Below are 72089 nucleotides of genomic sequence, written 5' to 3'. Positions count from 1 at the left end.
ACTCTCAGGCGGTATTGCGTCCACAAATTTAAGATCTAGGCAGTCAAGTAATATTTTGATTTAGTGTAAATCTTCTCCTAAGGTTGTGAATCTTGTCCACACATGTTTGATGAACTGGATTTCTGAAAATTTGCTACCACTCGTTAGCTTCTCCACTGTCTGAACTGCCGTTTGAATTATTCAGTAATTAGGGAGGAATTGTGTAGCTTCTTAGAGGAAATGGAATGCCGGAGCCAGGAGGCAATGGCCAACTTAAAAGACAGTTTAAAACAAGAGCTTAAGGATACTCAGAATAGTTTGAAATGTGAACTAAGTGAAAATCAAACTCAATTAAAACAGGAATTAAGTGAAAATCAAACTCAATTAAAACAGGAATTAAGTGAAAATCAAACGAAATTAGAAGTCAAATTTGGCAAAAGTCATACTCAATTAAAACAGGAATTAAGTGAAAATCAAACTAAATTAGAAGTCAAATTTAGTGAAAGTAATACTCAATTGAAACAGGAGTTAAGTGCGAGTCAGGCTAAGTTGAAATTGGACCTCAAAACTGCTTTAGAGGAAATTCAGACTAGGACTGATGAAAATATAGGGAAATTACACATGGATGTAAAATTATTTAATGGAAAACTCACATCGATTCAAAGTGAATTAGTCTCTGTTCAACAAAAATTTTCCAATCTTAAAGGGGAAATCCAAGCCGGTATCACTAGGTCAATGTCAACTATGTCCAATGAATTTAGCGAAAGGTTAGCAAACGTACAAACAAGTATTTTGCAAAAATGAGGTGGAAAAAATTTTCCAAAATATTGAAGAAAAAATTGATGACAATGCAGCAGACCTAGTGGCAACTAAATCAGCCTGGGGCAAGAAGTTCACTGGCGTTTATGAGACTATTAAACAGGTAGAAAAAGGGGTCATAGCCAAAATAAAAGTGTCACAAGTTACTACTTCCGAGAGGTTGGAATATTTTTATGAGACCATAGAGGAGACGCAAGAAGGCCTCAAGGTCATGAAAACTACACTCGGCCAGGAAATCGATAAAGTTAGAGCTGATTCTGAAGCCTATAAACAAGACCTTCAGGACCTCGCTCAAGAGTTGAAAATGATAAAACTTCGAGGTGAAAGTAATAACATTGTAACCACGACACTACTCAAAAGACAAGGCCAGTTGGAAAAACAGATGTCTGGGGAAATCCCATCTTCTACTCCCAAACTAGACATCGGGACAAACGTGGTTAACCCTGTAAATATCACGAATCTCTTTTTGGTTCCTGATAACAGTGGAACGAATCCAATAAATACTACAGGTCAGACGCAAATTGTGAATATTATCAGACTGCACGAAGACCATCCAAAAAAATTCAATAATGTGAAGGGTGTAACTCCTAAAAGTTTCATAAACGAGCTGCAAGAATATTTTAGAGATGCAAAAGTTCCACCAGAGCATCAATTACGTGTTACAGAGCGGTATTTGGAGAATTCAGTCTTAATATGGTTTACTGCTTTTAAGTATACTTTTGACAATTTCGAGGGATTTAAGTGAGCTTTTCTTGATAAATATTGGAATTCGGACATTCAAAATAATCTGAAAACTGAACTTTACGCAAAGAGATATGCTTCATCTACTCCCACGTGTTTCTCCGAATTTTTCTCTAGTCAATTGAGAAAGCTTAGAGAGCTAGACACACCTCCATCAGAGTCTGAATTAGTGAAAGTGATTGTAAGACAACTACCAGCTAAGATTCAGAGGATTATGATTGCCTCTAATGTTCAATCGGCAATCCAAGCTGAAGCTATTCTTAGGCAACTAGACATGACTTCTAGAGAGCAACTTAGGCATAACAGTGGCCCTGAACAACAAGTTTTTCAGACTACAATTACTAGGTCGGAAGAAAGAGTTCCAAAGGACCAAGGGAGAAACTGGAACCAAGCTTCAGAAGGAAGATCACCGCGGGATCTTTCTCCCAGGCCAATATATCAAAATAGTGGAGATTGGGACTATTCTAGGCGAAACACTAGGCAGAGGCCTTATGACGACAATAGAGGAAGATGGAGAAGAGATGTTGATATTCGCCGAATGGAAGGAAGCGAAATTGGTGTCAAGAAGAGAGAGAAAAGTACCTCCATGAACTGCAGAAGTCTAATCAAGAAATAAATAAATGGAGACATGCGATACACGATCAGGATAGAAACCCTGACATCGTTGGAGCTGAGAGCCTCGAATATCAAAAGGCGAAACAAAAAGACGAAAGAGAATACTCGGAAAATGAAGGGTACAACCAGGGTGCCATTAAAAAAAAACAGCTCAATTAATTAATGATAGGCTGAATTCTAGTCCTTTGAGTATACATAAAGACCAGGAATGGATAATTGTCTAAGCTAACTCATGGATGACTAAGTCAGAAGATTTACTGGAAGAAAATCAAAGTTCAAATGGAAATTATACTAAAACACTACCCATAATTTTGGCTAGGGCCTGTAATGTGAAAGTCAAATGTCTGATAGATACTGGATCTACTATCAGTGTGATATCTACTTCGTTCCTGAATGATTTGAAGGACAGGCATGATATTCCCATTATTCCGGTGTCCCATGTTAAAATTAAAGGAATTATTCCAGATAAAACCGTGGCATGTAGACAACAGACATTCCTCGATGTGGAAATCAGTAACACTAAGTTCTCTCATGTATTTCTTGCCATGTTGAACATAAAATTTAACATAATCCTTGGAGTAGATTTCCTACTATCATATCATGCAAATATCGACTTGGATAAGAACCGAATTCTATTTAGAATGGATGACTCATCAGAGATAGCCTTAGTTAATTCATCCGATATGAATGACCTGAGTATTTTCCATATTAACAACGCCTCAACATTGTGGGAATCCGAAGACCAGGAAGCCACAGAAGAAGTTCAACAGGCTCTGGATAATATTTTAGAAGAGGGCTAAATGTCGGCACACCCATTTGACCTCATCAATCTGAAGGTTAAACAAGCTCTAGGGTCAGATAAGGAAAGGAGTCAACTCCGAGATCTGTTGTTAAAATATAAAACTCTTTTCGATGATAAACCAGGCCAGATTCCAAATTTTAAATACTCACTTGTGGCAACAGACTGGATACCATTTAAAAGGAAACCATATCCTATTCCAGAAAAGTTTCATTCTCGAGTCGGAAAGATAATTGAGGAAATGGAATGGGACGGCATCATTATGAACGCTAGCACACCATTTATTAGTTCACTGGTAGTGGTTAATAAACCAGACGGTTCTTTGAGAATTTGCTTGGATGCGCGTGATATCAACCGGAAGCTGATACCAGAGAGAGATCAGGCACCTGCTATTAAGAACATTTTGAGGAGATTTCGAGGGATGAATTTTTTTCTTCTGTTGACTTCACTTCGTCATATTACCACATCCTTCTTGAGGAGAAATCTAGACTGCTTACAGGATTTATGTACGACCAGCAGACATATATTTTCCGCAGATTACTCTTTGGTATTTGTTATGCAGGGGCTGCGCTCATACGTGCACTTGAGAGATGCCTGACAGAAGAGGTAAAGAGCTTTACAACTAGGTACATTGACGACCTGCTTCTGGCGAGCGAAACCCTTGATGAACACATGACTAAGCTCGAGAAACTGCTCGATAATCTCTCACGAGCAGGATTCCACGTCAACCTAGTAAAATCGCGCTTCTGTCAACCCGAAATTCTATTTCTGGGACATGTTATTGATGGTACTGGGATAAGGCCTAATCCAGTTAAAATTGAAGCCATTAGCAAGTTCCCAAGACCTATTCGAGTTAAGCAAGTACGGCAATTTTTGGGTATGGCCAATTTCTTTGCTAACCACTGTCCACAATATACGCAGACAGTAGCACCACTTCAGGAGTTGTTGAAGAAAGGAAATCGCTGGCAATGGAACGATGAGTGTGATCAAGCATTCATAAAGACTAAGGAAATGCTCTTAAATAATGTTAAATTGGGATATCCAAATTTTGAGAAGCCATTTGTCTTACAGACAGATGCATCTGGAATTAGAATTGGGGCCGTATTATTTCAAGAGGATGATGAGAATCCTGAGAAGATAAGGAAAGGAGTCAACTCCGAGATCTGTTGTTAAAATATAAAACTCTTTTCGATGATAAACCAGGCCAGATTCCAAATTTTAAATACTCACTTGTGGCAACAGACTGGATACAATTTAAAAGGAAACCATATCCTATTCCAGAAAAGTTTCATTCTCGAATCGGAAAGATAATTGAGGATAATTGAAAGATAATTGAAGATAATTGTTAGCCGCAAGCTTCGCAATCACGAGAAGCATTATTCAGTTACTGACTTAGAGATGCTATCCATTGTTTACACACTAAAATACTGGCAAAAGATAATTTATGGGTTTCCTGTAATTGTGAGAACGGATCACAAAGCATTAACATTCATGATGAAAGCTACAATGGCGTCAGAACGTGTATTTAGATGGACTATGTTTGTACAGCAGTTTAACATACAGCTAGAACACTATACAGGAAAAAGTAACCTCCTAGCAGACTGTCTAAGTCGGAACCCGAACACTGAAACTTTGGAAGTCAACCAGTTGGAATTAATTCCAGAAGACCATGAATTTCTATGAAAACTCGGATATATTAGACAAGCTCAGAAACGGGATGGTAATTTAAGGTCTATTATAAATTTCTTAGAGAATAAACTTAAACCTGGAAAGCCTGGATACCGAAAAATTAAAAGGAGAGCCTCACGATATCAATATTTAGATAACATCTTGTTCAAGTTTGTTGGTTCTGCCAGGTCAAAATTGAAAGCGGTTGTTCCATCAAAATTACAAGAGCCACTTATTTGGCATGCCCATAGAATTACAGGTCATGGCGGCATTGATAAGACCTTAGCCACAATACAGGAAAAATTTACCTGGGAAGGACTCAGATCTCTGGTCCGAAACGTAGTTCGAACCTGTGATACTTGCCAGAGAGTGAAGCCTAGTTCTCATTTACTACAGCACAATTCCATACCAATTATACCTTCAGGTCCTAAACAATTGTATGCTATGGATCTATTCGGACCCGTTCCGACGTCTAAAAGGGGTAACCGTCATGTCATTGTTACGATTGACGTATTTTCGAAATATGTTACTTTGTACCCTATTCAGAAGGCAAATTCAAAGTCGGTAATTCGCCGAATTACACGTAACATCATTCCTCACATGGGCAAGCCTAAAGCTTTACTCACCGATCATGGATCTCAGTTTACTTTGACTGAATTTTGACAGGCCATGGAACAATTGGGAATTAAACATATTTTGAACTCTATTCATCACCCGTCCAGTAATCCAGCAGAGAGGGTCATGCAGGAGCTAGCTAAGTTCTGTCGTATATTTTGTGGAGATACACACTGGCTGTGGATAAATGTTTTACCAATCATGATGGACTGCTTAAATAACACAATTCATGAAGCTACATCACAGATTCCTGCTAGTCTTCATTTTAACAGACATCCTCATAGACCTTGGGACGACGTTATTCAATGTCCAGGTAATCTCAGACCTACTTTAGAGGAGAATATCGAGAGAGCTGCTATATCTTTACGTGAGCATGCTGAAAGAAGACAGAGGAGAGTTAAAGACAAGAAGTTCCATCGACAATTGAGACTCCATGAATACGAGTTACTGAAGAAACCGGTCACTTCCGAGCCTACCAGCAAGTTTTATGCAAAGTTTGCACCACTTTTTGTAGGGCTGTACAAGACCACTAAAGTCTTTGGGAAAAATGCATACTGAATTCAAAGCCTAGATAGGACTTACGAAGGTAATCACAATGCATCTAATTTGAGAAATTATTTTCCTAAGCACGCAACCACTGATCAAATTAATGTGATCACTGAAGAAGAATCATCGTGGGATAAAAATGAGGATCCAGCGCACCATCACGCATCAACGCAAGTGAATATGCTGGAGGAGATGTGTAAGGAATGCCAGGATCTACAGGGCACCATAGTAGATCAGCTTCGTTTATTAAGTGCTGCACTGGGAGTCGACAATAGGAGGATACGTGCCGAGATAGCTTCTAAAAATGCCACCTGAACAGTGTGAATCAAGACTCTGAATGGAAATTTTTAGGGAACATTTTATCGTTATATTCTGTGTGCTAATGATTTAATTTCCCAACCAAATAATTTTCCAACCAAGGGAGATGATGTCCCCTTCAAATTTGGCATATAAGAAATATTTGTAATAGCTGCGAGTGTAAGATTGTCATTTCATTAGCACGGGCGGAAATTTCCCAACTCTGTGTTACAGAGAGACGTGCTCTGGCAAGAAACCGGATTTTCCAAGCGAGAGGGTGAGCTATGGATTTTTTGTGTCAGGCTGCCAGCTGTCCTCACGTGACCCACTGGGAGAAGCCAAGGTCGTCCGATCGATAACGAGCAAGGCCACGTCACACCTGACAGTACTCTAATGAAATGTAACAGCCTATCAGGTGCAAGTCATTGACCAATCACAGATTACTACGGTGACACACACTCATCTTAAGATGATTAAATACCGGTGTTTCCAGAAGAAATCTTCTCTTTGACTTTGACTCTTTCTTGGATCTTCGTGGATGATTGTCTTGGGAATTCTACGCTGACATTCACGTCGCAGACACTTTTGGGTTCGATCACTTGGCAGAACAGATTCATTGTCCACCCTAGATCTATGAGTTTAGCAGATTTTATGGACGAAGTTACGTATAATTCAACAATATAATTCATCGTGTGTGTGTGTACAGGGCACATCTTGAAACTTATTTGTTAGTTTCAATTCCTACTACTTGTGAAGAAAGAAGAGGAACTACTGCGTGCTGCTCGAGATAATTCAAGATGCCACTACATCAGGAAGAGGAAGCCTACTACTATTCCATGTTAATCATCGCAGCTACAACGGTGTACTAAAATGTAAGGCAGTCTCTGACATGGAGGAGATGACGAACGGTGGTGGATGACCTACCACATGTTCTGGGTCATCGGCAGAAATCCAGTCTCATCAATCATTTAAGTACAATTTTATAATGTTTATCTGTTCATCTTTGTAGAGATAATGCTTCCTTATTCATTTGACGTAATTTTCTTCTAGTCTTGCAGTAGTTTGATATTTTCTTTCTTCTTTCCTTGGTGTAAGGTAGTTGTTATTTGAGTGTGAATGATTATTGGTTCCTATTAGATAGCTAGCGATGTGTGAGTGTCTTCTACATTTATTCTAGCTGTCCCATTCAATAGTATAGGAGTGATTTAAAGATCATTGTCCTCGCCGATAATAATAATAATTTAATTTTGAAATAATTTATAATTAATTTTCTATTTGAAAGTCATGTGGGACAGATTGTCGGCACGTTTATCACATCGAGTTTTCCCTATAGATTATTATTTTCTCTATGTGGGTTTCAAGCGTGTTAGTGTCATCTGGTAATTTATCGAACCTTAGCTTACGCGGATTTGTGATCTCGCACATTTAATAATAATAATAATAATAATAATAATAATTGTACCGGGCGGTACACCTCCACGCCGCTAATTTAAAATTTGCGCCAATTGAAACTCCTCTGCTGGAGGAAGTCTGAACTTTATCTACGGAATTAATTTTCAAGTTTCTCTGAAGATGTCACTACTGGGAAATGTTGTAGTTTCTGAACTGGGTCGTTTTTGACGCATTTTTGTTTCCCTATTGTAAGAAGTGTGAACTTTCTCTTCTAGAGGACACTACTGAAGATCAACAATAGTGCACCCTAGTGCGAAGTGAAAGAACTGGTTTTTTTTGGAGAAAATTTTTATTTCAAAAGTTTGTTTCTTGTTAAATTTCTTTCTGTTATTGTTTAAGTTGGCTGTATACCCCTTTCTTTCCCCTTGTTTTGTATTTAGCCAATCCCGAATTTTAAAAATTAATTTCTAACCAATCAGGTGTATCTTCTCCAAAGGGGATATGTTGCTGTACCCTAGCCAATAAAGTGATTGTGGGCGGGTGTTTTCTTCCCTGAAACGCCTCGAACTTTCCGCGAGAGTATATAAACTGCTGATTTTGGGGTCTCTGGGCCACTTCAGTACCATCTTTCAGTGTGTAAAGTACATAGCAGGGGGCGGGAAGCGCCTCTTTCTTCGGGCAGCTGTTCAACAACCAGGTAATGGCCTTTTAATAACTTCTTTTCTTGCTAGCTCAGCAGTTTAACTCTCAGGGCGGGTCCGAAGCGTTTCTACCATGTAACCTTTTCCTAAAATGTAACTACTCTTAGCATCTATTATCTTTTAAAGCTACATATTGGGATAGAGAGTGCTTAACCCTCTCGAGCTCCCACTCATTTTGTTTTGAGGTGAACTTATTTCTCACAACCGATTCTTCCTTAATGTAAAGTAAATTGTTCTTTTCTAAAGTCACCTCAGTAGTATGGGATTAGCCCTTGCATTAGTGGCCTAGAGCCAGATTAGTTTTTAAAACAAATGCATTAGGAGTGCAGATTGCCTCCTCTCAAGTTGTTATTTTAGAGGTCATGTAATTAACCTTCTTCTCATTTAATAGACCTCAGTAGGTTGGGTATTTTACCCCTGTGTATATGTCCTTTGAGGACAGCTTGAAGGTGGAATTAGGTGTGGCCTTTGACAGGCCTAAAATTTGAGAGCAAGTTGCTCTTTCTTGAAAATTTTGTTTTCTGCGCGCCTCAAGGAGGCCTTACTGTGTAATTTGGAGCAAGTGCTCCTAGGCATGAATGGGGTTTTCTGCCCCTCTGTTGAAACTTGTGTTTGGGGTAAAACTGGGCTAATTGCTCAAGAATTGTGAGGTTGGGGCTCGAAGCCCAAATCCTGTAAATATTGTAATTGTATTTTTATTGACTTGCTACTCTGTACCTGCCTTTCGTGTTATTTCTGAATTTTGGAAAGAAAATATAACCTTGTTAAATTTTACATTAACTTTAATTTCGTAGTTTGAGACCCGTTCACACCCGCACCTTCTTTCACCTCTACCTACCGCAAAAACACGGTAGCAATAATAATAAAATTTCATCACGGGTTAAATAAGAAATTAAGGGTCATGAGTGTAAATATTGTTTATTCTTGTGTGTGAAATATTAATATGTGCTCTAGCAGGATAAATGTGAGCCTGGAAGACGGCTGAATCTTGATGGATTATTTATTGCATTTATGGACTTGGGAATGGATCAGTTATTATGTGTTTGACTTGTGAATCCATTTATTAAGTCCCATGTGAAGAATATGTGTTGTTGAACATAATTTCTTCAGGTGGAGCACGTGTTAGTCAATAGCCACTGATTTTATGTAATAATAATGTCGTTACTCATGAACCATAAACGTGTACGTTTATATTTGACCTGCGTTATGTGCGTTTCTGTAATGATAATTTTCTCCGATGATATCTATCGCTGATATTCTCATGAACATCGTTGTTGAATCTATCTTCTTTATTTAAGTGATAATCCTGACATCATCACACTCCTAGTTGATGCAAATGGTATTTCTTTACCCGATACCGTCATCAAAAATTTTCTAAGGTTTAGATTAAAATTAAAATGTAATACTCATGGAATAGAAATCATCGTAAACATTGTAAACTGTTACCGTGTACCCCAGTGTGAATGCTGTGTGTGTGATTAGTCGGATTTTTTATTATGGACACTCGAGTTTAGGCTTTAATTAGAAACGAACCAATAGGCCTATTGCAATGCGAGTTATAACAATATTTTCCTTGTTTAATTCTACATTAGCGTATATGAGACACATTGTTTTCAACGTTCATTATTTTTTTTTTTGTGGTTATAATAACAACTGTAACCATATAGTGTGGTACCGAATTTATGAAGAGTAATATTGAAAAGAGGTTTTGTGTACTCCGGACCGTGCGATTAACAGTAGGCCAGGTGGTGATATCGGGCGCAGTGTTGCCGCGTTCAGTAGTAATCACGCGCGCAACGAACACAGCTTTTCGTTTACTTTCAACCTTTATTTTTATTTCCTCTTATAAATTCCACTTCCCATCACCTTTTCTCATAAGGGCTTTGGACCTTCAAAGGCAGGTTTAAAAAAGGTTGACTTCCTAATTTAGAAATGTCACATTGTACAATTTTTACAAGAGTTATTTGCATTAGTATGTACATATATTTACAATATTTAATTCTATCAATTTTCTTCGTCTGAAATATCACTATATTCCGATGAATCGGTGCTGCTCTCATTCATGTTGATTATGACTGGCTCGAAATAAGGGACGTTTTCAGACAGTCCATCTTTTTCCCAGTAGTGATCTTCAGTTTTCTTAGCGTGTTTAATGCATTGTTTCCAGAGTTCAAGGGTCACAGTATGTAAGGCTTCTCGGCATAAAGCGTTAATTGCTTCCATACCTCTACCATTTTCTAATGTGTTAGCCATATTTGTTTTTGCTATTTTCCCTTTTACGTAAGACCAAATGAGCTTGATTGGATTAAGCTCGCAATGAGCCACTGGTAACCAAACAAGCTGTACATCTGGTCGAAGTCGTTTAGTGAGTTGTTCCAGCTTCTTTACCGGTGTTTGATAATAAGGCCTGGCAAGGACAATCAGCTCTGATTTCGTTAATTTGTTATAATCGTCAACTCCAGGTGGTAGTGAAATATTCTTTGATGTTATCCAGGATATAATTTCAGGTTTCAGCCATGACATGTTTGGGTTTTTAGATGAAGGATCGACCATCGGATGATATGGAGCTTGATCTATAACGTCAGTCGACCTTTGAGGCAATAACCTCAGGACTTTCGTGAACCATTCTTCATAATGAGTCGAGTTCATCTCATTGTGGTAATCACCACTTCCTTCCTTGCCAATAAAACAAAGTTCTGCACCGTCAAGAAATCCTTCTTCACTTCCGATGTGTAAAATTATGTTGCGTTTCCCAGCTCCAGACGGTGTTTTGAACCCTCCACGCCATCCATAAATTTGCTGAATGTACCCTCTGTACAGATTATAGTTGTCAAAGTTATTTTCTAAAGCTTCAACCACGTTTTCTTGCCACCCATATTTCATACTATGGTTCTGTCCGCACCACGTCTCGTCTGTAAAGAAGATCTTGTAGCCCTGTGCTCTTAAGTATCTTATTCGCCTAAGGTAGGTATGGTAATTCTAAATTCCCATGGAGGGAATTAGATATTTTTCCACCAATAGAGCATATAAAAAATCAGATTAAAAATTAGATGTATGGCTTTTTAGGCGTTTGCTCTATTAACCAGCATTTCGTCTTAGGTCTGACACTAGACTCGTCAGAGTGGGATGTGTCAGACCCTACCCACTTATGCTGGGGTGTATGCAGGTGAACTTATCAGAAGCCTCTTATGTGGCACATTCTGATAACTGCATACGGGAGATAAAACTCCACAATGGGATTAATGCCCGCCTAGCAATTCCAAATGGTAATTCTAAATTCCCATGGAGGGAATTAGATATTTTTCCACCAATAGAGCATATCAAAAATCAGATTAAAAATTAGATGTATGGCTTTTTAGGCGTTTGCTCTATTAACCAGCATTTCGTCTTGGGTCTGACACTAGACTCGTCAGAGTGGGATGTGTCAGACCCTACCCACTTATGCTGGGGTGTATGCAGGTGAACTTATCAGAAGCCTCTTATGTGGCACATTCTGATAACTGCATACGGGAGATAAAACTCCACAATGGGATTAATGCCCGCCTAGCAATTCCAAATGGTAATTCTAAATTCCCATGGAGGGAATTAGATATTTTTCCACCAATAGAGCATATCAAAAATCAGATTAAAAATTAGATGTATGGCTTTTCAGGCGTTTGCTCTATTAACCAGCATTTCGTCTTAGGTCTGACACTAGACTCGTCAGAGTGGGATGTGTCAGACCCTACCCACTTATGCTGGGGTGTATGCAGGTGAACTTATCAGAAGCCTCTTATGTGGCACATTCTGATAACTGCATACGGGAGATAAAACTCCACATTGGGATTAATGCCCGCCTAGCAATTCCCATTGTGGAGTTTTATCTCCCGTATGCAGTTATCAGAATGTGCCACATAAGAGGCTTCTGATAAGTTCACCTGCATACACCCCAGCATAAGTGGGTAGGGTCTGACACTAGACTCGTCAGAGTGGGATGCTGGTTAATAGAGCAAACGCCTGAAAAGCCATACATCTCATTTTTAATCTGATTTTTGATATGCTCTATTGGTGGAAAAATATCTAATTCCCTCCATGGGAATTTAGAATTACCATTTGGAATTGCTAGGCGGGCATTAATCCCATTGTGGAGTTTTTTCTCCCGAATGCAGTTATCAGAATGTGCCACATAAGAGGCTTCTGATAAGTTCACCTGCATACACCCCAGCATAAGTGGGTAGGGTCTGACACATCCCACTCTGACGAGTCTAGTGTCAGACCTAAGACGAAATGCTGGTTAATAGAGCAAACGCCTGAAAAGCCATACATCTAATTTTTAATCTGATTTAAGGTAGGTATGTCGGGATGCAGCAACTGTCACAGATTCCATTAGCACTGGTTTCTTGTTTAGTTTTTTGAATCGGAATCCCAAGCTTCGAACTACTTTCAAAAGCGTAGAAATTGACATGTCAGGAAAATCCGGCATATTTCGTAACAGTTTCATGCGGAGGCTTTTAATTGTGGGAAATATCTTATTTATATAAAAATTGTGCATATTTCCTCGTATTGTGCCCGAAGTAAAATCATCGAGATGGATTTTCAGACGCCCCGGTCTCACACATTGCTTTTTTCTTTACCTGGATGACGTATTTCCATCATTCTCCTTTGAAGCGGCTCCTACTCTCTTCACTGACGACAGCGATATTCCAAGAAAATCTGCCACCTTCTTGTACACAGGGAATCTCTTGTCCCCTACCTTTTCCCCCTCACATTGAAAGAAACAAATAGCACTCAAAATCATTGCAAGTTCACCCTCTGATAACAGCGGTCTCGGAGGCATCTTGAAGTGACATGGCCAACATACAGAACATAGGACAACTGAAAATAGCTTGCGGACAAACCAAGGTCACGGGCATTCTGTTGCACAACTACCCGAGGCGAGTGTACTGTGTTCGTTGCGCACGTGATTACTACTGAACGCGGCAACACTGCGTCCGATATCACCACCCGGCCTGCTGTTAATCGCACGGTCCGGAGTACACAAAACCTCCTTTCAATATTACTCTTCATAAATTCGGTACCACACTGTACGGTTACAGTTGTTGTAGTTTCTGATAACCATGACTGAGTGCTACAAAACAAGCCAAAGTTTGCTGTTGTACATTTATCCTGGGCTGAGAAAGAGTTGCTTTAGAAAAATGATAAGAACTTTTTTCGGCGTGGTTGAAAAAACCTGTAACTTGAGTATTACACTGCAAATACATGTGGTTATAACATAGAAAAATGTCATTACCATCAGACAAATAGTTTTCATTGTATATATTCCTAAGTGAGCACTTCCTAGAGAAGACGACAAAAACCCGGACAATATTTATTATAACCATAAATAAAAAATATTTAATGAACATCGAAAACAATGTGTCTTATATACGCTAATGTAGCATTAAACATAGAAAATATTGACATAACTCGCATTGCAATAGGCCTATTGGTTCATTTGTAATTAAAGCCTAAACTCGAGTGTCCATAATAAAAAATCCGACAGTAGTTATTATTTCTGTGGATTGTGATATTTCTTGTGATTACAATTTGACTCGATCACGTGTTCGTTGCGTGAGTACTGGTTGAAAATATCGTTGTTTGTGTTGCTCCCATTTGTTGAGAAGTGAATCTTTAGTGGATTTTATTCCGAAATTAGATAGAGAAGGGTTTAATGTCTAGATAAAAATGAATAAGCAAGTGTTATGTCCGTGGACAGGAGTCACAAACAGTTTATTGTAAAACCTACAATACTAGAATTTTCAATGTGTGTAATACTGAAGAAGGATATTGCGTTAATTTGAGTAATTATTACGAAATTTTTTTTAAGTGATAATTATGGAAAATTTTCATTTTGAAAAATTAAATCTGAGGAAGACATGTTGAATAATATTTCGACAGAAATTTTGATTTTTTTCTTCATTTTCAATCTACTTGAAGTAACGTTAATTTAACATATTAAACAGGAAGGGATATAATTTAATCGCTGACGATAAATGAATCAGAAGAATATTTATTAAAAATTTAATTTGTAAATAATCATGTTAATATTAGAGAAAGGTCTTCTCATAAAAATTCGTTTATTATTTTATTATGTTAGATGTAGGCTAATCCTCGTCTGTGTATTTCCAGAAATTATGTTACCAGAATTATGGGAAGAATATTTATGTTGTACCGAACGAACTGGCAGAGAAGATGTACAAATTCCAAGATTTTGTCCGATTTAAATTGTTGTTTAAGAGTGCTGGTCCGATTTAAATTGTTGTTTAAGAGTGCTGATTTATAATAAATGTTAAAACCTAATATTTGATAGTGTTGATTTTACTGTCGCTAGTCCTTATTTCTATTCCTGCCCTCAAAATTTTTGCAAAGCCAGAAAACGAACGGTCTACCTCTGATACTCTCGTTCTCCGGCTGAGTAGCCAGGCAAGAAGGGTGCAGTACATTTTTCTGCAATCATCATTCTCTAATGCGATAATAAAACAACATACAGTTGCCACACAGAGGCAGCAATGGTCATGAACATGACATTTGTATGGAGGTAATGTAATGAGCGCAGCCAACAACTAACGCAGAAATTTCCCACAGGGAATTGTTCATTTCGCCAAAGAAAGGTCCCACCGGGAGCTTTTTGAGCCGAGTTATATACACATTGTGAAAACAGGTCCCAGATTACAATAGACTATTTCAGAGTAATGGGTGACCTCATCAAACAGAAAGGTAATTGTCCTACCTTTTCAGGAACTGACATCACTTAGCAGCAATCAGTGATGTATTCACCCGAGCTCAGATCTATATCGCTCCTATCCAGACTACGGCTACATTTCTTACTGGTGGAAAGCTACCAAGAGAACTTGGGAGCACAGAAATGTGCTTCAGACCTGAAGAAAAGACAAATATATGTAAATTTAAACAGTACACATAGTAAAAAAATATTCAGGAAAAATAAATATCCATGTTATCTGGATGTTAAGCCCCTTTAAACAACAAGCATAGTCATCACTTACTTCCAACTGCTTTACAATCTTTCAATTTAGGAGTTGTAATAAGGATGTGAATGGGAGGGCATATAAGTCACTGGTAATAACTCATTAATGTATGGTTCCAGGTATCTAAAAAACTTCAAAAGTATGAGGATGAATCAAATTACCATTAGAGTAATCTATACTGATACTGATACAACTTAACAGCTCATGGAGCAAATATCTTGTGAAACACACAGTACAATCTTTAAACATTTTCTATTATATTTGTACCGGGCGGTACACCTCTACAACGCAAGTTCAAATCTTGCGCCAATTGAAACTTCTCTACTGGAGAAACCCGGAACTTTAACAACTGAACTAACTCTACTGTTTATCAGAAGATGTCATTGTGTGATTTGGATTTGCTTTTGTTTTTCATTGATCAAGAAGTGTGGACATTCTCTAACAGAGGTCTCTACCCAAAAACTATGATTATGCACTCTAGTGTGAAGGAATGAACTTTCTTGAAGAAATTTTGTATTCATAAGTTTTGTCTTTACTAAATTTTGTTCTTTTATTTGAGGGTTGGCAATATTAAGCTTCCTTTCCGCCGGTTTTGAATTTAACCAAACCTAAATTTCTGTAATTAATTCCCCACCAATAAGGTGTTTCTTCATCGCCTTGTGTATAAGTTTTTGCTGTCAACCAATAAAAATTGAGTGGGTGTGTCTACTCATTCCTGAAAGGTCTCGAATTTTCCACGAGGGTATAAAAACTGCTGATTTTCTTGTCTCCGCGCCACTCTTATAACATCTTGCTCAGTGTGCGAATATGTAGCAGGGGGCGGGAAGCGCCTCGTTCTTAAGGCAGCCGTTCTTCAACAAGGTAATGGCCTTTTAACATCTGTATTTCTTGCTAGCTCAGCAGTTTAACTCTCGGGGAAGGTTCAAAACCTTTAATATGTAACCCATCTCTTTAAAATGTAAATCCCTTTTCACTCTATGTAAAAACTACAATTTCTTTAACTGTAATTCGGGGATAGAGAGTGCTTTACCCTCTCGAGCTCCCCTTCATTTTTGGAATTTGAGGTGACTACGTTTTCATAACTGTTTTTCTCTTCCTTCTTAATGTGTTACATTTATTTTGCAGACTAGTCACCTCCATAGATTGGGATTAGCTCCTGTATTATCGGCCTAGCACCACATAGGTTTTAACAACTTTAGTGTAGGAGTGCAAGTACTCGCCTCCATTCATCTTTGTGTTTGGGCCATTTAATTAACCTTTAATTTGCTATTCAGGCCTCGTAGGTTGGGTACTAGATACCCCTGTGTCCTTATAATTGTGCCTTGAGAGGCAGTTTTGAGGCATATTTGTTGTTGCCTTTAACAGGCATGAGAAATTGAGAGCAGGCTAGCTCTTTCTGATGTGATAGATGTGCCTCTAGGAGGCCCAATATGTGTCTTTGGAGCTAACGCTCCCGGTAATGAAGGGGTTTTCTGCCCTTTGGTAATTTGTGGTTGTGAGCTGAGAGCTCAAGGATTGATGTATAGGGGCTCGAAGCCCAGGATTTGTAAAGACACTTAACTTGTGCTTTTGCTTGTAAAAGTATTATTGTACCTGATTTTCTTTGTTATTTCACCTAGTGAAAATATGTTTAATTGCCTCTAAATTTTGACCTTCCTGGTCTTGCACCTTATTGTTGGTTATTGGTTGACTTGCTGTTATTTGTTGAAATCTAAAGCTTTGTTAAATCTTGTTAAGTTTTGATAATTTTGAAAATATAACCTTTATTGAAATTTTAAATTCATCTTGTGGCCTTGTAGTTAGACCCATTCTAGCCCGCACCTTCTTTCGCCTCTGCTGTTCCACAGATACCTCAGAACAATATTTATTCACATAATACACATAGTGGAACAGGCACCAGGTTCCAATAAACTATTGCAGTGCAATGGGTGACCTCACCGAAACAGAAAGATAATTGTCCTACCTTTTAGGAATTAACTTCAACTTCCAGCAATCCCATGATTTATTCACCTCAGCTCAGATCTATTTTGCTCCTATCCAAACTACAGCAACATTTCTGACTGATCGGAACATGTCGAGACAACATGGGAGTACGCAAATATGCTTCTGACCTGAAGAAAAGAGAAAAACATAAATGAACTTAAACAGCATGCATCACAAGAAAAGATAAGAAAAATATAGATCCTAAATAATACCACTACAGTACATTAGACTGGTACAACTGAACAGCTAGTGGAGCAGATGTCCTGGCACATACATTCTACAAGCTTTAAACATTTTCTATTACATTAGTTCACATTACATAGCAGGTATAGCAGATATTTTAGATTCAGGAGGTCAAATGGTCTCTATCGTTATTAACCAATCCAAGGCTCTTGAGTGCATAGATCACGGGAGACTACTGACAAAAATTAATGCTACAGGACTAGACAAAAGAGTAACTGATTGGGTAGCTAAATTTCTAGAAAAGAGATCTCCGAGTATTAGAGTAGGTGAAACTTCATCTGATACAGCACCGGTGATGATTATGACAGGGGTTTCGCAAGGCAGTATAATCAGACATTTATGTTTTCTTGTATTCATAAATGATGGGAGTGCAGAACTGGAATCCGAGATAAGGTTTTTGCACATGATGTTATACTGAGTAGAGTAACAAATAAGTTACAGTTTTGTGACAGACTGCAAAAAGACTTGGACAAAGTTGTGAGATCAGGGAATGATAAATGGGGTGAAAAGTCAGTTTATAAGTTTCTCCAATAGGAGAAGTCTTCTCAGTTTTAATTACTGTGTTGATGGAGTGGAAGTACCTCTTGGAGATCTCTGTAAGTACTTAGGTGTTAATATAAGAAGAGATCTTTGGTGGGGTAATCCCATTAGCAGGATAGTAAATAAAGGTTATGGATGTCTTCATACGGTTATGAGGGTATTTAGGAGTTGTAATAAGGATGTGAATGAGAGGGCATATAAGTCACTGGTAAGACCTCATTAATTTATGGTTCACCGGGCGAGTTGGCCGTGCGCGTAGAGGCGCGCGGCTGTGCGCTTGCATCCGGGAGATAGTAGGTTCGAATCCTACTATCGGCAGCCCTGAAAATGGTTTTTCGTGGTTTCCCATTTTCACACCAGGCAAATGCTGGGGCTGTACCTTAATTAAGGCCACGGCCGCTTCCTTCCAACTCCTATCCCATCGTCGCCATAAGACCTATCTGTGTCGGTGCGACGTAAAGCCCCTAGCAATAAATAATTTATGGTTCCAGGTATCTGAAAAACTGTAAAAGTACGAGGGAAAATAAAAAAGTAAGATACACTAGGTCGCCGCGAGAGCACGCTGTGTGTTGTGACCATGGTCAATGCGGAGCAAGCTACAGTAACTTCTGACAGGTCCGATAGGAAAGCTGGTGTGGTATCCCATCGTGTTGTGTGTATAGAGTGGGCTAGGCTCAATGGTGCATCAACTGGATGTTCATTCCAAATTGGAGGTGCGTGAATCGATCAGATTTCTATGGGCTAAACGGCTCAATTGCACAGACATTCCTTGTGAAATCACTGCTGTATATGTTGAGAATGCAATTTCTCGCTCAGGTATTGTAAAGATGTATAGGCAATTTGACGCAGGACGCACAGATCTCATGGACAAGTATCGCAAAGGCAGGCCCGCAACATCTAGTACCGTTGCCAATGTTGATCGTGTGGATGGGATCACTAGAGAGAATTGGCGCATAACACTGCACGAAATTTCCAGCATGCTGAACATTTTGTGTGGCAGTGTGTTCTCCATTGTTCACCAGCACCTTGGATTTCGTAAACAGGGTCAAATACGGGTCCCACATCAGCTCACCAATGTTCACAAGGGACGTTTCCAATCGTCACTGGCATTTTTGCAATGGTATTCTGTAGAGGGTAACGAGTTTCTGTAGTGAATCTTCACAGGGGATGAAATGTGGGTCTACCACATCACCCCCGAAACAAAGAGAACATCGATGGAATGGGTGCACACCACATCACCACCACGAAAGAAAGCCAAGGTCCTACCTTCAGCAGGAAAGGTAAGAGCGATAGTGTTCTTTGACATGGAGGGTGTGGTGCACGTGGAATTTATGCCGAAAGGCACAACAATCAACTCGGCTTCTTATTGTCAAACGTTGAACCGGTTGCGTAAGTCGATTAAAGAAAAGCGTTGGGAAAAATTGAGCGTGGTGCGATTTTCTTGCAAGATAAAGCAACACAAGAATGCTGCAGCGATTCAAGTGGGAGGTATGGCAACATCCTCCATACAGTCCAGACTAAGCGCCATGCGATTATCATATGTTTGGTAAGCTGAAAAAGGATCTCGGTGGACAACGATTCCAAAACGATGAGGAGGTGAAAGCAGCTGTCTCCAGGGGGTTACTTAGCGCTGGAGGTGATTTCTACACATCTGGAATCGAAAACTGAACTTATGTTGTATGTTGTCATAGTCGTAGGTATGTAGCCTATGTGTAGGTGGTTTCATAAATGGCCATAACTTGGAAGTGTAACTTATTTTTTGATTCGCCCTCACAGTTAGTGGGACATAAAACCAATAACATTATTATTATTATTCATGCACTCATTCATGTTGTAGACCAACTTTCAACTTTCGACTAAGTTATTTCAACTGGCTACTTCTGGCTTTGATGTCTGCCTAGTACTTCCGCATGCGTTCTCGGTGTCGTTCTTTCCTCTTCTGCGTCTATGCCTTTCCTGTTTTTAATTTTGGTTTGCCTCAGAAACCCTGGAATGTTTGAAGTTTTTTCTTAAGTGGTACACGCTCCTGAATGTCATTACTTGTGATTCCTATTTCTTCAAGGTCTCTATCCCTCTCAATGAACCAAGCCGCTTTGGTTTTCTTCTGATGAAAGAAGGTAATGATGCAGTTGGTCAGTCTTGTTTCGTGCATTCGTGTCACATGCCCATAAAAGATCATTCTTCTTTTTCTACGTGGGTGTACAGTGCGTCGTTATTCTGTCTTCTGTGCTCCCCATTGTCTTTGACGGAACCTAAGATCTTTCTCAAAATCAATCTTTCTTTGGCCTCCAGATTCTCAATCAGGCCTGTTTTGTTCACTGTAAGACATTCTGAAAGGTATAAAACCTCTAGACGGATGACACTGCAGTAATGCCTCAGCTTTGCTTTGAAAGATATGGACCTTTTGTTGTAGACACCCTTGGTTAAATGGTACGCCATTTCCATTTTGTTCATCCGTAATGTAAAGGCTTCTTTCTCTGACAAGTTTGGTGTTATTAGTGTTATTGATTTCAAAGGCATCTGAAATCTCTCCCCTGAACTTCACCTTCGAAGTGCTGTCGGTCAATGTTTCTTGGATGATTGTTCTGGTTTTACTATAATCTATCAGCTTCATTGTCCACATTGATGAATTAAGAATGCAAGTATGAAGAATGAGATTTCCACCTAATCAATACTTTATTACAAATGTTTGAAGTTATCTACATTGAAACAGTACCGGTTTCGACCTGTAAAAAGGTCATCATCAGCTGTTGGTGAACCTGCTTAATAGCGATAGTACGTAAAACATTACTAAAACTAATTTAACAAGAATGCCTTATTCTAATATAATATTACTTAAGATATATACATATGGTACAATATGGGGCTTAGACTCATTGGAGTTCCATTCAAAAACCTGTGCTGTTGCCAACATTATGTCAAACAATATACATATATACATATGGTGCAATAAAGGGCTTTGGCTTGCTGGAGTCCCTTGAATGCCACACACTCCAAAAATTGTATAACAGAGGTTGAAAATACAGTTCCTATAGAATAGAGGATCACTGAGGTTTCGGTGTTAAGTTGAAACGTCTTTGCAGCATGTCGGCACTGAGACCAACCATTGTGAATACACAATCAAGGTGCTTTGTTAGGCCGCAATTTTGCGGGGAGCATAATCGACTGAGGTTCTGTAGCTTGTTCATTCTTATTGTATGATGTTGCTGATAAATACTAATTTCCAGGTTCCTTGTTGAGGCATGTCGTGCTATGGATGAAGTTTTGAAATTAAAGAAAGGTTGATAGAGTCCCCTCTTCACACTTGCATTTGTGCTCAGGTAAATTCAAAATCTGAGAAAGAAACAGGAAGTGGAATTAGAATAACTGATAGAGAGTGCCTGCTAAATGGAAGTAGGAATTGGATAACTGATAGAGAGTGCCTGCTAAATGGTTTGTGTGCTAAGGAGTGTGTGTTACTTACGTGTGGGCTGGATATGTCTTCAAGTGTAGCCGGGAGTGTGCTGCACCTTGTTGCGTGTGCGTCGTGTTGCTGTCGTAGTGTTCAGATTGAGAGGTGGTGGGGAGGGGGAGGCAGCTTCTGGAGGGGGTGGGGTGGAGTGGGTTGTGTCTTTTGGGTTTTGAACCCCACAGGCCCATTGCTCAACATAATGGAAGATTTTTATATCAATATGGACCAATACGCTAATCCCAACCTCAACTTAAATGAAATCACAGATAAAACTAACATCCTCTTCAACACAGCCATTCCCATTCTAAAAGACACATATTTAAAAAGAATCAGCAGACACAAACCCATACAAAACCCAAAAGACACAACCCACTCCACCCCACCCCCTCCAGAAGCTGCCTCCCCCTCCCCACCACCTCTCAATCTGAACACTACGACAGCAACACGACGCACACGCAACAAGGTGCAGCACACTCCCGGCTACACTTGAAGACATATCCAGCCCACACGTAAGTAACACACACTCCTTAGCACACAAACCATTTAGCAGGCACTCTCTATCAGTTATCCAATTCCTACTTCCATTTAGCAGGCACTCTCTATCAGTTATTCTAATTCCACTTCCTGTTTCTTTCTCAGATTTTGAATTTACCTGAGCACAAATGCAAGTGTGAAGAGGGGACTCTATCAACCTTTCTTTAATTTCAAAACTTCATCCATAGCACGACATGCCTCAACAAGGAACCTGGAAATTAGTATTTATCAGCAACATCATACAATAAGAATGAACAAGCTACAGAACCTCAGTCGATTACGCTCCCCGCAAAATTGCGGCCCAACAAAGCACCTTGATTGTGTATTCACAACGGTTGGTCTCAGTGCCGACATGCTGCAAAGACGTTTCAACTTAACACCGAAACCTCAGTGATCCTCTATTCTATAGGAACTGTATTTTCAACCTCTGTTATACAATTTTTGGAGTGTGTGGCATTCAAGGGACTCCAGCAAGCCAAAGCCCTTTATTGCACCATATGTATATATGTATATTGTTTGACATAATGTTGGCAACAGCACAGGTTTTTGAATGGAACTCCAATGAGTCTAAGCCCCATATTGTACCATATGTATATATCTTAAGTAATATTATATTAGAATAAGGCATTCTTGTTAAATTAGTTTTAGTAATGTTTTACGTACTATCGCTATTAAGCAGGTTCACCAACAGCTGATGATGACCTTTTTACAGGTCGAAACCGGTACTGTTTCAATGTAGATAACTTCAAACATTTGTAATAAAGTATTGATTAGGTGGAAATCTCATTCTTCATACTTGTGTTCTGGTTTTGTTGTTAAGGCCAAATTCCTTTAATATTACAATCAGGGTGGTATGATCTATTGAGTCATATGCCTTCTTGAAATCTATGAATGTCACCACAAATTCTTTATTTCTGAGCTTCAAATATGAAAGGATGGATTTGAGGTTCAACATTTGTTCGCTGCAATAACACCCTTTCCTGAAACCTCCGTGATATTTACCAATTTGTGGGTCTAATCGTTCTTCTGTCCTTGTTTGAAGGGCTTTAGACAGAATCTTGTATGTAATCAGCAGGAGAGAGATACCACGGTAGTTATTCGCGTTTGTTTTATCGCCTTTCTTATCAAAGGGGTGAATCAAAGCTGAAGTCTAGTCATTCGAAAGCATCTCTGTTTCCCAAAGCTCGCAGATAATTTCTATTAGTTTATCCAGACTTTTGTCATCAACACACTTCCAAATTTCAGCAATTATGGAGTCCTCGCCTGGTGCCATGTTATCCTTTAAGTAACTGAATAATTCGTTTGAGTTCTTCTTTCGTTGGTGGTGATGAATTGGGATGAATCTGCATGTCTTCAAAAGGAAATGTGGAATTTGGAACTTCACAGTTCAAAAGGGATGCAAAATAATTCACCGGAATCTGGCAATTGTCCTTATCATTGTCAACCATTTTGCCATTGGGGCTTCTGAATTGTAGGCTTGGAAAATTGTATTTGCTGAGATTACTCTTACAGGTTTTTCTTTTTCTTCTTCTTCTTGCGTTCCGGCCTTCTAAGGACCACGTTACAATTTCAATTCTTCCTCCTTAGTTGTTCTTTCCTTTTCTTCCAGTATTCTTTCATTGTTTCACTGTGCTTCTTTTTCCTGTCTTCAGTTCACTTTGTGCCTGTTTTCTTTTCCTTCCTCCCTTGGAATCCTTCCATTTGTAAGACTTTCTTCCTAAAAATCTTCCTTTCCAATAATTCTTCTTCTCGTATGTTGTTCCTTTCCAGGTCTTTCTTGACTTCTTGAACCAGATGGTAGTTGATTTCTTTTCCCAAAGGTATTTGAAGATTCGTTTTATTATTATTATTAATATTTATATGGAGATACCGTGGAGCACAGAGGTGTAAGAAGGTGAGGGCGTGAATGGATGGACAGAGAAAAGATCAAATCTTAATTTAAAACTCTAAAATTTGAAGTTTTCTTTCTTTGCTTGTTTTTTTCTTTTTTTCTCAATTCACATTTAAAAGAACAACACCAAGTAACGGTTGAACACACAAAAGGTGAGCTCATTAGCTCTAGAAACAATAGGTCTTTGAAACCTAAGAATAATCAGGTACAATAGACATAATGATTTTTAAGAGATGAGTATGGTAGCTCAAACGTTACACTATTACAAAGAGCACTACTGCTCCAATCAATTACAAGTTAGGAGAATGGGCTCCAAAATTTACAATATTCCAGCCTCTCCAAAGCCAAATTCTCTATTTTTACATTAGGTTGAATATAAACAGTTTTCACTGTCTTATTTGTTTGACAGCCAAAGTTACATTTAAATATGGATAGTTAACTTTTACCAGGGGCAATAAGTGCCCATTCAACATTGCCTTAGTGAAAAAAGAAAAGGATTAAATATCTACTGTAAACCAAAATGCTAGGAGGCAAATACTTGCACTCCTTTTGGAATTACACACTGAAACTCTAAAAACCCTATGTGGGCTTATGGCCCGACATTACAGAGGCTAAGCCTATACTACAGAGATGACTAGATGGAGAGAAAAATTTAGATTCCAAAAAGAAGTTTACGAAATAATAAGTCACCCCAATACCAAGCTGAATGGGAATTAAGAGAGGGTTCACACTCTTTATTCCCTAAGTTAGAATAAAGTCTTTAGACTGTTTTGAGAGTTTACATTGAAAGCTTGAGTTTTACATTAAGAAATAATTTTGAAACCTTCCCCTCAAGTTAAGCTTTCTGAGACTATTACATGATTAAAAGATGTCTGCCATTACCTTGAGCTGGTGGGCCTTCTGACGATGGGTGAGGCTTGCCCCCTGCCTCCGACACACTCTAAACCTCTAGACTGGAGCGATGGAAAGACAACATGGCCCAAAAGGTCCCAGCTTTTATAGACGAGAGGAAGTTCCCAGAACTCTCTAGGCCGAAGCCCTGTACACACCCACAATTTCTATGGGTTGATTTAATAAATGTACAAAATTCCTGATTGATCGAAAATTTAGAAGAAGGAGGAGGAGAAGGAAGAGATGGCAATGCTAGTAATCCAAGAACACAGAAGAAAATCTACAAATATTACAGTTTTGCAAACTTAGAAAATACAAATTTCTTTGAAAATTAATTGTTCATCTTCCCACCAGAGGAGGCACATAAGTCGACAGTAGAGACATCTGAAGACAAAGCTCCAAACTTCTTCTGAAATAAGTTTCACTGTTCATATAACAGATGGCCTTCTAAAATGTGCTCACTTTAAATGGAGTGGGTGTACCTCCGGTACTATTATTATTATCATTATTATTATTATTATTATTATTATTATTATTATTATTATTATTATTATTGTGGTGGTTGTTGTTCCAATTAATGGGGCCCTCACCAGAATTACTTAATTCGATTAATGGAAGAGATCCAAAGAAAAAAAAGCACAGTTTGTTTTAGGTTATTTTCGACACAAGAGTAGTGTAATATAATAAAAATTTCATAATGATCCGTACTGACAAGTCCTTCAACATTAAATGGGGTAAGAGTGGGTCCCACCTGTTCAATACACAATTATCAATGACACTACAACTATATTTTCATTGAAAATCCTTGGCTACATTCTCATTAAAAAATGAATGGGACTAGTTTCAACCAATCAATTACAAGTTAGGAGATGGGGCTCCGAAATTTACAAAACTCCAGCCTCTCCAAGGCCCAATTCTCTATTTTTACATTAGATTGAATATAAACATTTTTCACTGTTTGTTTATTAATAGCCTTCCTGTTGTGTCAGTACGAGACACTGATGCATCATAATGTAACAGAATGGGAACAACTCAGTGTACAAATATTCATCAAAGTAAGGAATCTAAGGAAAAATATATTTTTTTATTTTGTACTTCTTTCTTTTCCATTGGTTTCTCTACCTGCAAAGATAAACTGTGTTTATCCTAAGTTTATGTTTCTATCCTTTTCCTAGCTTCCTGTGTCCTGATGAGTGGCTCTGTGTGTGAATTATGGGAGCAGTACTTAGCTTCATCAAAGAAGACAGATGTTACATTATAACAGACATGGCCAACTATCTCATATCAATCAAGCACATTCCATAATTTAACATAGACTGGCTAGGGGGCTTTACGTCGCACCGACACAGATAGGTCTTATGGCGACGATGGGATAGGAAAGGCCTAGGAGTTGGAAGGAAGCGGCCGTGGCCTTAATTAAGGTACAGCCCCAGCATTTGCCTGGTATGAAAATGGGAAACCACGGAAAACCATTTTCAGGGCTGCCGATAGTGGGATTCGAACCTACTATCTCCCGGATGCTTAACATAGACTAATACACACTTTAGTTATATTAAGCTTGGACTCGTAATTTCAACTGCAGTAAGATAAATGCCAAGCATTAAAAAAAAATGTTTGTTGTTGACATTTTCGATAGTGCAACTATACACCTCAATTTTAAGGGAACCCGGGATGTCTAAAGTAATGGAAATTCATATTTTGGTTCTTCACTTTTTTGAACAGAGTAAGCTTTCTTTCAAAATTTTCCTGCAACTGAAGAGTACTTTGAATAGCTACATAAATATGGTGATGACAGTGCCACTCCCTGACAGCAGTCAATTAACATTCCATTTCCAAAAGTGACATTTTAAAATCTTTTAAGTATGCTTTTCTCAGGAGCCGTAAGAGCTAGAGCAATAACACTCAGTATACTTTAAATGCCAAAACGCAACAAGGGAGGCTTGTAAAAAGCATATTTTTCCCTAAAAATATAAGTAGGCCTAGTATGGCACTAATCACTCCACATTATTTAATGTAACAAGCAGTGTTATTAACTTGCATGAAAATAATTATGACTCTAAAAGATGTAAAAATTGTACCTGAAGTTGTGGCAGAAATTTAATATGTTGCCATCTGCATCTCTCTTGATAAACTAAGGGAGACAGATAGTTGATATTAAGCATGTATTTTGCTGTAGTTGTAATTTTCTGTGACTACTGATAATATCAATATTACTGTGAGCATAAAAACAGGACCTCCAGTTTTACATTGAATCTGAACTACAGGGACAAAATCTTTCATTTCAAATATCCCACATGCATTCAAACCATACCTTGGCTAGAAGAACATAACAAATTCACTCAGCAATCAAATCTATGTACTGGTATGACAATAATGTTGGCAAGAGTGCATCGAATGTTTCTTTCATAAAATAGTATAATTGCCAATACAATCCAAGGGGAACTCAAAAGAAGCCTCCCCAAAGAATGGGCCTTGCAATTTTTATGATCATTCTTCATAGTGTGGGTTACTGTAGTCACGTCCTAGTCGGCAATGGCCGAATGGCCTAGTAAGTAGCCCTGATAGACCGGATACCATTTGCTACGGAATAGGAGTGGGCATCTCGGACATATGGTGAGTCATTGCCCTACTAGAGCTCAGGTGGCTAAGACTATAAAATCCACCGGTGGTCACTAACCTGTTAGAGGAGAGATTCTCACTGGGACTATGTGCAAGTAGGGTAGCGTCCTGCTTTACATATTTTTTTTTTTACCAAGCACACTCAGAACATTTTAAGCAAGCCTTGGACCTATGGGAGTAAAGGCGTCCCACTTCCATTTGACAGGTGAGGAACTCCTTGGAAACAACCTGTGAATAAAAAGGAATTTGATGGGGAACTATCTATTAATGGTGCTTATGGAAGATTTTTTTTCTTTTTTACAATTTGCATTACATTGCACTGACTCAGATATGTCTTATGGTGACAATGGGATAGGAAAGAAGTAGGAATGGGAAGGAGGCAACCGTGGCCTTACTTAAGAACAGCACCAGCATTTGTCTGGTGTGAAAATGGGAAACCACCAAAAATTATCTTCAGGGCTGTGGACAGTCGGGTTCAAACCCACTATCTCCCGAATGCAAGCTGATAGCCATGTGACCCAAACCAAACAGCCACTTGCTTGGTGATTATAGAAGAAAGAAAGCAGAACTGGTTGAGTCAGCAAAAGGGATGCGTTTGGATTAAAACTTCATGACATTCGGGTAAAGGAAGATAACAAGGAAGAGGTTATAAAGTGTTCTTAATGGTTGTTAAAAAAGGAAGGGCACAGTGTGGGATAAGACTGTTCATCAGGAATACTACTGTATACAACACAGTTTCTATAAGGCATGTAAATGAGCGAATGATGTGGGTACATTTAGCAGTTGGAGGAATTAGGATCCACCCATGTGAGGATACACATGAAGATGAAGTTAACAAGTTTTATGAAGCACGGAGTGACATCGTAGCTGAGGAGAATTGTCTCAGTCTACTCACCATATGAGGGTACAGATGAAAATGAAGTTGATAAGTTTCATGAAGCGTTGGATGTCAAGGTCAATAGGAAGTATAGGATAGTGCTAATAGGCGATTTCAATGCAAGAGTTGGAAATACAACTGAAGGATATGGGAAGGTGATGGGTAAAAGTGGGGAAGATATGAAAGCGAACAGGACTAGGTAGCACTTCCTTGACTTCTGTGCCAGTATGGAATTGGTGGTGGTGATTATTGTTTTCTTTTTTTCGATAGTGGCTTTACGTCACACCAACACAGATAGGTCTTATGGCGACAATGGGATAGGAAAGGGCTAGGAGTTGGAAGGAAGCGGCCGTGGCCTTAATTAAGGTACAGTTGCCTGGTGTGAAAATGGGAAAACATGGAAAACCACCTTCAGGGCTGCCGACAGTGGGATTCGAACCCACTATCTCCCGGATTCAAGCTCACAGCCGCGCGTCCCTAACCGCACGGCCAACTCGCTTGGTGATTATTGTTTTAAGAGGACATACAACTAGGCAATCATCCTCTATTAACACTAATCAGAGAGAAAATATGGAAGGGATCCAACACTTCAAAAATGAAGGTATCGGCCAAATAAAGCCAAGAGCCACGAAGGGTGTGAAAATGAAAGAATCCCTAGGCCTTGAGTGATTTAATACCGTTGGGATCGAAAAAGAACACGAGTTGACCAAAAGAGGTCGGATAGGATATATGAAAGTAAGGAGCCTGGCACAAGTAAGTGGCAGTAATGCCAGGACTCAGCTGAGGGCCCTGTGGTCACCAACCCCACGCTCCAAGAGCTACAGGGGCCCCTTCTAGTTGCCTCTTATGACAGGCAGGGGATACTGGGGGCGTTATTCTTCCGATCCCACCCACAGAGGGAGCTAGTATGGAATTAGCAGTTACAAATACATTCTTCAAGTCTAAGGCTATTCACCACTACATATGGGAGAGTAGAGGCAGCAGATCCATTATAGACTATAATATAACCAACTTTAAATTCACAATATCTGTTACAGGTTCAGGATATAGAAAGAGAATTGGTGCCATACAGGGATGCTGTAGCAGAAATAGCATGGGAACGCCTAGGAACAACAACTGTATGTGAAGACGTGGGGGTGGGGTGGGGAAACAAACATCTCAGTGGAATGATGATGTGAGGGCAGCTTGTAAAGGTGAAAAGAAGTATCAGAAATGGCTACAAACAAAGACTGATGGAGACGGGGAATCGTAAGTAGATGAAAGAAACAGAGTGAAACAAATAACTGTTGAATCCAAGAAGAAGTGATGGGGAGATTATGGTAATAACCTGGAAAGGCTAGGTCAAGCAGCAGGTAAACCTTCCTGGACAGTAAGGAAGAATCTTAGAAAGGTATGGAAAAGGAGATGAATAGCAGTTTGGATAAATCAGGCAAACTTATACAAGATCTGAGGGAATCGCTGGACAGATGTATAGCGCCTGAGTGAAATGCTTCTTGTCATGCAGAACAAGTAGATACTGCCATCAACAAAACAGCCAGAATAGTAACTGGACATCTACAACCAACTCCTATAAGCAAATTCAGTTCACTGTTAGGCACAGCTCCACCCTGCATCCGTAGAAGGGTGGCTGCAGATGTTGAAAGACCAAAGATAATATTTGTCACCAACCTGCTCCTCAGAGACTTCAGTCATATAACAGCTTTCTTAGAACAACTCCAATGTCTTGCTCTCCAGAAAGCTTACAAGGTGGAATGAGGAACATCTGCCACCAAATGAGATAAAAGAAGAACTGCCACCAGGACATGACTTGCCGTATATCACTTGGAAGTCTCTCAACCAACGTGTTGGTGTTTCAGGACGTAAGGATATCTTTATGGAGCGGGGATTCATTTGTGCATGAGGAGACAACCTTTATGAGTGCAGACACACTCAGAATCAGGTACATCTGCTAGTCTACCCAAATATGAATCAGTTGTGCTCCCACGATTATCTGTAGACAGTCAATATCTACCGTATCCTCGCTACTGAGTTCCAGAAGAATCGTTTACTACGAGTACCACATGAAATACACGTTTTAGTTTTCCTACAAAGTTACGTTTTCTAATATTTATTCCTTTATTCACTACGCATTTAGGTATACATTAATATATACCAGTACCCTATATGTAGTAAAACCTGCTACCATCTTTCCCTGCCAGACTTCATTGTGTATATAGTCTCGGAAACCCCACTGAACAGTGCACCAGCTTGTCGTTCACCATGTGTTGCACGCGTAGTAATGGTAGCGGCCAGACCTCCATGCACCAAGAACTGAGACCGGCTGCTTCAAACTTTAACACTTGGAAATGATCCTAAATATCATTCTGGACCAAAACCACTTCTATTTCTGAGCAGCACACTGCTTGGAACAATATCCCAGTTTGAAACAAGTTGAGTGTTCTTTGTCAGTATCAAAAACGGAGGAAGTCCTCTTTGTGTATAGGCTTAGGTTATCAACATCAGTTCAACAAGCTCTAATTTGAGGAATATGGCAGGATTATGTGCCATATAAAGTTTAACATAGCTGGCTAAATTTTAAAGAAGGAACTGTTATACCCTAAGTAAAACAAATTTCTCTTTAGCATGGATTTGGTTCAATAGAGTATCTACAATCATGGGAAAAAGTATACGTACACCTTAAACGTTAGGAAATATAGTTGTTTGTAGTTGCTGCATTGTCCACAGGCCACTAGAAATGTCACTACTTTCCTATATTTCGGTATTCTGCGAAACATGAATATGAATACGTACCGGAAATAACAATAGTACTTTGGAAATGTTTGCTTTAACAAGTGTATCATCCAATAAGTTTGAAATATAGATGCATAAAAAGTATTTGTACAGGTGATTTATCTTCACATCAAAGTCCTTGAGGGCATCCCTTGCAACCCAGGTAAGCAGTAAAGGTCACGTCTTTTACCAAGTCAGTTATGCTTCCGTCATTCCAAATAACAAGTGATACAGTCAATTGGTAAGATGGGCTGCAAAATGAAAGAAACAACAGAAGAAGAGAGAATAATTATAATCCGGGCTCATAATTCCTGTAAATCGCTCTTGGAAATATCAAAACTTCTGAAGATACCAAGATCTACAATTCAGGAAATTAATGACAGGTATGGTGAGAGAATATCTTTCAAAAATGCACGTAGATGTGGACATCCATGCAAACTAGACGATCGAACTAAAAGACTAATCATCAGGAAAGTTAACAAAATCTTAGAATCAGTGCTGCAAAACTGAGGTATGAACTAGGAAATAATTTAAAACTTAATATTTGTGCTTCCGCAATTCAAAAGTTTTTATATACGAATGAGTATCATTGTAGAAATGCCAAGCATAAACCGTTAATTACCCCAGCAAATAGGAAGAAAAGACTACAATATGCTACAGAATTTAAATATGCTTCTCTAGAATTCTGGTATCGAGTTTTATTTACGGATAAAAGAAAAAATCACTATTTTTCAAGAACATGGCAAAAGGTGTGGAGGAAAAAAAAAAACACAGAACTCGAAAAAAAAAAAAGAAAAAAAAAAAAATCCGCTTCTTTCAGTGAAGCATTGTGGAGGTTGTTTGATGGTTCGGGGGTGCATAAGCTCAGCTGGAGTAGGTTCCTTAGAATTTATAGATGGAAAGATGGATCGTAAATACTATACTGAAATTTAGACGAATTATCTAGCATCTAGCGCCGAAGAAATGGGACTCCTGGGTAATTATGTATTCATGCAGGATAATGATCCAAAGCATACGTCCCTTGATACACGACTGTGGATTTTATACAACACACCCAAATATATGGTAAAAACACCACAATCCCCAGATCTGAATCCGATTAAAGATGTGTGGGCTTATCTTAAAGAGAGACTGAGCACAAGAAATATTTCGTCAAAGCCAGCTTTGAAAATGGCTCTTGGGGTAAGATTGAGCCCAACTTCACCTCCAAGCTAGTTCATTCAATGCCTACAAAATACTAAACGTGCACTAAAATCAGCGGGGAATGAAAGTAAAACCGGAATGTACGAATACTTTTTTAAGAGTATGAAATCATGGTATTTTCATTTATTTATGTATTAATGACAGAGACGCCTATCAATTTTATGTTTTATGATGTATATATCTTTACATAGTGTACAGAAAGCTAACCTATTTATATTATGCTACTTACATGACAATAAATGTACTAAATAAAGTATTTTTTGTTTCAGTATTAAGTGTACGAATACTTTTTACTATGACTGTATATATTAAAGTACAAGGACAAATTTACTGTCTACTTTCTTCACACCAGTCTTAACCACATTCTATGTTAATACAGATCTTCATTCTAGACATTTCAGAAGGATGACCATGTCTACAGTACAGAATGTTTTAATTCATAATGTTCACCACACTGCCAATGGAACTGTTATTACATGAGTAATGGAGCCATGATGCAATCAGAATTTCTCAATATGCTAAAGAACAACTGAGAGAAAGTTCAATACATTTTACTGTATATATTTTCTGTTTATATTATTCATTAATTAAATTTAAATACTTATTTCTTAATTAAAAATACTGTAAAACTAGCCAAAAGGCCAACCCAATAGTTTTGCACTAATGTCTTACTTAGAGGCCTCGGGCTTATTTCCTGGAAGGTCCAGGAATTTTAATTCTGGACTAAGAGGTGGAACGGGATTCACTCAGCCTCATTAGACAAACTGAGGACCTGCCTAATATGAGAGGCAGCAAATCCAGTCACGATAGCCAAGGATACCGAGAATGTCATAGTGCTAACCACATGACACTCCAACATCTGTAGGCCAACTACCTGGGCAGCAATCATCTTGGCAAGTCAAGGCCCAAAAACGGACAGCTTAGTCAACAGTTAGTTTTCCTAGCTGTGTGTAAAAGAATGATACAGGCCTACAGTATATTGGCTGCAAAATCTCAATATAATGTATGCTTATAGTTTTTATTCTGAAATTCAAAACCTCAGAACATTTAAATTATTCTTCCATCTAGTATTCATTTATGATTATTTTTAGAATCATAGTGGATGGAAGAAGTTCATTAACTTAAACAGGGTATTTCATCTTTCAAATACCGCTGACAAAGATAATATTTATTTTTCTCAAAATATTTACGATGTTTTTAGTGAATAAATAGACTGATTAACATAAAGTGTATTGACAGGGTGGATATTTCCAGCATCCTACTGTATTTTAAATAGATTTTTATGATATTATATAAGTCAATACAGGAGTAAATAGCACCTCTTATGGTCAAATTTACCAACATTGCTCTAATACACCTTAGGATTTGAACCCATCATCTGCCGAATGCAAGCTCATAACTACAGTATGTGACATGAACCGTGCAGCCAACTCATTTGGTATACTTCCAAAGAGAACGAACAAAACAGATAAACTAATTCAGACTTCTGACCCAATTTTCGAAAGGAAACAAATTGCGTATTTTTGGAATGATAAGACTATTTTCATAGTCGGGCTATGCTATCTTCTTGCTAGCCATTTTAAGACCACATAAATACTGTGATAATATATGGGAAAGTAGTTGTCGTGGCCTTAATGAAGGTATATCTGTAGTATTTTTGCCTCGTGCAGAAATGGAAATTTGTGGACAACCAGCTTCACAGCTGCTGATGGCAGGGTTCAAACCTACCACCTCTCAAATGCAAGGTTACAGCTACACTACTCATAGTGCACAGAAAATTAATTCAGTAAGGTTGAAACTCTAGTATATACCAATATTAGTCTGCAACACCTTAGTTTCAAAAACATAGTGCATAGGCTTCGCCAAGTATCGAAAAACGTTCTAGTATTTACTAATGGCTAAATTTATACATATTTCTTTAACAGAAGAAGAATTATTATGAGGTGACTGGGTAACACTTCCCGATACATATAAACTTTATCCAAACTGACCTCTCTTAACAATACTAGGTCCTAACTCAACATTAGCATGCCTACCTCTTACCCGGAGGTCCCGGGTTCGATTCCCAGCCCGGTCAGAGATTTTTACCTGATTCTGTGGGTTGGTTTGAGATCCACTCAGTCTACGTGATTACAATTGAGGAGCTATCTGACGGTGAGAGAGCGGCCCTGCTCTAGAAAGGCAAGAATAATGGCTGAGAGGACTTGTCATGCTGACCACACGACAGCTCATAACCTGCAGGCCTTTGGGCTGAGCAGCGGTCAATTGATAGGCCAAGGCCCATTGGGGCTGTTGTGAATTGGGGTTTGGTTTGAACTCAACAATAAATCTTAAGTGCAAATATAAATTGTAATTTTATATGTGAGAAAACATGCATAAGTTCTGTACACTGGACATTTAGAAACTTATTATCAGAAGAGAGTAGGAAATTCCCAAGCTCTTAAAAATAATATGCATGTGCATAAGATATTGCATCATGACTTCACTCTCTGAAACAGGTAAGAACACCAGAAGCCTATTCCACATTATCTGTAAATTAACAGGAGGAGGACATGGCTTGCCTTTTAATTACACTTCCTGAAATCCATGATCAAGATACATTACCGTATACTCAGTGAATTAGTCGTATGAAATACAATAGTACAAGCTTTAAATAACTTCTATTATATTAATTCACATTACATATAGTGTGCAACAAGCCCCAGGTTCAATAAAATACAAACATAATGTACCTACCTTTAACGAATTCACTTCATCCAGCAGTCAGATCTATGTTGCTTCCAGAGAAGGGTTAAACTTCTGAATGACAGAATCTTGCCAAGACATAAATGTGCTTCTGCCCTGTAAAAGAAAAGACCAAAACAATGTAAATTTAGAAAGTATACAAGATAAAATGTGTCAGAAAAAATGTTCCTAAATAGCACTGTTACAGTATTGTATTGACCTGAATATAAGACAGCCTTGCATATAAGATCACCCTGAATTCTTGAAACATAGCCTATTTACAAGAAAAAATTAGTAATTACAGCATATTCAAGCTCTGCTGCAACTAAGATAATTTAATAAGTCCTAAAGTAAATCTGAGAACAAAAGTTTTATTTCAGTATAAAATATTGCAGGCTTTCCTCAGTTATATTATGTAACACTGATGGGTGATCAAATTTATCGGCATAATCTGATAGTAGTCACTGTGCAATAGTAGTGCAATGCTATAAATACAGTCCTGAATGCCAAATCACTTGTTTACACCACCCCACACTTGCTTTAAATTCAGTTACCTGTAACTAAACTTTTAACTCTCATGCCACCTCCAGTGCCTTCATTCTAACAACTTAGCAACTGATTGTATAACCCTCATTTTGTTTCATATGGGCAGATCCAATAACAAGCCTATTCATTCTGTTAATTTCATTCAATTTACCTGTCTTTGATCCTCTGACTGCCAGCGTTTTTAGGCTATGGCTATGTAACATTCGTCCAACTGAATAGCACGAGAAATATGCACAGAGGAGTGTGAAATATGATGTGGATATCTATACATTACATATTCATTGCACAATATCAAAGTACAAAGCCATCCTCAAAGTCACAACAACAGAGGTCAAAATACATACGACTGGGCATTTTCCGGAAAAGGACATAAGTTTTAGCGGCTATACGTGCATTATTTAATCTAATGTATGTGTGACAGGGTCATTCAGCAATTACTGGATGTATCTACCACTTTCTCTGTTACTTCTGTTGTCTAACAAAAGAATTAACAACAAAACCGTCACCTTTGATGTTAACTTACAAGCATGCAATCACGATTAATGTACACTGTCATTCACAATTATAATAATATAATAATAATAATTATAATAATAATGTACACTGTACATTTTTTACATCTCATCATAATTGTACCCCTTTTACATCAGTTCCGTTATTGCAAATTAATATTATCTGTTACTGATACAGTGATAAACTGTACTTTCAGCAAAATACGAGCAATTTCGAAGAACGCATAATATTTCAAATATAACTTTCATAGTTTCAAAACTGTACTTGGGCCAGTGACCGACCCAAAAGCATAAGTTTTAAAATCAAAATAACTTCTACACAACATGTGTATTACCTGGCAGATGCACTGAAATAGCACTCCACCAGTTGGTTTGTAAACTAAAGGAAAGCCTAGAATATAAAGAAATTGCACTGGCAGCATTTCTAGATATAGAAGGAGCCTTCAGCAATACAACCTATGACCAACCTATGATCAAAGCATTGGAAAAGAGCAAGGTGAGTAAAACTATCATCAAATGGATTAAATCCATGTTAGATGGAAGGAAGATAAAAGCAACCCTGTTTGAAGAAACGCTGACGGTTAGGGCCACCCGAGGCTGTGCTCAGGGAGGAGTTCTTTTGCCTCTGCTGTGGAACCTTGTGGTGAACAAAATCATAGCTATACTCAACGAACAGGGTTTCTATACACAAGGATATGCAGATGACCTAGTGATTGTGGTACGAGGTAAGGTGATGAGTTTTATCCAGGACCTCATGCAAAGATCACTCAACCTTGTGGAGAAGTGGTGTCGGGAAGAACAACTATCAGTCAACCAAAACAAGATAACTCTGGTCCCTTCTACAAGGACAAAATTAGAGGGAAAGAGATCTTTTTTTTTTTTTTTTTTTTTTTGGTAGTTGCTTTACGTCGCACCGACAGATAGGTCTTATGGTGACGATGGGACAGGGAAGGGCTAGGACTGGTAAGGAAGCGGCCGTGGCCTTAATTAAAGTACAGCCCCAGCATTTGCCTGGTGTGAAAATGGGAAACCACGGAAAACCATTTTCAGGGCTGCCAACAGTGGGGTTCGAACCTACTATCTCCCGAATACTGGATACTGGCCGCACTTAAGCGACTACAGCTATCGAGCTCGGTGGGTGAAAGAGATCACTGAAGCTCTTATATATATGGAAGAAGAGGCACTGCACCTAGGTGTATTGTTAGATAAAAATCTAACCTGGAATCCACATACAGAAAGGAACATAACTCGGACTTGCTGTACGCATGTAAAAAAGCCGTTGGGAAGACATGGGGCCTAAGACCATCAATGGTAACATGGATATACTTAATGATCATTAGACCGTTGATGGCCTCTGCTGCAATCATCTGGTGGCAGAAAGTAAGTCAAGGAAAAGTCGGCAGTAGATTGGATAGCCTACAGAGAATGGCTATGAGAAGTACGCCGACAGAAGCCTTGAATACTTTACTAGACCTCCCATCACTATGCAATTTTTTTTTTTACAATTTCTTTTACGGTGACGATGGGAAAGGAACGGGAAGGAAGCGGCCGTGGCCTTAATTAAAGGCTGCCGACAGTGGGGTTCGAACCCACTATCTCCCGAATACTGGATACTGGCCGCACTTAAGCGACTGCAACTATTGAGGTCGGTACTATGTAATTTCATAAAAGGACAGGCTAGAATGAGTTCATATAGATTGGCACAATCAGAGTGCTGGAATGCACAAAGACCCAATCTAGGACACTGTAAAAATAACAGAGTAATAACAAAGGAAGTTCTACACATGACTTCTGATCATATGATACCAAAGTGCAACTTTGAAAACTGTTTGAGACCCAGATAATAAAAAAAAAGAAAACTGGGATATCAACAAATGGAATACTGAAAAAGAAGATACAGTGTGGTGGACTAATGGCTCAAAGACTGTGGATGGCACAGGAGGAGGGATCAATGGGGAAGACCTGAGAGATCAATCCAGATGAGCCTTGGCAGACACACTACAATCTTTCAAGCTGAAATGACAGGTATCACAAAATGTCTAGAAGAAAATCTGAAAATGAACTATAGGAATAAGAACATTTTCATTTTTACAGACAGCCAAGCAGCCATTAAGGCACTAGAGGCAGTCCGGATAATATCCAGAATTGTCTGGTATTTCCACTCACTTCTGAAGCTCTCAAAATAAAACATTGTCAAAATAATATGGGTACCAGGGCATGCAGGTAGAGAAGGAAATGAAAAGGCAGATAAACTGGCCAGGAAAGGGGCAGAATCACATTTTGTAGGCCCAGAACCTGTATGCATGATTTCCTATGGGCAAGCCCGGCACTACATAGGAAAATGGGTACAAAAGAAACAAATGGAGAACTGGAAAAATATTCCAGGATGCAGGCTTGCAATGGAAGTGATAAAAGGACCACACAAGAAGCATACTAAAAAACTGTTGAAACTCAGCAGTGAAAATATAAGATGGGTAGTAGGACTGTTGACAGGACACTGCCATCTGAAAAAACACCTACAACAAATTGGAGTAATAAGAGACATCATATGTAGGAATTGCAATGAAGCAGAAGAATCAGCTAATACATACTTTTTGAATTGAGGCGCTGGGTAGAATCAGACTCTCCACTCTAGGACTACCAGATAAAGAAAGAGAAATATCCAAAAAACCACAATAAGAACAACCTGCATCTTTGTGAAGTGGGCAGGTACATCTAGGTGGGAATGAAGGAAAATAATGGCAGCAAAAGATCTCAGAGGTCGACACTAATTACGAACTAATATTTAGAGGCTGCACGAAGAAAAGAAGAAGAAGAACGGTGTTCAAAATCTCACTGTAAAGAGAGAGCCAATGTGTCAAGTAGAAAAAGGGTTTTCTTTTTTTTTGCACTGACACAGATAGGTCTTATGATGACGGTGGGATAGGAAAGGCCTAGGAACGGGAAGGAAGCGGCCGTGGCCTTAATTAAGGTACAGTCAATCAATATCAGTCAATCACTACTGATCTGCATTTAGGGCAGTCGCCCAGGTGGCAGATTCCCTATTTGTTGTTTTCCTAGCCTTTTCTTAAATGATTGCAAAGAAATTGGAAATTTATTGAACATCTCCCTTGGTAAGTTATTCCAATCCCTAACTCCCTTTCCTATAAACAAATATTTGCCCCAATTTGTCCTCTTGAATTCCAATTTTATCTTCATATTGTGATCTTTCTTACTTTTACAGACATCACCCAAACTTACTCGTCTACTGATGACCTCCCAGGCCATCTCTCCACTGACAGCTCGGAACATACCACTTATGATATAGACGTTGATTCCCATAGGGAACATGAAATAACTTATTTGTCCTGAATGAGTAAATTTATAATACCAATATAATGGTCCATTATTGGACATTATAAATTTTCCAGCTAACTTATTCTTGGTTGCCTGCACTAGCCTTGCATCTTGGTAGGTGTGTTAAGTACCAACTGATGAGCCCAACTTAGCACACGAGGGCGAAACGCAGGCAACCAAGAATGAGTTAGCTGGAAAATTTATAATGTCCAATAACGGACCATTATATTGGTATTACATACCACTTAGTCGAGCAGCTCGTCTCCTTTCTCCCAAGTCTTCCCAGCCCAAACTTTGCAACATTTTTGTAACGCTACTCTTTTGTCGGAAATCACCCAGAACAAATAGAGCTGCTTTTCTTTGGATTTTTTCCAGTTCCTGACTCAAGTAATCCTGGTGAGTGTCCCATACGCTGGAACCATACTCTAGTTGGGGTCTTACCAGAGACAACCAGCATTTGCCTAGTTTGAAAATGGGAAACCACGGAAAACCATCTTCAGGGCTGCCGACAGTGGGGTTCGAACCCACTATCACCCGGATGCAAGCTCACAGTTGTGCGCAGTAGAAAAGTCTGACCTCAGCATGACACATGGGTGATGCAATAGTAGGTACTAAAGTCGCAATGCTACATAGCTAACAATTGGTGTAGCTTCGGATACCGTCGTCGTACCAACTCATGGGAGGTGTTGTTTCTTTTGCCTCAGTGAGTTCTACAAGTTGTTGTTTGAGTCATCTGTCCATAGACTGGTTTGATGCAGCATTCCATGCCACCCTATCCTGTGCTAACCTTTTCATTTCTACGTAACTATTGCATCCTACATCAGCTCTAATCTGCTTGTCATATTCATACCTTGGTCTACCCCTACCGTTCTTACCACCTACACTTCCTTCAAAAACCAACTGAACAAGTCCTGGGTGTCTTATGATGTGTCCTATCTTTCTATCTCTTCTTCTCATCAAATTTAGCCAAATCGATCTCCTCTCACTAATTCGATTCAGTATCTTTTTATTTGTGATCCGATCTATCCATCTCACCTTCAGCATTCTTCTGTAACACCACATTTCAAAAGCTTCTATTCTCTTTCTTTCTGAGCTAGTTATCGTCCATGTTTCACTTCCATACAATGCCACGCTCCACACGAAAGTCTTCAAAAAAAATCTTTCTAATTCCGATATCAATGTTTGAAGTGAGCAAATTTCTTTTCTTAAGAAAGCTCTTCCTTGCTTGTGCTAGTCTGCATTGTATGTTCTCCTTACTTCTGCCATCGTTAGTTATTTTACAACTCAAGTAACAACATTCATCCACTTCCTTTAAGACTTCATTTCCTAATCTAATATTTCCTACATCACCTGCCTTCATTCGACTGCACTCCATTACTTTTGTTTTAGACTTATTTATTTTCAACTTGTACTCCTTACCCAAAACTTCATCCATACCATTCAGCAACTTCTCGAGATCTTCTGCAGTCTCAGATAAAATAACAATATCATCGGCAAATCTCAAGGTTTTGATTTCCTCTCCTTGGACTGTGATTCCCTTTCCAAATTTTGATTTCCTTTACTGCCTGTTCTATGCAAACACTGAATAGGAGAGGGGACAAACTGCAGCCTTGCCTCACTCCTTTCCGGATTGCTGCTTCTTTTTCAAAGCCCTCGATTCTTATCATTACAGACTGATTTTTATACAGATTGTAGATAATTCTTCGTTCTCAGTATCTGATCCCTATCATCTTCAGAATCATAAATAGCTTGGTCCAATCAACATTATCGAATGCCTTTTCTAGATCTACGAATGCCATGTACATGGACTTGTCCTTCTTGATTCGATCCTCTAAGATCAGACCTAAAGTCAGGATTGCTTCACGTGTTCCTACATTTCTTCTGAAGCCAAATTGATCTTCTCCCAACTCAGCTTCAACTTGTTTTTCCATTCTTCTGTAAATAATACGTGTTAAAATTTTGCAGGCATGAGATACTAAACAAATGGTGCGATAGTTTTCACACCTGTCAGCACCGGCTTTTTTGGGAATAGGTATAACAACATTCTGCTGAAAATCGGATGGGACTTCTCCTGTCTCATACATCTTGCACACTAAATGAAATAACCTTGATGGTTATGAATTTCATGTTTTTGGTCCGTATTGAACAATATATAAGTAATAATAATAATAACTTAAATGTTTCCACCTTTTCAATACAATATATTCACAAAATTACAAAATTATACGGTACTAGTTTCGACCCATCTAGGGGTCATCATCAGCCTTTGCCACAAATGATCTTTGCTCCAATACGGCTGATGATGACCCCTAGATGAGTCGAAACTAGTACCGTATAATTTTGTAATTTTGTGAATATATTGTATTGAAAAGGTGGAAACATTTAAGTTATTATTATTATTATTACTGAAATAACCTTGCCATGCTGGTTTCTCCTAAGGCAGTCAGTAATTCAGAGGGAATGTCATCAATTCCAGGGGCCTTGTTCCTATTTAGGTCACTCACAGCTCTGTCGAACTCTGACCTCAAAATTGGGTCTCCCATTTCATCAGCATCAACAGCCTCTTCATGTTCCAGAACCAAATTATCTACATCTTTACCTCGATACAACTGTTGGATATGCGCCTGCCATCTTTCTGCTTTGTCTTCTTTCTCTAGAAGTGGCTTTGCATCTGAGCTCTTAATATTCATACACCTAGATTTCCTTTCTCCAAAGGTTTCCTTGATTTTCCTGTATGCAGCATCTATCTTTCCAAGGACCATACAGCCTTCGACATCCTTGCACTTCTCCTTTAGCCATTCTTCCTTAGCTACCTTGCACTTTCTATCCACTTACAAGTATACAGTGAAAAAGAAATCAAATAATGAAGATTTCAGAAAATTGTGGCGTGAAGAAGTGCAAAAGATGTATTTCTGTAGGCCCCTAACTCTGAAGTTTTTCATTCTGGACTAGTTTCCAAATGACGGTGGTGTGTTAAAAAATATGAAGATTTTTTAGTATAAAACATTCATGTAACAACAAGGGCTGTTAGCAGAAAACTGAATAGGAATGACGATGATAAAAAGAGGAGGTCTGTAACAAGAAGTCCAGAACAATACCACGGGTAGTTCAGAAGCTCACCTACAGTATGATATCCCATATTACGCTTTAAACAAAAAATTCGCCCCGTTTCTATTCGAAGCTAACCTACAACATAACCTCTACCTCACGAAAAGGGATTACCAAACAAATCTGATATGAAGGTTACGTCGGGACTGAAACTGTTCATTTTTTGGGATATTCTGGGCATGCTTATAACTACTGACTAACGAATTATACTCACAAAACAAACATTTTTATTTGGTCTTAGCGGCTTGCGAGAATACAGCATGTTCATGGCGAACATAATCGATTGAAAAATCATTACATAATCGATTATTCTAAACTACCTAACACCGCCGTCTCGATCCTAAATAAGACACCGACTCCAATAAATATCAGACCGTAATATCGAAACCAAAATGGCGAACGTCGTGGGCTCAGTAGCTGCCGAATGATGAAGGTCAGAGTAGCACGTAATAACTTCATTTCGACAATAAACCTTAGCATACTAATAACGGTTTTTACGTCCCACTAACTATTGCTCACGGTTTTCGGAGATGCGGGAATTTAGTCCCGCAGGAGTTCTTTTTCCTGCCAGTTAATCTATCGACACGAGGATGACGTATTTGAGCACCTTCAATAACCACCGGACCGAGCCGGGATAAAACCCGCCAAGTAGGTGTCAGAAGACCAGAGCTTCAACCGTCTGAGCCACTCAGTCCGGCGCCTCATTAAATCACTTTCGTTGATACCACTGAAAACCCTACAGGATATCGAGTCCAATCCTCCAGAAATTACGAATTTATCACGTACATATTTTGCCAACGGGGATAATGGAAAATCACTGTTGCACAAATGTAAACGCTACTCATCACATATAATAAATTAGAATCACATATATTCTACTAGAATAGTTCACTTTGTATAGTCACTTTCCAGCTCCAGTAGGCAGTGTACAGTTAGTTCTGGATAAATTGACTACTCCCGAACACCGTAGAAAGAGAAGACAAAAAATGTACCTGGTCGGCTTTCCAGGTCGTTTGCGACTTACCACACATCCTGAACAGAGTTTAAGTGTTACTATTACACCATTGTGAACTGCACATCGAAGTAGGAATGGGGTATATTGAACATCTACAATAATCAAACCATTAGGCGTATAGTTTCCTTCGTTCAGTATTTCATTCCATTTACAATGTTGTGAGAGAAAGAATACACAATCGTGGGGTGGCAAGCGTTGCATCTTCGAGCAAGTTAAATAATAAAGAAGTTACTGCGACCAACAACCGAAAGGAGAAACGATCTAGTGCATTCCTTGACTGACAAGTGTGTCTTAATTACAGTGTGTTCTTGTACTGTGTGTGCAGTTACGGCTGTTTAATAAACGAACTGTGGCTAGTGCCTATCAGAGACAAGGACAGTCCTGTGCGAGTCGAACGAGGAAACTTGCAAACGCGCGGAGCATTATCTCTGTCTCCATCATACACCCTCCCTCTACTTTTCTTCCCTGAAGCAAGACAGCGGTTTGTGCTCTGGCATAGCAAATACGGCGACTTCGTCAATTTGAATCGCGCACCCGGAAGTAACAAATTTACCTTTTTTTTCTCGAAAAGAACATTTTTCTCCGCCAATCCGAGAGCACCATCGTTCTTAATATTACACGAAGAGCATCCTTAAATTCTTGTCGGTGAAGGTCTGATACGCGCTGCATACCGACATACCGGTACGGTATTTCAATATTAAAGTATATTTCGTCTGATGTTAGCAAGCAAGTATCTTACAAAGGACAGAGACAGGAAATATTAGCCAGGATTAACTGATATGTCGTAGCAACAGAATGCCGGATATAACGTGAGGTAAGAAATGGCTTTTCGTGCCCTGAAAAAATTGACAGCCTCTTTGTTTGAAGGAAGAATATTGTGATAAAACCTTTTGGAGACTTCTAGATAGTAGAAGATATGTAATTCGTTCCTTCCAGCAGGATATGTAGTTGACTACGAAGTAAATGATACGCGAGTATTCCACATTTTAAAAATATATATTTGTTCTGACTTCAGCAGTGGCGAAGTTAGGACTCGTGGTCCTCTCTTACACTTAATCACGTAACAGGATAATATACATATAGGATAAATATACTATTCTCTTAAAAACCAAAGATAACTAAGCTAAAGAACAAATTTGGAGAACATAATATGATGAAGAAAGAAAGCATAGGTCAACAACTAAATTAAGAAATCCGGGGCATAAACGTAAAAAGAAAGACAAATTCATAAAGGAAAATAAGTACAAAATGATAAATATAAGCCAATATATAAACAGAGCATAATACATAATAAATTAACGGAATGAAACAAATACAGGCTGACCCAAAAGTCCGTTGACATATGAAGAGGCAATACCTGACTGGATATTGGAGGTAGTGAGGTAATAACTGACACACATTATAAGCAGGACATGGGGTTTTTTGAGACCAAAGTAATGTATACAATATGACCGACAGATGGCGCTGAACAGCAATATGACAGGTACAAATGGCCACACATGCGTGTTATGACAAGAGGTTCTTTTGACACGAACAACAAGTGCACAAACAGGCCAACAGGTGGCGCTGGACAGCAACACGTCAGTGATGCCGCATGAGATCCGTGTATGGTATAAAAGGAGCTGTCGTGAGAGAGGGCATCAGGAAGGAGCAGCTGACTGTCGTAGCGAGAGGTCATACGTGCCTGTCGCTCCGCTGTCTCTCTCCTCTCACCGAGACCTTCAAGACTACGAGACTACACTACCTGTCCCAATCGGTTACCGCTTCTCGGTACCTAGTGTTAGATAGGGAATCTGTAGGCCAGGGACCCGCTTAACAACGGATCATCCCGCGTCTACTAGCTCGCTTTAGAATGTCCCCACACAAAAACACACGGCAACAGACTCGTAATCTCCAAAAGGGCATTTGTCATGCACTTAGGAAAGAGCAATTTGTCAGCGAGTCTGGAGCCACTACAGACATATGCGACGAACTTCAAGAATTGACGGAGAGTGAGGAGATGCCGTTATCACGGCTCCCTACCCACTCTACGGCCGTCAGTCCACCAGCGGAGGGAACAGCGCTGTTCTCACAGCGCAACCCCCCGCCAACCACCCAGAGTACGGTGGGGCTGACCAGCCCCATATCACTACACAAGGACACCTTTAAGGACTACCTCCATTTCCTGCCTTCAGGTAGCCCTACCCAAGCCGCCAACGGCCATACCATGTTGTGCTCCACGGTGCTGTCACCGCAGTTAAGCAACATAGGCCTTGGTCAGTGTTTGGATGGGTGTCCACAAGCGCGCAGCTCAGCGCTAACGGCCCCCGCTACGGCCACGGACCCGGCCGAGCGGGGACTGTTGGCGACCCACCACTGCGTGCCCCCCGTGAGCAGTGAGCTAAATGCGCCAGAGGAGCACAGAACAGTCACCCCTGATTCTGTGCAAGTAAACCTGACGCACGAAACTCACGTAACGGGGTGCGCCATGCAGTACTTTGCGCTCACCACCACCACGAACACAACAACCACCACCACTACCAGGACAACCCCCATAGCCACCCCGTCAGTAGCCACTGGCAAGCACATACCTGTGCAGCTGCTGCCCACTCGGCCGGCTGGCTCTACTCGAGCCGAGCCCCGAGAAAGGAGCGCGCAGCGCGGGGAAAGCGAAGCAGGAGGCCTGACGTTATGTGCGAGTGAGCGGGAACCGGGGTTCGACCCTGAAGTGCCGGAACTCGCACATGGGAAAGTGACTGGGGAGACACCTGAACATAAACAGGAGGCCACCTCTCCCCCTAACACAAATCTTGCCCCCAAACCCAACCCAGCGGCAAGCCAGCCGGACGCCGGGAAAGCGGGACCCAGTCCCGCCAACCTGTGTGATGAGGCGGCGCCCAAGGTAAGGAGAGAGGGCAAGAATAAACGAACTGGGCGAAAGGCCCAAAGTAAAGTTCAACCCCACCACAAGCAAGCTGGCAATTCGGACTCCGACTCGGATGAGGAACAACTGGTGATAGATGCATCAAGCACATCCCAGGATGCCGACTCTGAAGGCTCGGAGGGAGAGGAACCGTGCGAGCGCGTGGCGACCGAACCCGAGGTCCCAGCCACCCGGCTGGGAAACCAGGGCGACGGCTTCAGGGAGGCAAAAGGGAGGAAGAGGGGGAAGGGGAAAGGCAAAGTAGCCCAGCCCCTGAGCCGCAAGGCTCAGATAGGCGGGGTACGTAAACCAAGTACCCAAGCCGATAACAACACTCGGCTGAGCCCACCTCAACCACCACCACCACGAACACAACCAAACACCCGTAAGGTGGCAACCCCCCCACCCCTTACGGTGTACACCAAGAACACCAAGTCACTAGAAGAGGAGCTCCTCAAAAAGCTAGCGCATGATCAGAGAAACTACTACTTCTCTAGGCCGAGAGTAGATGCGCACGAAGCAATCCGGCTGCATATGACTAGCTTTGAGAGCTATGAAATCGCTATCGAGGTGCTGAAACGGCTGAATATTAACTTTGTAAGAATATTGCCCAACAGCACTATGAAGCGATTCGTAGTGAGGACTCCCATTAACGGAAGTAATGCGGATGAAATCCAACTTGCCCTGAAGGCGCAGGACATCCCCGCATTCTCCGTGGTGCGAATGAGACCAGGAAATAGGCCTGCCAAGGGCAACCTTTTCCTAGTTGCCGTGGCGGATACCCCAGGAGCGGACAACATGCGGAAAATGAGGATGCTCGCGAACATGCTGGTGTCAGTCGAGCCGTACCGCCCCCCAGCCACTGGCCCCCAATGTGGAGTGTGTCAGAGGCATGGCCATCCAGGGGCGGGGTGCCGACTGGAGCCCAGGTGCCGCAGATGCGCCGCCTCCCACTTGTCTCGCGACTGCCCCCATGGCAACGACCCTGCGTATTCCAAGTGCGCAAACTGCGGGGAAAAACACGCGGCTAATTTCAGAAACTGTCCCAGCCGCAGGACACTCGAAGCCGTCAATCAAGGCAAAGGGCCAAAGGGTAATAAGCGTGGCAACCCTAAAGCCCAAGCAGGCCCTTCAGGCAAAGGCGCATCACGCAAAAATAAACCAGGCCAGTCAGGCAAAAAGGACCCTTCAGGTCCTGCAGGTCCCTCAGACACAAAGGGCCAAGAACAAGGCCCTTCAGGCACACAGCGCCCATCAGGCATGAGAATATTAAATTTTAAACCCCTAAGGACGGTGGGTGAACACAACCCCGGGCCCTCAGCCCAACCAGCCCCCACCACCGTTCAAACCAAGAACTCCAAACTAGACAAAAAGAAGGCCCAGACCCAAGCAAGAAACCAAAGGCAGGCTAAGCCCACGCAAGCTCATACCGAGCAGCCACAGGGCCCCACCCAGGCCAGCTCCACCCCCCGCAGTGAACCTGCCAATAGTAAACCGGCATTCGCACCACCGCCCCCAACGCCCGCCCCCTGCACAACACCAATCACAACACCTACACAAGAACAGGCACAGAAGCCAGAAGGGAAAATGGTAGTAAAGGCGTTCAGGGAAAGGATCGAAGAAATCCTGAAAACCTTCTTCCCGAACCTGAACCTCACGGCAGCCATAACCACTGGGGTTATGATGGCCAACATGCTACCATTCCCCTGGCTGAAGGACCTGATTAATGCCATTGCTGACCTCCTGACCCTAGATGGCTGAACAACCAAACGAAGACGATAATAATAATAATAATAACAATAATAACACGCAGGAGCTTCGAGTTCTAATATGGAACTGCCAGGGCGTCAGGTCTAGGAAATACGAACTCGAAGCCTTCCTAGCCGCGAACACTATACACGTAGCTCTCCTAACTGAAACCTTCCTCCCACCGGGGAAGAAGTTCACTATAAGAGGCTACAAAATACACAGACGCGATAAGGCTAATAGAGTCGGAGGAGTGGCAGTTCTGGTAAGGAAGGACATCAAACATATGGAAATAGACTTACCAGAACTGGTCGAGCTGGAAGCGTGCGGAATTGCCATGCCAGTGCGAGGAACACTCATTAATGTAATATCGGCATACTCCAGACCTAAACACCTTAACACACAAGATTTAGAATCGGTATTAAGGCAAAATCGAAACACGATCCTAGGAGGCGACCTAAATTCGAAACACGCCAGCTGGGGGTGCCTGAAACCTAACGCAGACGGCGAAAGGCTGTACAACCACATGCTATCACAGGACTATGTGGTAACAGCCCCCAGCGAACCCACGTTCCTAGCACCAAACGAACAGGTCGACGACATACTGGACATCGCCCTACTGCGAAATATTCCTCAAAGACACACCATAAAGGTCATTAACGACCTAGGGTCGAGGCATCAACCAGTAATATTTACACTGGAAGCGAACCCGGAGGAATATGAGAATAACCCCAAGCGGCGACTCAACTATAAAGCAGCCAATTGGGGTAAATTCGAAAGAAAATTAGATTCACTCCTGCAGGGGACTGAGGACATACAAATAGTAAACCCAGCCCAAACGGATGAATCACTAAGAACACTCGTAAATGCGATCCAGGCAGCCACAACTGCGAGCATTCCGGTACACAAACCTAGACAAAACACTAACATTGAAATACCGGCCCACATTAAAGATCTAATACGCCAGCGCAACAGACACAAGCGCAACTGGGCCCGACACCACCGCGATGAAGACCGGATACGTAAAAACGAACTCAGGGTCGAAATCGAAACCGAAATAATGGAGTATAGGTCACGAATCTGGAATAACAAACTGAGTACATTCGACACAAATACCAGACCGGTGTGGAACTTAGCGAGACATTTCACGCGAGAACCACACGTGATCCCAACAATTAAGGGACCCAACGGACCAGTATACGAAAATCAAGACAAAGCAGAGGTGATAGCCGACTCACTCGAGGAGGCCTTTAAGCCCAATGACGAACAGTCGGACCCCGCCTTCATTAGGCAAACAGAGGTCAAGGTAGCGGAATTCCTAGCAAACGCACCTAAGCCCGAGGTTAAGAAGACTAATATCCACGAAATTAAGTGGATAATAGATCACCTTAACCCGAAGAAGGCACCCGGCCCAGATGAGATTCAAAATATAATAATCAAAAAGCTAACACCGAAAGCCCTCGCACTACTCACTAAAATATACAATGCAATGTTCCAATTGCAGTATTATCCGGAACAGTGGAAAAAGGCGAGAATTCTTGTATTCGGCAAACCAGGCAAGGACAAATCTAACCCCAATAATTATAGGCCCATCAGTCTCCTGGACGCCCTCAGCAAAGTATTTGAGAAAATACTGCTGAAAAGGCTCATAGCACATATCAAGGAAAGAGGAATCATTCGAAACGAACAATTCGGTTTTAGAAACGGCCACTCCGCCCCGCAACTGCTTACCCGGGTCCTAGAACAAGCGACCATCGGACTAAACAAGCGGAGGGACACAGGCACGGTATTCCTTGATATCCAGAAGGCATTCGATAAAGTCTGGCACGAAGGCCTATTAGCGAAATTAATTGACCTCGAATTCCACCCAGGGTACATAAGATTAATTAAATCATACCTGGAAGGCCGAGAGTTCCAAGTAGATGTTCATAACACGCTGTCAAGCACGCGACCAATCAGGGCGGGCGTAGCCCAGGGGTCACTTATAGGGCCAATCCTGTTCATTCTATTTACGAATGACATGCCGACAGCGGAACTCACTACCACGCACCTCTACGCGGATGACACTGCTATCACAGTACAACACTTTCAGCTAGCATGCGCCCGAAAGAGACTACAAGTAGCACTGCGAACTCTCGAGCCCTGGCTAACCAAATGGCGTATCAAGGTCAACGTTGACAAATGCCAAGCTGTGTTGTTCACTAGGAAGAACAGACGCACACGTATGCCAGCTAACATAAAACCGCTCAAACTATTTAATCGGGATATAGCATGGCACGACAAGGTCAAATATCTAGGAGTAGTCCTAGATAGAAAACTAACCATGCTATATCACATTAAAGACATCCAGCGGAAAACAAACGCACGACTGGCACAGCTCTATCCGATACTGAATAAAAGATCCAGTATTAACAAGCGAGTAGCAATAAACATGTACAAGGCCCTAATTAGGCCGATAATAACGTACGCAGCTCCCGCCTGGGGCTACACTGCTATGACAAACCTGGATAAGCTGGAACTAATACAAAACAAATGCATTCGAGCAGCGGCTAGACTCCCGTATGACACACCAATACGCCACCTACGCGCAATTGCGAAAGTCAGCTCGATAAGGCAACACATACGAAATCAAACACTCCGAATGTACAAGAAGTCATGGGGTAGTAAGGTCAACCCACTAGTCAGTGGAATAGGACGCTATGACGTCGAACTATACACCAAATACCCCACACCGAAACACATTCTGTTCAGGCACAGGGCCAGGAGGCCGGGGGCCCAAAACCGCCCTCGCTCTTAAACTGACACCAACCCACAATTCCGCACCACTTAACACTATGCACACACACCGCAACACCTGTATATATGTGCATGCTTGTTTACAACATACATCCTTTCCCTAGATTGTGTTATGTTATTGCTATGTTACAGATTTGGCCAAGCGAGCGAGGATTGAGAGAAGTAATACATCACGACGAAGGCAGCACAGCCAAGAAAGAGACGATCCAATCCTACCCGCTCCCACCAACGACAAAGGAGTGGACAAAAAACCCACGCCTGCTAATATCATTAACTATTAATCTACTAATTGTACTTGTATTTGTTCTACAGGACACGAGAGCGGAAATGCGGCCCGCACTCTAAAGAAGAAAAGTAATAATGTATATATAATAGGATGTGTGTATATTTGTGTATATATCTACAGAGACAAATGTGTGACACCAACACCGCAAAGAAGGGACGTCATCAGGCGGGAAAGAAGATGCCCCTTACAACAAGTAAGGCTTGGCACTAATCCCCTTCTCCTTAAAAGGAGACTTGGCACCAGGGACTGCTGGCTGCTGGACCAAGGGACTAACCTGTGGCCCAAAGCCCAGACGCCAGCGGACCCGAGCCGCACCAGGCAGTGACAAGTAGGACTGATCCCCCATAATAATTGACAAAAGCTAGGTAAATGGTTATGATTGCATGACACATATTCCTAACTAACACAACCTCTGGTCTTTTTCCAGCCCACATCCTTGCATGTGCTATCACAAGATGTCAGGTTTTACATGTAGGCTCTTTCTTCTTTCTGCCTATGTGGTTTTTCCCTGACCCTTCAATACCATACTTCAACACCATATACCTAACACAATCTCGCCTGGTAACGTGTCTGACATGGAAACAGGCAGATACTCCTTGTATCACTTCCCACTCTACCCAGCTATCTCTTTTCTACTTAGAAATTAATAGCATGTCGGAGGCCATGTAGATTGAGTCGATGGTCACGGCGGGGGAGCGGGCTACGGGGGCCCCCCGTATAAAAAAAAAAAAAAAAGAGGGCATCAGATACGCCTGCAATCGCGGTATGTTGACGCTACCAGAAAAGGCACTGTCAGTGAAGCTTTATTTATTTTCGTGTCAAAAAACTCCATGTTTAGCCAATCATGTGTGTCAATTATTACTTCTTTAACTCCAATATTGCGTGAAGTATTGTCTGTTCAAATTTTAACGGACTTTTGGGTCAGCCTGTATGACAGTAAGTAGTTATCTATGTAGATGAGCTAACAGCTAAATATAAGGTACATTTGAGGAGTGTCTGCTATTTCCACCTTAAGACAGTTGTGGGAAAAGCGCAAGAAATGTAAAGTAAAAGGCACCTGGAACGGGTTTGGCGCATATGGACGAAATACTGATTTACTTTTTGGAAGAGGAAAAAGCATCGTTTGTACAGACGGTCCTCAATTACACTATAAACATAATATTAACCTGAAATTATAAGGAACAACAGTGTTCTTCAGCTGTAAAGTAAAATGTCAAAGTTACTAGCCTACGTACACAATCACACAACCTATCATGCGTCACCAATCACATGAAGCAATCAGCAGGTAATCTCTGCACGCAGTCTTAAATTTTGATATGGTCTTAGGAGTTCCCGACAGCAGCTGGTAGTAAATTTCAAAGTTGTGAACCAGCCTCGACGAAGGATCTATTACGGAACTATATATATTATATTATATTATATTATATTATATTATATTATATTATATTATATTATATTATATTATATTATATTATATTATATTATATTATATTATATTATATTATGAAAATTCACAGCCTGTTTCCAGTCATTCGACCGGGTCAGGAATGGAATGAATGAAGACCCCATCTAGCGGCGAGGATAGGAATTGTGCCGACTGCCGAAGCCTGTCGCACTCCTCTGGGGCAACGAATAATGAATGACAGATGAAATGAAATGATACTGGAGAGTGTGTTGCTGTGTTTCTGCCCGCAGAAAAACCCGTCCCGTCTCCGCTTTGTCCAGCACAAATCTCACATGGAATGATCGGGATTTGAACCACGGAACCCAGCGGTGAGAGGCCGGCGCGCTGCCGCCTGAGCCACGGAGGCTCCTATATTATATTATATTATATTATATTATATTATATTATATTATATTATATTATATTATATTATATTATATTACAGTAAACCTTGCTTAAACGGAATCTCAAGAAACAAAAAATACCCTAATTAGACAAGTTTCTGCATTACACAAAACATGGTTCTTTTTCTTAAATCTGTAATCAATGATTGTAAATATTATTTAGAGCTTACCTGTATCTGCCTACGCATGATGCTCGGCTATCCAGATTGATGTACGTAGTACTGTAGTGCTCTGATTTATTATTATTATTACCGGTATTATTTTTAGGGGCTGCTTTGCCGAGGCGGTAAAGGCGTGCTCGGTTCGCCCGGAAGGACGTGGGTTCGAATCCCCGTCAGAAAGTCGTAAAATTTAAGAAACGAGATTTACACTTCCGGAGGTGCATATGGCCCACACCAAAAATGAGTACCAGGTTAATTCCTGGGGGCAAAGGTGGCCGGGCGTAGAGCCAACCACTCTACCCCATCACGTGCCGCGCGCTTGGAAGGAGCGAGCGGGCAGTTGCTCCACAAAAAGAGTCGTTCATCAGTAACGACAAATACAGTAGACCAATACACGACACTTACGGATTTCGCCTTGCTAAAATGGGAGACAATTCGACGGTGGCGCTCCTAGTGACTTGACCTGAACAAATCGCGCTAAATTCAAATATCAATGGAAATGTATATACGGAAATGGATAAATAAATTACGTCTAGAAAGAAAGTGGTATTGAGATATTAACTTCGAAGTTGCTAAAGCAATTCTGGATAAATTAATGAAGAATTATTTAAAAGGTCATTATTCAAAGACTGAAATTAGACATATAAACAAGGTGTGAAATGGACTGCTGTGAAATGGCTTGATCTTCCATTTATGCATTACTTTTTTTTTTTTTTTTTTTGCTTTAGGATTCCTCCCTGAACATTTACGGTTAGATTTGTCTTTTTTCTCATTTAAAAGCATTATATCATCACATTAAGACACTTGTCAATAAAAATATCGGCGCATTCCTTACACACTTGATGCAATGAATTAACATTTAAAAGCTGGACAATTTTCCTCTTAACATGAAGCCTACTAACAGAAATCTATAAAATCGCGGCTTTAATCTGAGAAGAAGGATAAAAGAAAGAAAAGTTTGAAAATGTTGTCGATAGTGATGCTTTGAGGAATATTTACGTACAATTAGAGTAAAAATGTAACATACCCTTGGCTGTATAGTCGAAGATTTTTAAAGTCACTGGCCTGGAAATGATCTGAACAGATCTTATAATTCTTATACAAGCGAAACGTCCCTTATTTCTTGTACACTTTATCCAAATCGCTTCTGTGATATTTCAAAACCCACAGATCACACCTACAACAACACATCGGTATTGAAGGTTAACTGGTGCACTATACAATAAAATATGCGTATTATATTTTAAGCCCGTTAAAACATGGGTCGAGCAGGTCAGAAGATTATGAAGTACTATATAAATCTCTGTCACTGGATGAATATATATGCAAACACAATATTACTTACATGTTCTTGTCACGAGGGAACCTGAAGAACGACCGCGCATTTTTCTCTACTTCGTAATTACTGCAGCCAAACAAAGCACATACCTTTCCCCTCATGTTGAGAGGAGATATCTAGGAATGACACATGCTACTATTTAATTATGTCAACTCATTGAAAACGCATAAATAACGCATAATAATCTTCACACAAAAATACACGTGCTCTTATGACAGAATCAGTACCGTTCAGGTCTATCCGCTAGAGTGCGCTCCAATAGCTGTCCCTCGATATCTCGCTCAGTGTCGCGTATTAACGACTCGCTCCTGAGCGACCCAACACTAATCGATTCTCGATTGTGCTCGTCTTGTTTATGCTGTTTTCTAGGATGCCGCTAAGGCCAAATAAAAATGTTTTGTTTTGTGAGTATAATTCGTTAGTCAGTAGTTAATAGCATTCCCAGAATATCTCAAAAACTGAACAGTTTCAGTCCCAACGTACCCTTCATATTAGATTTGTTTGGTAATCGTTTTTCGTGAGATAGAGGTTATGCTGTAGGTTGGCTTCGATTGGGCTTCGAGTAAAAATGGGGCGAATTTCTTGTTCAAAGCGTAATGTGGGATATCATACTGTATGTGAGCTTCTGAACTAACTGTGGGATTGTTCTGGACTTCTTGTTACAGACCTCCTATTTCTAACATCATCATTGCTGTTCAGTTTTCTGCTAACAGCCCTTGTCACACGAATACCTACTCAATGCCGTTTTAAACTTGCTTTTAAAAATCTTCGTATTTTTTAACACACCGCCGTCATTTGGAAACTAGTTCAGTAGGCCATAGACAATTTTCCTTGATGCAACACTTTACACCGTCGTAGAGATTAATATACCGGTAGGCCTGGTTCTGGTTCAAAATTGTAATCATTATCAATTTGAGTTTCGTTATTGAAAGACATATTTATAATCATTTGATTTTCCCAAAGAGAAATTTGACACTTGTTTGTGTGTGAGTGTGTGCGCGCGCGCGCGCGTGTGTGTGTGTGTGTGTGTGTGTGTGTGATAGATAAACCTCTCGAACAGTGGGTGCCACTGGTATTCTGACCATTGGCTGTGATGCCCATCTGTCTAGACCAGTGATGATACATAAATATTTGTACACACACTTTTCGTGATGATATCCAAGCCAACATTCATGGTAACCCTAGCATCAAAGGGCCCCAAGACATCGACTCTCTAACAGCCTAAGTTACTTCCACCATTATTGCGGCTGCTGAATCTTCCGAGGTGGGACCGTCCTTTGCCAAAACAAGGATGGAAACTCTACACACCGAAATCCTGGACCAAATAAAAATCAAGAACCGGATCCGCAAGCAATGGCACCTGTACAGAGACTCTCATTTAAAGTCCCTTTGGAATCAGCAGTCCAGAAACCTGGCTATTCTTATTAGAAACTACAGAATCAGAACCTGGAGATCCAGATTAGCTGAGTTAAATGTGGCCAACAACTCACTGCACAAGATGGCTAGAAGGTTCACTAGGAAGCGGACTGGCATATCCACCCTCCACGGACAACAAGGATTGGTTCATTCTGATGTTGATAAAGCCAATGCTCTGGCTGACACTTTTGAAACCACCTGCACTCCCAATGTAGATCCTTCAGATGGCGACTTCATTGATCTCGTTGAGGAGGAAATAAAAAATTTAGACGAACACCATATTCCACCTGATTTTAAATTCATCACTCCTTCTGAACTAATGGCTGCCATTCGAAAACTGAAAAACACAAAAACCCCTGGCATTGACAATATTTTGGCTGCCTTCCTCAAAAACCTCCCTAGGAAAGCTCTAACTTTTATCACCAAACTTTTTAATGCAATATTCAGGTTTGCCCACTTCCCCTCTTCCTGGAAATTAGCCGAGGTCATCAAGATCCCCAAACCCCTTTCCGACCCCACTTTTCCACAAAATTATAGACCAATCTCCCTCCTATCCATCCTTTCAAAATTATTCGAATCAGTACTACTCACCCGCTTTCAGACAATCATTGATGATAAACATCTTCTTAATAACGAGCAGTTTGGATTCCGAAGTGATCACTCTACCACACGCCAGTTAATAAGGATCACCAAGAATTTCAATCACAGAAGTCTGTTTTCTAGACATTTCACGGGCATTCGACAGGGTACGGCACCAAGGACTCATTTGAAAACTCAAACTCTTAGGCTTCCCCGGCTACTTGGTCCAGCTCCTTCACAGCTATCTCTCTGACAGGAAATTCCAGGTTCAAGTTGGCCACTCCCTGTCGGACCCCCACCCCATCTGTGCTGGGGTCCCCCAGGGTGGGGTTATTTCTCCTGTGCTCTTCAACTTATACATGGCTGACATACCCCGTCCTCTGCGCGTGAATGTCTACATGTACGCAGATGACACTGCTATTTCTGCTGTCTCCTGGCAACCACCTAGAGTTGAAAATTATCTCCAAGAAGCGCTCTCCACCTTCGAACCTTGGCTTCGACAGTGGAGAATCAAAATTAATGTCAATAAGAGTTGTGCCACCCTCTTTTTTTAAACGTTCTAGGACTGACCCTCAACCACTGATCTTTTTTAGCGAAGTGATTCGGTGGTCTGATGTCACTAAATACCTGGGTGTTTCCCTTGACAGAAGTCTAACTTTTAAACATCATGTCGCCAGAATTTTGGCCCAGGCATATCACCGTCTTTATGAAATTGTCCCTCTCATGAAAGCCGACAATGGGCTCAATTTAGAAAACAGGCTCCTGTTATATAAATCCTCCATTCGGCCAATCCTCGAGTATGCCAGTCCCGTCTGGGGGATCGCAGCCAATACGCACCTTCAACAAGTTCAGAGATTCCAAAATCATGCTCTCTGCATGATCTCAGGTGCTTAATGGTTTGAACAGAATCGTGACATTCACTCTGATCTTAATATTCAGGAAGTCTATCCAAGGATCCTAAAATCCGCCAAGAAATTTTATTCTGGTCTTGAATCCAACCCAAATCCCCTCATATCCTCTTTAGGAAATTATGAAACTGACGGTCTTCGCTACAAAAGACCTAAGTCCATCCCACTATAAATCACCCCTAGGGGTGCAGGTCATATTCTGACCAGTCCAATTCCGTTCAAGGTACCACCACCACACATATCAATGCAGCCCAGTAATTCATTTGTCAAAAGCAGCACTCAACACTGGATAGGTCGAAGGGCTAAAATGGCTCAAAGGATCCAGGCTCCCGCCGCACATCCATTGAGACGTGTGGTCTGTCTGCCTAAACCAAACTTCTTTTGACTAGTCAAGTCAGTGGTGATAAATTAATACACATGCTTGAATAAAGCTAAACTTCTTCTGATGATTGAATGGTTGCAAATTAACTCTCTCCCTCTCTCTAGTATTCATCACAGCATTGATTTGTTACTTACTGTCTGACAATTTTACTGTCTTTTTTTATTAATACATCTAAATTCTGATGATTGCATGCTGAAATTGTGAAAGAAAGCAGCATTGACAAGAAAATTGCACTGTTATTGACAAAGTATGAAAAGGTGTTCAGTTTCTTTTAATTTTTTTGGAAAAAAAATCTTGAGGAAACAAAATTGACTTTTTTTGTCTGAAGAAACTTGACCTGAACAAATTAATTCTTCTCCATGCTTTTTTGTTTACATTCAGATTAAACATAAAGGAATGGGTATACTTGGAGTCAAAGAGTTCATGATCCTGTTCATCTTTCCTAAAGTTTGCGAGTTACTGATATCTTTACGTTAGTCCAATACCTTATCTTTCTCACTTCGCATATAAGCCTATATTGAACGAGTTGGCTGTGCGGTTAGAGACATGCACCCACGAGCTTGCAATCGGCGATAGCGGGTTCGGACCCCACTGTAGGCAGCCCTGGAGATGGTTTTCCGTGGTTACCCATTTTCACATCAGGCAAATGGTGGGGCTGTATCAAAACTAAGGCCACGGTTGCTACCTTCCCACTCCTAGCCCTTACTTATCCCATCATTGCCGTAAGACCTATCTGCGTTGGTGCGATGTAAAAAAAAAAAATAATAATAATTTATAAGTGCATCAGATGTAGGTCAGTAACATACTGGAAACTACTTAACTAGTTAACCACTATTGCTTATTTGTCCATTTACAGAGCACTCTGTTTAAACATTAAAGAGGTGCATCTTATGAATCAAAGTTGAAATACTGAAGTGGTAATTCATCCTATTAGTGCCAGTTGCTTCAGTTTATATGAGAAAATAACATACACCTTCACTCTATCACATTTAAGTTTTAAAGTTGGTGGAATGCCAGGAAGGGAAAACAATATTGGAACAGATAGATTATTTCAACTTCCTGTGATGTATATTTTCCCAGTGAAATTAAATTAAGGTAGAACAAAGCTAATGCATTCAGCTCGCAGTTGTGATCAATGGTATTCTGTAAATATATATATTTTTTTAAAGAAGTTTACTCTCAAGCAAAATTATCCTTACATCACTCTTCAGATCAGCTTTGTTGCATGGTAATAAAAGATGGGTAGACTCAGATCATCTTACTCATAAGCTAGAAGTAGCTGACATGAATGTAGTGAGAATGATTATAATACAAACAGATGGGGACATTAGAAGCAGGGTACTACAATGTAGAGGTGAAGTCTGTGTTAATAATAATAATAATAATAATAATAATAATAATAATAATAATAATAATAATAATAATAATAATAATAACGTGTGTGGGGATTTACTGGTTACCTCCATCGGGTGCGTCCCATTGGAATTGGGGAAGCTCGCTGGCTCTGCCGCCAGCAGAGTCAGAGGGTACTAGGGAAATAAAATACCACCGTGAAAAAAAAACTGGACCCTTGCCAGGGTTATGGCAAAGACTGGTAAATGACCAGAAGCCAGAAAACATCTTGAGGCAACCTCTAGGGCTAACAACCCTAGTTGTAAAAGGATGGGTACCCGTCCAAAGCAAAGTCAAGTCAAAAAGCATGATGGCACAACATTTCAAGAAACATACCCCAGGGGGTAAATCTTCGGATAAATCCCTCGTCGTGAACGCCACGGCGCACGAGTCTCGTTTGGATTCTGGGGGAGACTCGACATCATGCAAGAGACGAGTCGGAGCATCTCGGTGTACCCCGAAGAGTCAAAAACTCAGGCCAAAATCTAAAACCTTTCTAGCAACTTTCAACATAAATTCACTTACACAAACTGGTAAGCTGAAAACCCTCACCAAAGTTCTTCACAAAAATCAGATATCCATAATGGCCCTACAGGAAACAAGGTACCCAGATGAAGAGATTTTTGAATCCGAAGGCTACCGATTTTTCAAGAGCAAAGCACAAAGAGGAATCCTCAATGGAGCTGTGATGCTTGGAACCGCGTTTGCTGTTAGAACCAAGATCCTTAAATCGGTTGCAAATTTCGAACCTGTGCATGACAGATTGTCTATACTCACAATTAAATGCGCGAACAAAACCTACGCCCTAGTTAACGCACATGCTCCTACAAATGATAAGAACAAGTCTGATCCAGACGAAGTTGATAATTTCTGGGACCTACTGGATGAAAAATTAAACAAAATCCCCAAACACCATGTCAAGCTTCTTTTGGGTGACTTCAATGCCCAACTAGGTCGTGAGCAGAAGTACAAGAAAGTTATAGGAAATTACCCTGCTCACAAAAGAACCAATCCCAACGGCAAAAGACTGGTGTCCATTTGCGAAAATCACAACCTGCAGGTCATGTCGACCCAGTTTCGCCATCTACCCAGAAAGCAAATGACTTGGCGTTCTCCCGTCCAAGCTCTCAGAGAGTTCCAAATTGATCATGTTGCAATCTCCAGGAGAAATAGCCCTGAGATTATGAATGTCAAGGTAAAGAAAGGCATCAATGTGGCCTCAGATCATTATATGTCTCGTATCAAATTCAAACCAATTCCTGCAAACACAAGGAAGACAACCAAACAGATCACACGCATCGACAATGATAAACTTCGGCAAAGGGTCGAGGAGTTCCAGGAGAAGGCTAGACCAAATGACTGTGACTTTACCAACGCCAAAAGTCTCCTTGTTGAGGCCGCCAAAGACGTTGCAGAAATCAAGAGAAGCAAAAAGCATGCCTGGTGGAATAGTAACTACGAATCAGTCCTCCAAGAAAGACTCAATGCGTGGAAACAGTACTACTCTACGAAATCAGAAAATGATTGGGAAACCTACAAAACCCAATGTGCCCAAGCAGCTAGGGTGTTCAGAACTGAGAAATGTAAATACGAAAAATCTCTCATTGAAAAGATAGAACAAAACTTTAGGAAGAATTAAAGCAGAGAGTACTACAGAGCCTTCAAACGCAAACTCACTGGCTATAAACCACCATCTCTATGCTTTGAGCGAAAGTACAGTACACTGGCGACGTCAAATGAAGAAAATTGCAGCATTCTGGCAGATTACTTCAAGAATTTACTTAATTGCTCTAAAACACAAAGCGCCATTGAGACCAAGGAACCCATACTCAGGTACCCAGATTCCAGACCACCCGACAGAGATGAAATCAAGTGCCACATTGCCCGTCTCAAAAATAACAAAGTGCTGGGGGAAGACTCAGTAGTAGCAGAACTATGGAAATATGCCCCAGAGGAATCATTTGATATCTTGCAAAAGCAAATAGAAGAAATTTGGAACAAGGAGACCCTACCCGAAGATTGGAAAATAGCTTTGATCCATCCATTACACAAAAAAGGCAGCATGAAGTACATCAACAACTACAGAATATCTTTGCTACCCGTGACTTACAAAATTCTATCGCTTGCCATCCTGGAGCGTTTGGAAGCACAAGTCGAACATCAAATAGGTGAATACCAAGGAGGGTTCAGAAAAGGTCGCTCAACAGCTGAACAGAACCAAAATCTCAAAACGATCATCAGATATTGTACACTAAGGTCCAAGCGGTATGTGTCTGTCTTTGTAGACTTTAAGAAAGCGTACGACTCCATTGACCGGGAAGTCCTGCTAAACATCTTAAATGAATTAGGAGTTGATTTGAAACTGCTGGCATTAATTAGAGCCACCCTGACTGATACAAAATCCAAGGTGAAGTTCCACGGATGTCTCTCACATTCCTTTGACATCAAAACAGGAGTCCGACAAGGTGATGGGCTATCCCCGATACTCTTCAACTGTGTTCTTGAAAAGATCATTAGAACCTGGCGGGTGAGATTACAGGAAACCAACTGCAGTCCATTGAGAATAGGAACCAAATCCAAGGGGATCGCAACAGACTGCTTAGCATTTGCCGATGATATTGCTGTTCTCTCAAACGACATAGAAACCGCTAGAGCTCAAGTTGAAATTTTAAAGGAAATTGCCGAACAAACTGGTTTGCAGATATCGTTTGAGAAAACAGGAGTAATGACTAACATCAAAGAGACTCCACCAAAACTCCATACAAAATACGGGGACATCACCCGAGTAGACAAATTCAAATACCTGGGTGAGATCATCATGAAAAATGGACTGGACAAAGAAGCACTTCAGGAGCGAGTACGCAAACTGGAAATAGCCTACCAAACATCCCGCACAATCTACAACGAAAAATGCCTTTCCCAAAACACCAAGATACGTCACTATGAAACAGTTCTGAAGCCAGTAGTTCTATATGCAGCCGAAACCCTGTCTCTAAATGCCAACAAAGGACTCCTTGAAGAACTGGAGAAAAGAGAACGCAAAATTGTGAGAGGAATCTTGGGATCAAAGTACAGAAATGGAATCCATCAAAAGAGATACAACAAGGAAGTCTACAGCAAAATAGAGAAAATTACTGACACAATCAGAAAAAGACGGGCACGATTTTACGGTCATCTGAAAAGAATGGACGGAAGAAAGTTAACTAAGGAAATCTTTCACTTTTTTGATTCAAACCCGAAAACCACAATTCCCTGGTTTAGAAATACCAAAGAAGACCTGCAAATGCTACATATCTCAGCTGAAGACGCCCTTAACAGAGATCTCTTCCGCAAGAAAATATTGACGAACGGGCTAAACCGAGACGAGCAACCGAAGAGAAGACACGGTGGCTCTTGGACAGAGGAGCGTAAGCAGGCCCACTCACAAAGAATGAGGGAAATTTGGGCTCTAAAGAAGGCCAAGTTCAGTGTCAAATGCAACAAGACTTAACGTGGTCCTTGATGGCCCCAGCGAATTATATATAATTATAATAATAATAATAATAATAATAATAATAAATTCCTGGGTATTCTGTGGAACGCAGAGGTGAAAGAAGGTGCGGGCTGGATTTAAAACTTTAAAATAAAGGTTATATTTCCTTTCAGATCTTAAATTGTAACAAAACTCTTCACTTGATGAAAGAACAAGATTTTAGGTACAGAGCAATTTTGGTACAAAACAGAAAAACCAAGAATTGGTAATTTACAGTTTTGAGTTTCAAGCTCATAATTTACAAAGCTTCCCATCATCGCTAATGTTGTGTTTAGTTAGATAGACAAGGAGAGATATCTCCCAAAACACAATTTTCAAGAGCACTTTGCTCCAACGGTTACAAGTTATGGCCTTCCAATGGCACCACTCTATATTACACATGCTCTACAAATTCTACCAAGGAGACTGCGCTCCCAAACACTTACGGCCTACTCAAGGCAACTTTTAACTTTTACCTTTGCATAATACTTTAGAATTTCTGGCCTCTCTAGGCACAACCTACGTATGACAAGACTGTAGCAGTTGGATTTAAGAAACAATACAGGGTTATTGAGTACCCATTCTATTGGGCCTTCGTGGATAATAACAGGTTCAATAACTGGCCCAAAAACCAAATGTATGGAGGCAAACACTTGCGCTCCTCAAAATCAGAAATTAAAACCCTACTTGTTTCCCAATGACGCAGAGGCTAACCATAAACTACTGAGGTGACTAGATGGACAAGTTAATTTACAATTTACAAGAGAAAAGCAGGTACACAATTGTAGTCACCTCAAGATTAATCGAATCGGAATTCGAGAGGGTAACGCACTCTCTATCCCCGGTTTACAGGACTTACATGAAATTTTACATGAGAAGGAAGAATTGACTGTTACATAGTTTGGAACCTTCCCCTCGAGTTCAGCTTGCGGAGATAACCACAGAGATAGAAAACTGGTGGCCATTACCTGGGCTGGTGTTCTGTCTGCCGAAGAATGAGGAACCCCGCCTCCTCTCTTAATACACACACTCAGTAATACGACGATCAATAAGACAAGTTAGCTCGAAAAGGCGTCAGCTTTTATACCCGAGAGGAATTTTTGAAAAGGCTCTGGACTAAATCCGAACACACCCTCTCATTTTTGTTGGATAGTCAAAAAGTTACAAGAAGCCTATGATTGGCTGAAAAATAAATACACAGAATTTCTGATTGGTCAGAAACCAGTGCTGGCAGGATAAGTAAGAAGTGTTGAAGAATCAAACATAAGGAAAGTCAATTCAGTTCAGAAAAGCTATAAACACAAAATTTCTTTAAATTTCTAGTTATTCCACTTTGCACCAGAGTGCATGACATCAGTTCGATAGAGGCATCTATGGAGAAAAGTCCAAACTTCTTGAAATAGTTGTTGCAACCTGTGATACACCAAAAAAACAAAAGAAATCCAGTCAGTTTAGGAAACTTTAAAACAACACATTACTCTGTCACTTTAGCAGTGTCATCTTTTGATCATTGTCCCAACTTCTTGCACTAGTTGTTTTAATTTGAATATGATAGGTAGCGTTCTTGAAGGCCCTTCATTTAAATGCACGGGGATAAGGTGTACCCCCCAGTACATTAATAATAATAAATAATGGCAAATGGCCTCCAGAGAGGCCTGGTGCAGGTCTTTTGAGTTGATGCCTATAGGCGATTTGTGTGTCTGTGAGGATGGGGCCCTACCTATGATGAATTCTAATTCTGAAGATGGCACACAAACTCACTCTCTAAGCCGTCAAAATGAACAAATTAAGGTTAAAATCACCAACCCAGCTGAGAAACAAACATAGGACCCCTTGAACCAAAGGCCAGCACACTGACCATTTAGCCATGGAGTAGGAGTATGTTAGGAATGAACTTAATGAATGGAGCCTTGCATATGAACAGGCTTTGTTTGTGGGATCCTGTCGGATGAATAGAGGAGGGTAGACCGAGCAGTGAGGGGTGTGCAGCTGTGAGCGTGCATTTGGGAGATACTGGGTTGGAACCCCACTGTCAGCAGTGCTGAAGATGGTTTTTCTGTGTTTTTCCATTTTCACAACAGGCAAAATGCTGGGGCTGTACCTTAATTAAGGCCATGGCTGCTTCCTTCCCACTCCTAGCCCTTTCCTATCCCACCATCACCGTAGGATCTATCTGTGTCTGTGCGATGTGAAGCAAATTGTGAATGAAAAAATGAAATAAAAAAATAAAGAATTAAAATAAATGGAGGAGGATATCTTACCTAAGAGAAAATTTGACTTAGTCATGCTGGTTAGGAGAAGCAGAAGGAATTCAAGGTGGTGATGTTTAGTCTTTGTGGTGTAATGATTTAAAGAGAGGCATATTATTAAACGAGGCCACAGAGCTAGTTACAAATAGAGGATTGTGGATGCACTAAGTTCATTCATGGAGGGTTGCAGACTGAATGCTGTAAGACATAAGAGTCTATAATGAAGTACGGTATATATGTACTATATGGAAATGGAAGAATCCAGAAATATTTGACTGGTGCATAAATGTTATTTTCTGTTAAATGATTCTTGCTGGGGCCATACATATTTTTCCTGTCCATGACATCCCTTTTGCACAAGAAGAAAAAGCATAATACTGTAACTGTGTTGAAAACGCACGAGTAACTCGGTCCCCTGTGTATAAAGGAAAGGTTGATAGACATAAAGCTGAAAATTACAGGCCAGTAAGTTTGACATGCATTGTATGTAAGCTTTGGGAAGGCATTCTTTCTGATTATATTAGACATGTTTGTGAAATTAAAAACTGGTTTGATAGAAGGCAGTTCGGTTTTAGGAAAGGTTATTCCACTGAAGCTCAACTTGTAGGATTCCAGCAAGATATAGCAGATATCTTGGATTCAGGAGGTCAAATGGACTGTATTGCGATTGACCTGTCTAAAGCATTTGATAGGGTGGATCATGGGAGACTACTGGCAAAAATGAGTGCAATTGGACTAGACGAAAGAGTGACTGAATGGGTTGCTATATTTCTAGAAAATAGATCTTAGAGAATTAGAGTAGGTGAAGCTTTATCTGACCCTGTAATAATTAAGAGGGGAATTCCTCAAGGCAGTATTATCGGACCTTTATGTTTTCTTATATATAAAAATGATATGAGTAAAGGAGTGGAATCAGAGGTAAGGCTTTTTGCGGATGATGTTATTCTCTATAGAGTAATAAATTACAAGATTGTGAGCAACTGCAACGTGACCTCGGTATGTTGATAAACGGGGTTAAAAGTCAGGTTGTGAGTTTCACAAATAGGAAAAGTCCTCTCAGTTTTAATTACTGCGTTGATGGGGTGAAAGTTCCTTTTGGGGATCATTGTAAGTATCTAGGTGTTAATGTAAGGAAAGATCTTCATTGGGGTAATCACATAAATGGGATTGTAAATAAAGGGTACACATCTCTGCACATGGTTATGAGGGTGTTTAGGGGTTGTAGTAAGGATGTAAAGGAGAGTGCATATAAGTCTCTGGTAAGACCCCAACTAGAGTATGGTTCCAGTGTATGGGACCCTCACCAGGATTACCTGATTCAAGAACTGGAAAAAATCCAAAGAAAAGCAGCTCGATTTGTTCTGGGTGATTTCCGACAAAAGAGTAGCGTTACGTAAATGTTGCAAAGTTTGGGCTGGGAAGAATTGAGGGAAAGAAGAAGAGCTGCTCGACTAAGTTGTATGTAAGGCTTCTGATAAGCTCACCTGCATACACCCAGCATCAGTGGGTAGGGTCTGACACATCCCACTCTGACGAGTCTAATGTCAGACCTAAGACGAAACGCTGGTTAATAGAGCAAACGCCTGAAAAGCCTTACATCTGATATATAAGTGGTATGTTCCGAGCTGTCAGCGGAGTGATGGCGTGGAATGACATTACTAGACGAATAAGTTTGAGTGGCGTTTATAAAAGTAGGAAAGATCACAATATGAAGATAAAGTTGGAATTCAAGAGGACAAACTGGGGCAAATATTCATTTATAGGAAGGGGAGTTAGGGATTGGAATAACTTACCAAGGGAGATGTTCAATAAATTTCCAACTTCTTTGAAATCATTTAGGAAAAGGCTAGGAAAACAACAGATAGGGAATCTGCCACCTGGGCGACTGCCCCAAATGCAGATCAGTATTGATTGATTGATTGATTGATTGATTGATTGATTGATTGATTGATTGATTGATTGATTGATTGATTGATTGAGTTGTAAATCATATAGTGTGGCACCATTCGGTACCATACTCGATTTTTTAATTAGGATTTTCATACTAGTTATTTTTTTTGAGTCAATGACGTTCTACGTGTTGTCTGTTGGTGAATGTTCATGGCCATGTACTTCCATCTCATTAGAAATAATCTTTCAATAAACTCAATTTTCTTGGAAGAGACCTCTGGAAATTCTTGCTGATAGTTACGATATACCGGTAAATTAACTGTGGCATATACCACAGTTAAATAGATTTCAGTTGTGCAGTCAACAACTGGTCAGTCAGATTTTCAGAAAAATTCTTATCCTGAAACTACGTTACATGAAAGCTAACCAAAGAGGTTCATGGGAAGAGATGCTTATGTCCTTCTTTCCCACTTTATAGCCAGAATATTAAGCCTATTGGCTATGCAGTATCAGTTGTGTAGATATAAGTTTACATCAGTGAGGTTGTGAGTTCATATCTATGGTAAAACTTATAGCACTGAACTCAAATGTTTCTTCAGTACTTTTATATGCTAGCTTGGTTCACCTGGGTTCATCTCTCTCAGCCTGTGTAGGCCAAAGTGCTTGACAATTGGTCTGTCTGTCCATCTTCATCTGCCATCACCTTTGTAAGTTTTATATGGAGAGAAAGGAGCACACAATAGAAAGAGGATAATGGCAGGTCGGTGTTAGAGAGGGAGCAAAAGAAATAGGAGACAAGGGCAAACATGAAAAAACAAAAGGTCAAGTTTACATCTACATCTTCACGCACTGCCATCTTCAAATAGACAGACTTAGGCTCTCTCCTCATCAATCCGAGCTCTTCCACAAAATATAGTTTCATTCCAGTAATTTAATTCCATTGTCATTGTTGTTTTCTAGACGATTTTTGATTTTGTTTTTCCAGTTCAAGACATCTTCCTACTGGCAATCTATTTTTGTGAAGTGGTTTACAGTACTGTGTAAGAGTGTATGGTATACCGAGAATAATTATGCCAAGAAGAGGGCTGATTGTCTTGGCAATTCCTATTATATGTGACAGAATTAACACTTAAAAGTTAAATGATGAAATTTATTTCAGTATTTAAACAACGGTTATGACAATAAACTATCAATGCTGTAATTTCTTTTTTCTGGTTTCTGGCAGTGCTATGATAGAAACAGGTAAGAACTGGAAAGTTAGCAGCCTCCATTAGAGTATGGCCTCAGCATTTTGCCCGATGTGAAAATGGGATGCTACGGAGTACCATCTTCAGGTCTGTCAACAAAATGTTTCTCGCTGTCAAAGAATCATGTTGAAGAGTGTAATTCAATACCGTTGAATGGCATGAATAAAGCTTTCAGAGTGTGGTTTCAACAGAGGACAATGGAGACAAGACAAGAATATAAGACGAAAAAGGAAGAAGCTAAAAAGGTTGTAACAGAGGAGAAGAAAAAAATGGATGGAAAAGTGGACAAACATGATGGAAGAGGATAGCAAAGGAAATAAAAAAAGTACTGTATGGAATGGTCAAGAGCAAGAGGAAAGGCAAGAGGGAAGATGTTATAATGATAGACAAAAATGGAAATGAAGTGCAGGAAATGAAAGGAATGCGGAAGGAGTATTTTGAAGATTTACTAAACCCACAAGGATGCACTGAGGAGGAAAGTAGAAGCAGGGAGGAAGTAAGAAATATGGAAGAAGAAAAAGACTTAACATGGGAAGAAGTGGAGCTAGCACTGGACAAGATGAAAAGAGGAAAAACCCCAGGGTTAGATGAAGAGAGTATTGAGATGGTGAAGGCAGCAGGAGAGGTAGGGAAACAGTGGCTTTATCATGTGTTAAAAGTAGTATGGAAGGAAAGGAAGACCCCTGAAGATTGGAAGAAGGGGGTAATAATGCCATTTTAAAGAAGGGAAATAGGAAAAAGTTTAAGAACCATAGGGGAGTCACATTGATATGCCACTGTGCAAAGGTGTTTGAGAAGATTCTGGAGAATAGAATCAGAAAGGGGGCGGAAGAAAAGTTAAGAGAAGAGCAGTATGGTTTCAGATCAGGAAGGTACACAGTAGACCTTATATTCGCAGTAAGGCAACTACAAGAGCGTCATTATGAATGGGGTAAGGATTTTGTGATGGACTTCATGGACTTTGAGAAAGCTTATGACCGTGTGTGTAGAAACAAGGTATGGGAAGCCTTACAGAGAAAAGGTGTGTGAAAATAGGAGGAGAGAGAACAGGCTGGTTTGAGCAAAATGATGGATTAAAACAAGGAAGTGCTCTGTCACCTTCGCTCTTCATAGTAACAATGGATGAGATAATGACAAAAGTGGCAAGGAAAATTGGAGAAGGGAAAATGAAAGTGATGATGTTTGCAGATGACCTGTTAGTCTGGGGAGAAAAGGAAGAGGATATCCAGGAACAGTTAAATGTTTGGGTAGATGAGGTGGAACAATATGGATTTAAATTTAATACCCAAAAAGCGAGATAGTGATCACAACTAGAAAGAAGGAGAGAGCTACGAGAGGGATGATGCTTGGAGGTGAACAGCTTAGGAAGGTAGAGAGTTTCAAGTACTTAGGAAATATTATGGAGGAAAGTGGAAAAAATGATAAGGAAATAATCGAGCGTGGAAGACAAGCAGGAATATTCTTGAAAAGTGTCAGAAGCCTGGTTTGGAGCAAGGATGTCCCTCAGAGAAGCAAAACGGTGATATACAGGACGTACTATATACCTATTCTGACGTATGCTGCTGAGACACGGGTAATGAGGCAGAGAGGTAAGTGAAATGAAATTTCAGAGAAGCAGGATAGGAGTGACAAGATGGGATAAGATGAGAAATGAGAAGGTTCGAGATATAGTAAAAGAAGAGCCACTACAGAATAGGATAGAGGCATCTGGACTTAGATGGTATGGACACATGAAGAGAATGACAGAGGAAAGGATACTGAGGAGGATGTACGAAATGGAGATAACAGGTAAACGGCCAAGAGGAAGACCAAGAGATAGGTGGATAAAAGGTGTGGAAGAGTGTGTACAGAGAAGAGGAGAGGACTGGGCAAGAGTGACTAGGGAGAAGTGGTGGGAAGACAAGAGAAGATGGAGAGGCTTATGTTCCAAGCAGACTCGGCCAACAAGCTGGAAACTGCAGATGATGATGATGATGAATGGCATGAACCTACAGAGCATATTTCCAAAAATAAGTATAGGCCTACCATGGGCTTGTATTGTCTCCTTTTAAGATTAGTAGGTTGGGAGTGAAGAAAATTTATTCCAAATGTCACGTGGTTATTTTGTCATAATACTGTATCTCTGAAGCTTAACGCACGGACTTGGACTCTGTTAGGGCTTGCGCACATCAGGAAACATCAAAGCATAGTCTTTGTTGTTATTGATAGACATTTTCCTGATTTAAAGGTAACTGAGCGAGTTGGCCGTGTGATTAGAGTCGCGCAGCTGTGAGCTTGCATTCAGATAGTGGGTTCAAATCCCACTGTCGGCAGCCCTGAAGATGGTTTTCTGTGGTTTCCCCATTTTCACACCATGCTAATGCTGGGGCTGCACCTTAACTAAGGCCACAGCTGCTACCTTCCCATTCCTAGCCATTTCCCATCCTTACATTGCTGAAAACCCTTAATGTGTTAGTACGGCATTAAAAAACCCACAAACAAACCAAAAAAACAAAACAGAGTTAAAGGTTATTGACAACCTGTAGATTGTTGTAGAAAAAAATGTAAATTCAGATTTTAATTTTAGAATATGAAATGTCAAAATTATAGAAAATATGTAAGCCAGCTTAGTAGCTCAGACAGTAGAGCACTAGGCTTCTGAACTCAAGTTGGTGGGTTCAGTCCTGACTCAGTCCAGTGATATTTGAAGGTGCTCAAACACACCAGCCTCGTGTCAGTAGATACATTGGCACCTGAAAGAACTCCTAAGGGACAAAATTATGGCATGTTGGTGCCTGTGAAAATCTTAAAAGTAGTGGGATAGAAAACAAATCACATTATCATTACTATATTACAAGAGAAGTAGGAATTTTTCATACCCTCGCACCTCCTTTATTGCAGCATCTAATTCAATAAAAATGTTAACAATTGCAGTGTAATGCACTCCACTGAAATTATTTATAAGAATGGATTGAACTGTACTAATTTATCATTTGTTAATATCTCTTGCTTTAATGATGGAACACGTAGTCAAGTTAATAACTCTAAAGAAGTAAGTGGCAAATTGTGTTCTAATATATTACTGTATACAGTATTTCAGATTGGAGGTATCCTTGAAAGGAGGTTGCTGGAGATGATAGAGGATATGGAATTGTGGGAAAGCTGCCATGTCATGCCTGAATATTGCACTCTTTGTATTGGTAAGTATTGTTTCTGTTTGTCTTTTCTGAATTGTGCTTGGTGACCGTACAGTAAAGCCCCAATTATTCAAGCCTTGGTAGTTTGAGGTTCCATGTAATTCAAGCGGTTGTATAAAAATTAAACTTTTATAAACTACAGTTAGACCCTATTTGTATGTTTTTTGTTTACAGTGTACATGCATAAAAATCCCTACACTACGTTTAGAAAGTCCACAAACCTACTACGCTTGTGTAGCAGGGGGAGAGGTGATACTTCCATGTGGTGCGTACCAGGGGGCAGATAGGGGGGTCCTAACCTGCTTGCTGGTGGACTTAAGGGAAATAAAATACCTCTTGCAGACCAAACACATGACCCCCTGTGGGTGGGGGACGCAGACAAATAATACACCCACGGTATCCCCTGCCTGTCGTACTAAGGGATGATTGTATTAAAACCATGAAACTACTTGTGATTAGTACCACCACGGGGGGGTACACCATGGGTCGCTTTTACTTGTGCGTAGTACCACTGTGTTAGGTAGCAAATAGGTTTGTGATTGGTAGCACGCAGGAGCACTGTGCGTTCAGCCCCCCACTTAGAGTGCACTGTCGGCTTTTATAGTACCTGTGATTAGTACCACTATATGAGTGACACCATGGTTCTGGCTTGCCTATGATTAGTACCCACTCTATGAGGAACACCGCGGGATAGTACGAGTCCCTGTGGTTAGTACACTTATGGCGCAATGTGCGAAACACCATAGGTCTGTATTACATGTGCAAATGTCATTACCTGTGAGTAGTACCATAATATGTGGAATACCGCAAGTCTACGCTACTTTTGATTAGTACCACACCATA

At 40.4% G+C, this 72089-nt stretch overlaps 1 long non-coding RNA gene across 1 annotated transcript; it reads right to left on the bottom strand.

Moving 5' to 3' along the window:
- Window positions 1–14927: 14927 nt before the first annotated feature.
- On the bottom strand, window positions 14928–42667 carry LOC137500548 (uncharacterized). Its single transcript, XR_011018086.1, has 4 exons — window positions 42618–42667; window positions 34914–35018; window positions 17140–17287; window positions 14928–15068 (listed from the first exon to the last, which is right to left on the bottom strand). It is a non-coding gene; the product is annotated as an uncharacterized lncRNA (long non-coding RNA).
- Window positions 42668–72089: the final 29422 nt, after the last annotated feature.

This window comes from Anabrus simplex, chromosome 4, assembly GCF_040414725.1.
Source record: "Anabrus simplex isolate iqAnaSimp1 chromosome 4, ASM4041472v1, whole genome shotgun sequence".
NCBI lineage: Eukaryota > Metazoa > Arthropoda > Insecta > Orthoptera > Tettigoniidae > Anabrus > Anabrus simplex.
Note: the sequence above shows the minus strand (reverse complement) of the source record. Positions and strands in the feature narration are given on the sequence as shown.